The 72,089-nt window shown below is 36.8% G+C and overlaps 2 protein-coding genes and 1 long non-coding RNA gene across 8 annotated transcripts; all 3 read right to left on the reverse strand.

Annotated features, from left to right (window-relative positions):
* Window positions 1-44,303: 44,303 nt before the first annotated feature.
* On the reverse strand, window positions 44,304-46,519 carry LOC107948229 (uncharacterized). 2 transcript variants are annotated; one of them, XR_001697271.2, is made up of 4 exons: window positions 45,847-46,514; window positions 45,447-45,743; window positions 45,154-45,243; window positions 44,304-44,574 (listed from the first exon to the last, which is right to left on the reverse strand). It is a non-coding gene; the product is annotated as an uncharacterized lncRNA (long non-coding RNA). The 2 variants fall into 2 exon arrangements; XR_005925508.1 differs by having other exon boundaries at window positions 45,154-45,743; window positions 45,847-46,519.
* Window positions 46,520-47,401: 882 nt separating this feature from the next.
* Window positions 47,402-52,994, reverse strand: LOC107948228 (54S ribosomal protein L17, mitochondrial). 5 transcript variants are annotated; one of them, XM_041111034.1, is made up of 10 exons: window positions 52,815-52,961; window positions 52,382-52,482; window positions 51,805-51,930; window positions 50,705-50,798; window positions 49,581-49,753; window positions 49,272-49,337; window positions 48,772-48,846; window positions 48,129-48,258; window positions 47,934-48,053; window positions 47,402-47,788 (listed from the first exon to the last, which is right to left on the reverse strand). In XM_041111034.1, exons 5-10 carry the CDS (start codon window positions 49,724-49,726, stop codon window positions 47,645-47,647), a joined length of 681 nt encoding a protein of 226 aa, XP_040966968.1. In that variant the 5' UTR covers window positions 49,727-49,753; window positions 50,705-50,798; window positions 51,805-51,930; window positions 52,382-52,482; window positions 52,815-52,961; the 3' UTR covers window positions 47,402-47,644. The 5 variants fall into 5 exon arrangements, with proteins under 5 accessions (XP_040966968.1, XP_040966969.1, XP_040966967.1 ...); XM_041111035.1 differs by lacking the exon at window positions 51,805-51,930 and having other exon boundaries at window positions 49,581-49,743; window positions 52,815-52,994; XM_041111033.1 differs by lacking the exon at window positions 51,805-51,930 and having other exon boundaries at window positions 52,815-52,994.
* A 16,003-nt stretch (window positions 52,995-68,997) lies between these two features.
* LOC107947771 (uncharacterized) lies at window positions 68,998-70,455 on the reverse strand. The gene has a single exon (XM_016882298.2). It carries the CDS (start codon window positions 70,453-70,455, stop codon window positions 68,998-69,000), a length of 1,458 nt encoding a protein of 485 aa, XP_016737787.2.
* Window positions 70,456-72,089: the final 1,634 nt, after the last annotated feature.

The following is a 72,089-nucleotide window of genomic DNA, read 5'->3' on the forward strand; positions in this document are numbered from 1 at the left end:
ACTGATGCCGTTTGTTTCTATGGAAACTAGACTCAGAGAGGAATCTGTACATATATGGTATGACCCCTAATTATCTCTGGTTAATTTATATTGAATTTCCAAAGTCGGAGCAGGGAATCCAGAAACCGTTCTGGCCCTGTCCCACAAAAATCTGATTATCTCTTAATATACTGCCCATATGATCTTTTCGTTACTTCCTCATGAAAATAGCTCATCGAGCTTCGATTACATAATTTATTCATCAATTAATTCCACTCCTACTATTTTTAGTGATTTTTCAATCTCATGACACTGCTGCTGCCAGCATCTGTTACGAAAGTAACTAGGTCCATTTCATGCCTACCCTTGATCCAACTCAATCGAACATTCGTGCCATCTTCGCATGGCTTAAAGTTTACATGCCAAAGTTCAAACACAATGTAATAGCTTATACATGCCAAAATGTTCTTCTAAGCCAACTAAGAAGAAAGTACCAAAACTTGCTATCCGGTGTGATGACTTCAATGACGGCCTGACCCCGCAAAAATAGATGAGTCCAAGCAACCTATAATGGGTGACAAGGAAACACCGAGTGAGTTTATAACTCAGTAAGTCATAAGCTATGCACTACCATCCATCAATAACATTATCACAAGAGAAAACAAAATGGAACGAGGCTAATTACTCCATCCATTCCGAACCATACCATAGTTCCTCCAACCTATCGATTCAATTTCATATCAATTCATGCATTCACGTTCCATATACTCATCAATAGGACATTGAAGCATTTTCATAAATCAATTTATTTTCGTTACAATCAAACGACTAAACGGCCTTTCACCCATCCTACGATAAATTTTATGTACGTGACTTCAAGTATATTTGTCACATAGGTTCAAACTTACCGAGCTCAACACCAAGTATAAGCATAGCACCTATTAGCCATGTACTCAAGACACTTACCCGATCCGCTGTCCGCGATCGACTCAATAGTGTCGCACACGTTGTGTCCATAATGATTCACGAATGTATATTGAGTCCGCACACTCAGTGCTATATAATCAACTCGCACACTTAGTGCTACGTAATCAAATCGCACACTTAGTGCTACATAGTCAAAATTGCACACTTAGTGCCGCATGGTCAATTCGCACACTTAGTGCATCATATTCATTTCGCACACTTAGTGCAATATAGTCAAATCGCACACTTAGTGCTGTACAATTTAATCCCGCACACTTAGCGCCAATCTCATGGTCATAAATGGTTATATCCGCACGTTTAGTGCCGAGATCAACAACTCAGTACATCTTACCTCTTTTCTTTTCATTCAACAATTTCATCATCACATACGTACATGCATATATATATATGTATATTTATTCATTCCATTCAGCATCAATACATAAACATTATGACCATTTGAAATAATACCAACTACATGCTTAATGACTTACCTTGTGTTGGGTAAGACGGTTCCAACTCGGCTACTCGATGACCTTTTCTTTGCCTTTGCTCGATTCACCTCCTTTAACTCCTTGAGGTAAATCAAACAAATTTGACTCATTAAAGTCTCATTTTGCTAGCTTATGGCCGAATATGACAAGGAGTTTGATGGGTCATATGGCCACCTTTTAGCTCAAATACACAATGGTCATATGCATTTTTAATCACATCAAATGATTCAATACAATTCACTCGAACATCAAAAGAGAACCTCAAGGTACTTAGTCCATATACACATTAGACATTAGAGTCACATATGTACGAATTCGCGAATCGAATTCGACATATTGGCTAATTTTCCCTTTAGCCGAACCTTCTAAGTCAAGATAAAGCCATCAACATGCTTACCTTTGGCCGAACATACACATCAACTTAGGTGCTCATTTATGTGGCCGAACACACACATGTCTATGTTAAGGCCGATTGCAACACTCAATACATTCTACAAGTATGGACACTTGCATTGACTAAACACCATTTCTATTATTTTTACTCCAAAGCCGAATGCCTCTCAAGCCCTAAGCTCATGATCCTTTCATCATTAAGCAAGTGTTATAGCACAACTAACATCCATTTTCAATTTGAACACCAACATAAAAATATTAAACATGAAAATCCATAGCCGAAACCTATACATGACATTACTCATTCCACCCATCGAAACAATATTTGTTCAAGACATCAAGCATTTAGAATTTATATTTTTAGCAAGATCAATTTCTTTCCTCAACACATTCTTCATCAAAACTTTAAGGAAGTAATCAAATTTCCTTCTTTAATAGCCATAGCCGAATGCTCCATCCGTCCATCAAAGTTAAAAATTTTGCATGGTCTAAGTAAGAACCATGATAATTAACCTAAAACAAGCTAAAATTTCACAACTTTAACACGATATACTAACCTTATTAAGCATTCAAATGGCCGAAAGTTCTTTGCCCCTATTCCTTCCTTCAATTCGGCCAAGAAGACAAGGATGAAGCCTTTTTTTTTCATTTGCTTTCTTTCTTACTTTCACGGCAATGGGGAGGGGAAGAAACAATTACACACATCCTTTCCTTTTTCCATTTCTTTATTCCCCATACTTCTTATTATATTTTATCCTACATACCTCACTAGGCCAACATGTTCCCAACATGTTTCCACCCATAGCATGGCCGGCCACTACATATTAGGGAGGGGGAATTTGACATGCAAGTCCCCTTTTTCTTCCACATGCACTAATAGGTCCTCATGCATTGACCTATCACATTTTAAAATTTTCTCATATAAGTCCTATTGATTAAATTCACATGCAATCGACTAAATCGAAGCTTGAAATTTTCACACATTCCTGATTACATATTCTAGACAATAAACATCACATTCGAACCTTTCGGTGACTCGGTTTAGCGGTCCCGAAACCACTTCCCGACTAGGGTCAATTTTGGGCTGTTACATACCATACTTGTCATGGCCGGCCACTACTAATAGAGGGGGGGAATTGACATGCAAGTCCCCCCTTTTCAACATGCACTAATAGGTCCTTATGCTTTGACCTATCACATTTCAAAATTTTCTCACATAAGTCCTATTTACTAAAACTCACATGCAATCGACTAAATCGAAGCTTGAAATTTTCACACATTCATAATTACATATTCTAGACAATAAATATCACATTCGAACATTTCGGTGACTCGATTTAGCGGTCCCGAAACCACTTCCCGACTAGGGTCAATTTTGGGCTGTCACAGATAGTACCCAGCTAACCCTAAAAAGCATCGTAATTTATATACATTTTGTGGGTTTTTCCAATTTAAAATAGCCAAAAGTTTGCCCAGATAAACTCTTATACCATCTCTTGAGATCACATGTCTAAGGAATCCGAATTCAATTAGCCAAAATTCACATTTACTAAATTTAGCATACAGTTTCTTTTCTTGTAAAGTCTGCAATACAATCTTCAGATGTTGAACATGTTCGTCTTCACTTTTAAAATAAATCAAAATGTCATCAATAAACACAACAACAAAATGATCAAATGGGGCTGGAAAACTCGGTTCATTAAATCCATAAATGTTGCCAGAGCATTTGTCATTCCAAATGGCATGACCAAATACTCATAATTTCCATAGCAAGTTGTAATGATATCTTTGGTACATCTACATCTTTCACTTACAACTGATAATATTCCGATCGAAGGTTAATTTTTGAAAATACCAAAGCTCTTTTCAATTGATCAAAAAGATCATCAATACGAGGTAACGAATATTTATTCTTTATATTCGTCTTGTTCAATTGAGGATAATCAATGCGCAATTTCAATGACCCATCTTTCTTTTTAAAAAACAACACAAGTGCAACCCAGGGTGATACACTTGGTCTAATAAAACCTCTGTCTATTAGTTCTTGTAACTATGCTTTAAGTTTTTTAAGTTCAGTTGGAGCCATTCAATACGGCAAAATCGAAATTGGAGCAGTACCGGGTACTAACTCAATGACAAATGCAACTCTCGCTTCGGTGGTAAACCTAGTAATTCTTCAGGGAAAGCATTTGGGAAATCACAAACCATTGGCACTTGATCCACTTTCTTCTCTGACACTTTGGAATCCAAAATATAAGCCCAAAACGTTTCACAACCTTTTTGCATTAACTTATGTGCTTTCATTGCCAAAATATTATTTGAAATACCATCTAATCTCTTGGACCTAATAAAGATTACTTCACCGTTAGAACCTTTCAACTCAAATCTTTTTTGATGACAACAAACCACAGCATCATGCATGTTTAACAAATCCATACACAAGATGACATTAAACTCATTGAAGGGTAACAACAATAAGTTAGCAGGAAATTTACTGTAACATCCCTTACCGTATCCGATGCCGAAATAGGGTTCGAGGCATTACCAGACTTAAACGTAATCAAACATACAAAATCGAGCCATAAAATTTCATCCAACTTTAAAACTTTTCAATCACATGCAAAATGTCCCTTATAAGGGCATACGAGGCCCAAAACATACATCGGAAGTGGTTTGGGACTAAACCAATCACTTTTGGAACCTTTTTGACACTTAGGAAAATTTTCTTGTTTTGAGGAGTCACACGCCCGTGTGGGTAAGTCGTGTGGTCACACACGCCCGTTTGGCATGGGACACGCCTGTGTCCTCAGCCAGTGTAACTCTTTGACGATGATGTCATCATACAATTAAGGATACACAGCCAAGTCACACGCCCGTGTGATTAGGCCATGTGGCGACTTAAATTTCAAAAATTAAGTGCAGACTTCACACGGCCTAGGCACAAGCCCATGTCTTGAGACCGTGTCCTCTACATGGTTGAGACACATGGCCGTGTCTCTGCCTATGTGTTTACCATTGGGCATTCTGTTTTGCATTAATTAGGGTACAGGGGACACACAGCCAGACCACGCGCCCATGGGGCAGACCGTGTGTCACACACGGCCTAGACATACACCCGTGTGGACAATTTCTAGGCTATTTTCCAAGCCATTTGTCACCCTTAAGCACTCACACACTTAAACCCACTTTATGGCATGCAACATGGCACCCTTAGTTACTCAAGCATTCACACACATAGTTGATTTATAACTTAGTAGTATCAACATATCACATACTTAGACGATTTGGCTTTCATATGGAATTCTACACCAATTTCATATTTATTCATCATTATACCACATTTATTGTCATACTTATTAATCATATTTCATACATTAAATATACATGCCATCCATCACACTCATTAACATAATCAACCACAAGCCTCATCAAACTAATACCTTAAGCATGCAACCCATATCTCATCACATATCCATCAAACAACCACAACAAGCATAAACACATTGCTTGTATGCATAACTAATTAGGGTTACAACCCAAATAAACAATATGAGCCACCTTTCATGGCCATATACAAAATGAATCATAATATCATCATGAGCCTCACACTTGGCTAATCAATATGACAAATAATAAAAAAAACTAAGTCCCTATACATGCCATATTCAAAATGTTGAATCTAACTATACCAAATTTCCCAATTGATAGTGTGATCGAAAACTCCAACGTCCTCCAATCCCCGAGCTAGCTTAGCGACACTATAAGGAAAGGAAAGGAAAGGGGGTAAGCTATAAAGCTTAGTAAGTTCACATGAAAATAATAATAAGCAACATAAATCATACAATTAACATAAGGCAAAGTTTCATAAATGTCATCAAGTCTCACAAGCGTAACTTTCTCATATGCATTCTTACCACATGTTCATAGCATACCGAGATCTTTAATCATGAGTTTATGTGCATACATGTACCAACTTGCACATAATACTTACTTTCTCGTCTTTGACGTGTTCATTAAGATTACCCATGGAACTTCTTTTTGAACTACCAGTTGAACACTTGAAATACCAGTGGACGCATTGGAAACTCGCACCAAAGTGCCCTATATGTAGCCATCGCTACCTCATATCATATATCACATGTTGCTCGCTTTCAAGCTACTCACGGGTTAGCTCACACAAGCTATAGGTCAAGATGCAGCTACACAGGCTGCTCACACAAGCTGTCAGGTATCCACAACACATTTCAAACTACCCAGCCACTGGTAGACATACAAGACTAGTACTCGGAACACCAAAACATGTCTCACATATATCCTAAACTTAGACCACAACTCATGAGCTCAGATCACATAATTCCTGGTGACATGTCACTTGTATCCTAAACAATTCCTATGCTTCAAACAGGATTCTTTGATACCACATTTTCGTTGAGCTTGCTCGTAATATCGATTTCAATATCCATAGCACCAATCACGTACTCATGGAATAATCAAGCATAATTCATAATAATATTTAAGCATTAACACATGGTACAATATCACATTAATCATATATATATACTTACCATACATGCAATATTAAAGCACTTAAAGTATGGTACATGTTGTATTATTTGCAAATGAACTTACCTCGGAACAAAATGATGCGAACGAGCCTAATCCTCGTAAACTTTGTTTTTCTCCCGATCATGACCCGAATCAAGTTTTTCTTGATCTATAATGCCAAATTTAACTTGCTCAATACACACATTGCTCATATCGACCCATAGCACATACTTTGGTAAAATTACCTTTTTACCCCTAACTTTTCACTTATTTACACTTTAGTCCTTAGGCTCGTAAAATGAAATGCATACATTTTCTTTGTTACCCAAGCCTAGCCGATTCATATTCTATCTCATATCAGCCCATATTTCTCATTAAATCACATTTCTACTGCTCATTTCTTCATCTTTTACAAATAAGTCCTTTTAGGTGTTTTCACTAAAAATCACTTAATAAAAGATGTTTATGACACATCAAACATTCATATTCTTCCATTAAACATCAAAATACAAACATGTCTCACATGGGTCAAGTTCCATACATGAACCCTACTTCAAAATATGGCTAGAAATGGGTAGATCATGCTTCAAGGATCTCAAAAATGTAAAGAACATCAAAAACGGGACTTGGGAGCACTTACAATCAAGCTTGAAACGTTCAAAACCCTAGTTATGGAACCCTTGTAAATTTCGGCACACAAGGAGGAAGATGGATACATTTTTTACTAGAGTTTTCCCTTTTTATTCTTTTATTTACCAAAAGATAAAATGCCTTTAAGGCATTTCTTTCCATTTTCTCCTATTCATGCCCATTTTTGTCCAAAATTATGGTAATTGGTCAAATTTCTATTTAAGACCTTCTAATTTATAATTCAATGCAATTTCATGCTTGAAGCTTCTAGAACACAAGTTTTACAACTTATTCAATGTAGTCCCTAAAGTCAAATTGGACACCTTAGGCATAGAATTTCTTCATGAAAATTTCACACAAACATGCAATCATATCATGGACCATCAAATAATCATAAAATAATTATTTCTATTTTAGATTTGTGGTCTCAAAATCACTGTTTCGACTGGACCCTAATTTGGGATGTTACAACTCTTTCTCCTTTAGGATTTTCGTCCTTGAAAATCTTACTAGTAAAAAGGTTTGGATTTTGTTTTCTCATGGCCTCTTCGGGCTCTCATGTAGCCTCTTCAACCCCATTTCTCTTCCATAAAACCTTCACAAGGTCAATACTTTTATTCCTCAATTGTTTGACTTCTCGAACCAAAATCTTAACCGGTTCCTCACCATAAGTCATATCTGGTCGAATTTCAACCTTTGTCAGTGAAATCACATATGAAGGATCAGATCGATAACAATGCAACATAGACACATGAAGCACATCATGAGTCTTTTCCAACTCAGATGGTAAAGTCAACAGATAGGCAAGTAGCCCTATTCTCTCGGTGATCTCATATGGCCCTATAAAATGAGGACTCAACTTGCCCTTCTTGTTGAATCTCAAAACCTTTTTCCATGGAGATACTTTCAAAAATACCTTATCACTTACTTGATACTCAATTTATTTCTGTTTCAAATCCGCATATGATTTCTATCTATCCAAAGCGGCTTTCAAAAAATCACGAATTACCTTCACTTTCTCTTCAGTTTCTTTTACTAGATCAACTCCGTGAATCTGATTTTCTTTGAGCTCGGTCCAATATAAGGGTGTTCAACATTTACGCCCATACAATGCCTCATAAGGTGCCATTTTCAAATTCGACTAATAACTATTGTTGTAGGCAAACTCCACCAATGGTAAGTACTTTTCCCAATTACCTTGAAATTCTAATACACAACATCGGAGCATGTCTTCCAACATCATCATGAGCCACACACTTGGCTAATCAATATGGCACATAACAAAAAGACCAAGTCCCTATACATGTCAAATTCAAAATGTTGAATCTAACTATACCAAATTTTCCAATTAATAGTATGATCGAAAACTCTGGCGTCCTCCGATCTCTGAGCTAGCTTGGTGACACTATAAGGAAATGAAAGGAAAGGAAATGGGGTAAACTTTAAAGCTTAGTAAGTTCACATGCAAATAATAATAAGCAACATAAATTATACAATTAACATAAGGCAAAGTTTCATAAATGTCATCAAGTCTCATGAGGATAACTTTCTCATATGCATTCTTACCACATGTTCATAGCATACCGAGATCTTTAATCGTGAGTTTATGTACATACCTGTACCAACTTGCACATAATACTTACTTTCTCGTCTTTGACGTGTTCATTAAGATTACCCATGGAACTTCTCTTTGAACTACCCATTGAACACTTGAAATACCATCGAATATATCGAAAACTCGCACCAAAGTGCCCTATACGTGGCCAACCCTACCTCATATCATATCTCACATGTTGCTCGCTTTCGAGCTAATCACGGTTCAGCTCACACAAGCTATAGGTTAGGATATAGCAACACTGGTTGTTCACACAAGCTGTTGGGTATCTGCAACACATGCCAGACTACCCAGCCACTGGTAGACATACAAGACCAGTACCCGGAATGGCAAAACATGTGTCACATATATCCTGAACTCAGACCACTACTCATGAGCTCAGATCACATAATTCCTAGTGACATGTCACTTGCATCCTAAACTATTCCTAAGGTTCAAATGGGATTCTTCGATACCACATTTCCATTGAGCTTACTCGTAATGTCGATTTCAATATCCATAGCACCAATCACTTACTCATGGAATAATCAAGCATAATTCATAATAATATTTAAGCATTAACACATGGTACAAAACCACATTAATCATATATATATACTTACCATACATGCAATATTAAAGCACTTAATGTATGGTACATGTTGCATTATTTGCAAATGAACTTACCTCTGTGCAAAATGACCGGAACGAGCCTAATCCTCGTAAACTTTGTTTTCCCCCCGATCAAGACCCGAATCACATTTTTCTTGATCTATAATGCCAAATTTAACTTGTTCAATACACACATTGCTCATATCGACCCATAACACATACTTTGGTGAAATTACCTTTTTACCTCTAACTTTTCACTTATTTATGCTTTAGTCCTTAGGCTCGTAAAATGAAATGCATACATTTTCTTTGTTACCGAAGCCTATTCAATTCATATTCTATCTCATATCAGCCGATATTTTTCTTTAAATCACATTTCCACTACTCATTTCTTCATCTTTTACAAATAAGTCCTTTTAAGTGTTTTTACTAAAAATCACTTAGTAAAATATGTTTATGACACATCAAACATTCATATTCTTCCATTAAACATCAAAATACAAACATTTCACGCATGGGTCAAGTTTCATACATAAACCCTACTTCAAAATATGGCTAGATGTAACAGTTCGGTTTAGGCCCTAGTTAGAATAGTGGTTTCGGGACTACAAATTAGAGTAAAAAATATTTAAATATTATTTTCTGTGCTTATGTTATGTCAATTATCATGTTTAAAATTTTCGTATGAAATTTTGATCAATTGTGTGCTTAATTTGATAAAAGGACCTAATCGCATAAAATGTATAAGTTGCCTGTTGTTTGTTAAAAGTGCCTATTTGATTTGGCTCATTAATTGTAAGGTCCTTATGATGTAATTTGACCATTTAAAATTTTTATGGACATTAATGACCATTGAATATATGTTTATTATATGTTTTAATAAAGATTAAATTTGTAAATAGGTAAATAAACCTATTATAATAAAATAAAACATGATATTTGTTTCATATTTCCATCATTTTCGCTGAATATATCAGAGAAAAAGAAAAGATAAAAGCAAGCTCTCACTATTAATCTTTGATTTAAGTATGTTTTTGTTTCGATTTTTGATAATTTCTATGTTTTTGTAATCGTTGCTTTGAATGCTATCAAGCCCATGTCTCAATTTCTGATTTTGTTGATGATTTTGAAATGTGCCATTGATGAAACTATGATTTCTGTGAAGTTAGTTGTTGATAAATGGAAGATATGTTTTGGGTTAACATGTTTTGTCCTTGGATTTTTGATGAATTTGAGTAACATAGGGTAAATTGTGAAATTTGTAAATTGAAGGACTAAAATGTGAAATAAATGAAATGTGTGGACTAGTATGAGTACTCGAAGAATTCGGCCAAGCATGAGTATATGCAAATTATATGTATTTTGTGATTTTCTGAATTAGGGACTAAAGTGTCAAAATGTGAAAATGTGAGGGCTAGTTTGCAAAATGCCCTAAATGTATGCTTGTGGATTGAATTGAATGACTTGGTGAATAAAAGGGTTAATTTTGAATACATATAGATCAAGAAAAGAGGAATTCAGATTTAGACCGAGGAAAGTCGAAGATAATCGAGTAGACGATTCAAATCGACAATTTCGAGTACGAGGCAAGTTTGTATGGAATAAATGATATTATAGTCATCTTTTAATGCTTTAAAGATGCATGAATTGTATAGATGTTTTACTATGGTTTGTGTAAGTGGATAAATCGAAGGTATTCGGCACTAAGTGTGCGATTTGAAATAGTTATGGTTATAAATAGCACTAAGTGTGCTAAATGGAATAGCTTTGGCTATATGAGGCACTAAGTGTGTGATACTGATGTAGCCTTAGCTATTTGAGATGGCACTAAGTGTGCGGGTTCATTTTAGCTTCTGCTAATCATTAAAGCACTAAGTGTGTGAATTCTTAAAGCGTGGAAAGACTTTGGAAAGAATTAATGAATTCGAATGGGAGGTAAGAATGAAAATGAATAAATACGGGAAAGTTCAGGTATGTACTGTGACAGCCCTAATGTGACCCTAGTCGGGAAGTGGTTTCGGGGCCACAAAACTGAGTCATAAAAATAATTAGCTATCATATTTTATGCTTATTATATGTATATATGCATGTGTGAAAATTTCATATTTGAATTTTGTTTAATTGTAGGTGAATTTTAGTAAATAGGACTTATGTGAGAAAATTTTGAAATGTGATAGGTCAAAGCATAAGGATCTATTAGTGCATGAAATAAAAAGGGGGGACTTGCATGTCAATTTCCCCCCTAATTAGTAGTGGCCGGCCATGACAAGTATGGTGGACCAAGTGTGATGGGCAAAAACATGTCATAAACATGTTAAGTTAGTGTTTCATGGGAGGTATGATAAAATAAGGAGCATGGGAATAAAATAATGAAATGGAATATGATGAAAACAAAAAAAAAAGTGTGTGGTTGTTCCCCCATTTTGCCGAAACTAGAAAAAAAAAGAAAGGCTTCATCCTTTGGTTCTTCTTCGCCGGTTTGAAAGGAGGAAGAAGAGAGGTTTCGGTCACCTTGAGCTTAAGGGGAGGTTAGTATGTTGTGTTAAATTCTTAAGTTTTAAACTTGTTTCTAGTTAATTAGCAAATTTCTTACACAAACCATGGCAAAATTTTGAAATCTCGGTGATGGCTTGAGCATTTGGTTTTGGTTGTTGAAAGGAATGAGTTGGAGGTTGGATCATGTTAAGATTCGGCCTTGTACATAAACATTAAGAGTTTGATGTTTTTGCGATTTTTGGAAGGTAAATAAGGTTATACACAAGATAAATACTAAGATTTTGGTTGACTTGTTTTAGTGAGGTTCGGCCAAGGACCTTATGTGCAAGTTTATTCGGTTTAAGTAGAGAAAACGTGACGGGTAGATATGAAGTAATGTGTATATTGGTTCAGCTGCTAAGCAAGGAAATAATTGTTAGTAACATAGTATCTATGCACTTATGTATATATATGTATGTACAAATAACCTATTTAGCTATGGATATCTAAGGTGTTAAATAATGAAATTCTTGATAACTTGGGTTAAATAGCATTCGGCCAAGGACTATATGGGCTTGTTAATTCGGTTTAAGTGAAGAAACTATGATAGAGAAATATGACTAAATTGTGGACTTTGACAATTTAAATGATGCATTTGACTTGTGTACCGACCTAGGACGATATGTGTTTCTATATGAAGTTAGATGGTGTTGATGAAGTTCGGTAATGCATGATGTTTAAATAGTATTGAGCAAGGTCATTGTACTTAAATTGTATGACATACATGTATTGAATGGAATTGCCCAAGTGAAAATATTAAATGAATTTATTTGTTTAAATTAAGCTCAAGAGCAAAGGGGATCTAAATCCGATAAAGGAAAGGAAAAAGTGGTCGAATAGCCATCGAAACCGTTCGACAACACCCGAGGTAAGTTTTCGAGTAACGAGACTTAATTTACGATTTGATTAAGTCATGACGCATGAGCATAACAAATATACGGTGATATGATGATTCTACTTGAATTATATGTTAAGTTAATTAGTCTATACATATGACGGGTAGCCGTATGTGCATAGAGATCGCGTCATAAAGTAAACTAAACCATGCTGTTTGTATGTGGCTAGTGAGCCGAAAATGGGATTGCTTAATACGTGACTTGTGTTTGAATTCTAGTTATGAAATTGAAATAGAGATGTGTCATGATTTATTGATATGTGCATAGATATTCGGATGATAACCGGGCTAAGTCCCGAAGGCATTTGTGCTAGTGACTAATTCCGGGCTAAGCCTGAAGGCAATTGTGCGAGTTATTATACCGGGGCTAATTCCCGAAGGCATTCGTGCGAGTTATTATGTCCGGGCTAAGTCCCGAAGGCATTGGTGCGAGTTACTATATCCGGGCTATGTCCCGAAGGCATTCGAGCGAGTAGCTATATCCGGTTAAATCCCGAAGGTACTTGGCTTGGGAATAAGCGACCTTGCTGTTATAGTTTCAATTAATACGCTCGTAAAATCCCAGCAATGAGGTATGTTTGTATATGCATCGAAGTAGTTGATCCCTTACAAATAGTATTCGCTCAGTCGATAAATGAGCTACCGGCCTTTGGCTATGTTGATCTTTTGTGTATGAATATAAGGGTTGGTAATGTGAAGTAAGTATGATATTGAGAATTTGTGCATGTCAAATTATCCATTTAGCCATATGAATGCTACATTTTAGTTGTGTCAAATTTTATGGCTCAAAACTTACTAAGCATTAAATGCTTACTCCGCTTCTGTAAATCTCTGTTTTATAGATTTTGGTTCTTCAGCTATCGGACTCCGGATTTTTGAAGTCGAAGTCGCCCACACTATCAAAGCTCCTTTTGGTACACTTTTGGTTGAACTTTGAAATGGCATGTATAGGACACCCCTTTTTTGTTATTAGTCAAGTACTTTGGTGTTGTATATATTTAGATAGCCATGCGAAAATGGCTTATATATATATTTTGAGCATAATGTTATAATCATCTTGTATGTATATGTTCATTAGGAGGCATGGAAATGTTTGGCAACGATTAGCCATTAGAATGGTTCATCATGATTATATTTGTAACACCCCGAACCCGAGACCGTCGCCGGAGTCGAACACGAGGTGTTAACAGACTTCAAACCACTTATTAAAAATTTCCCAGACAAGCTGCCAATCTGCGTACTAGTCACTTTAAAAATCATATCTTGAGTTCTGAAACTCGAAATCCAGTTCCGTAAATTTTACCCAGAACTAGACTCATATATCTATATGGTATAATTTTTGTAGAATTTTTGGTCAGGCCAATTGGTACAGTTTATTAGTTAAATTCGTCCCTGTTCCTGGGTTCGACTACTCTGAGCTTTGTGCATTACGACTTAGATATCTCCCTTTACAGAGCTTCAATACTTATTCCGTTTGTTTCTAATGAGACTAGACTCAAACAGAAATCTATAAATATAAGGCATGACTTTTAATTGTCTCTGATTAATTTATGGTGAATTTCTAAAGTCGGAACAGGGGATCCAGAAATTGCTCTGGCCCTATTTCACAAGAGTTTAATTATCTCCTAACATACAGCTCATATGGTTGTTTCGTTTCTTCCATATAAAAATAGACTCATCGAGCTTCGATTACATAATTTATTCATTATTTAATTCCATTCCTACTATTTTTAGTGATTTTTCAATCTCACATCACTGCTGCTACCAGCATCTGTTACTAAAGCAACTATGCCTATTTCGTGATTTCTCCTTGATCTAACTAATAATTCATCATACATATCACAAATTATGATCATGACTAGCCATGCCAAAGGCTAATCATTGTCAAACATCTCCCTACTACACTATTGCCATATCATGAATTTTAACACCAAAAATAATCAACCATGACATATGGCATAAAAATCGAATAGGCCTCAACTATTATTCAACCAAAACCGAATTGGCCCAATATCAGTCATGACCACATTATAAAACCCATTTACTAAGATTTATAACTAAATATCATAGGACCCAAAGTCCAAATTAACATTTATGCCATTTTCACATGGCTGAAAGTTTACATACCAAAGTTGAAACACAACATAATAGCCTATACATGCCGAAATGTTCTCCTAGACCGACTAAGAAGAAAGTACCAAAACTTGCTAGCTGGTGTGATGACTTCGATGACGGTCCCAAGCACGCAAAAAGACGAGTCCAAGAAACCTAAAGTAGGTGACAAGCGAACACCGAGTGAGTATATAACTTAGTAAGTCATAAGCATTACATAATCATCCATTAATAAATTATCACATGAGAAAACAAGTGAAAAGGGGTTAATTCTCTCCACCCATACCAACTATGCCATGGTTCCTTAGACCTTTCGGCTCAATATCATACAAAGTACTACATCAATTTTTCATATGCTACTCAACATGGTATTTGAGGCATTTTCCATGGATGCTTTCATTCTCGTTACATTCATGCAACTAAATAACATTCCCTCTATTCCAAGATGAATCTCATGTACGTCACTTCAAGTATAATTATCACATAGGTTCAAAACTTATCAAGCAAGAATTCCAAATATAAACATAACGTCTATTAGCCATGAACTCAAGAAACTTACTCATCCGCTGTCCGTGACCAACTCAATAAGGTCGCACACTTAGTGTCAATAGTGCTTCAAAAACATATAGTAAGTCCGCACACTTAGTGTTATATAATCAAACTCGCACACTTAGTGCTTACATAATCAAACTCGCACACTTAGTGCTATATAATCAAACTTGCACACTTAGTGCTATGCAATTTAAACCCGCACACTTAGTGCCAATCTCATGATCATAATTGTTTATACCCGCACACTTAGTGCCGAAATCAACATCTCAATACAGCTCACCTCTTTTCTTTTTCATTCAATACTTTCATCACCCCATGCATACGTGTATATATATATTTATCATTCCATTCGACATAATTACATAGACATTATGACTATTTAAATCAATACCAAATATATGCTTAATGACTTACCTTGTGTTGGGTAAAATAACTCCAAGTCGACTACTCGATGATCTTCGATTTCCCCTTGTTGGACGCCTCTCCTTTAGGATCTTGAGCTTAAACAAATAAATTAACTCATTCAACCGCTTTTCTACATATATTGGTATTCACATTTTAATGATTTTATGACATACGGAATGGCATGGTAAAATTTTTATCTTGCTACCTTGTGTTCTTAGCTATTCGGCTAATAACCTTATGCAATTACCATACTTTCAATAATCTAATCACACATGCATATGCATACTTGGACATTCGGCAATCACCTTGCTAATTTTATACTCAACATCACATAAGCTCCCAAGTGAAGGCCGAATATGTATATCTATACTATCACCTATAATTCCTCAATCACAACATTTCATCTCATGAACACTTGACCCATTTCTCACAAAAAATGAAACAACAACTAAAATGAACATCCCATTTTTATCCCATATAGCCGATTGCTTCATTTGTTACCCAACTAACAATTCAACAATTTCAACCTCATTACAACCTCTACCTATTCAATATAACATGAACACAATCCTCCACCCCTAAAGTAGATTCGGCAATCACTTAACCCATTTTAACCTCAACTTTCAAGTTAAAAGAAATTAACCACTCACCATCTCCTACATTACTATCCATTTTAATGACATTAACACATCTACTAAGAGTTTCAAACTTCTTGGCCGAATTTCAACCCCAAAATCCTAAGTCTAATCTATAGGGTGAGTAGAATTGGAACTAACCATCTCAAACATGCATAGATTTTCAAGAATCATTCAATACATACCTCATTCTAGCCATCTTCCAAGCCAAAATCAAATAACAAAGTCTCCCTTCCTTCTCCTCACTCACGGCAATTGCCAAGAAAAAAAAAGATGAACACTCCCTCTTCCCTCCTTATTTTATTCACCTTTTTCCTTTTTTAATTCCTTTTTATTTTAATTGTTAACTAAACAAAACATATTAAATTAGAATAAGTGGAGCTCCATCACCCCTTGGCCGGCCACTCTACTTCTTTTGGGTAAATTGACATGCAAAACCACCCTTTTTGGTACATCCACTAATAGACCATTTTAAATTAGCCTATCATATTTCACCATGTCTCATATTGATCCCTATTCAATAATTTCTCATGCAATTGGCAAAATTAGGGAATGAAACCTCCACATATGCATGTACACATATAATAAGCATAGAATATAGCAATTAATTATATTTTTTATGACTCGGTTTTGTGGTCCCGAAACCACTTTCCGACTGGGGTCACACTGGGGCTGTCACAATATTTTGGGCTATATATGCTAAAGGGCTAGTTGAATCATGGAAACTATGAAATAGGTAAAGTCTACCTTAAAGGCAGATGCTGACAGCAGCTGTGATGTAGATTTGAAAAATCACTAAAAATAGTAGGAATGGAATTAAATGGTGAATAAATTATGTAATCAAACCTTGATGAATCTAATTTCACATGGAAGAAACGAAACGATCATATGAGTTGTATGTTAAGAGATATATAGGTTTTTGCGAAATAGGGCCAGAACGGTTTCTGGATTCCCTGTTCCGACTTTGTAAATTCATTATAAATTAACCAGAGATAATTATAAGTCATGCCATATATTTACAGATTCCTTTTTGAGTCTAGTTTCTATAGAAACAAACTTCATCAGTATTGAAGCCCTGTACAGGGAGATATCCAATTCGTAATGCGCAAAGGTCAGTGTAGTCAAACCCTGAAACAGGGGAGACTTTAACTAATAAACTGTACCAATTGGCTCGACTAAAAATTCTAGAAAACAAATTGTAGATGAACATATGAGTCTAGTTTCAGGAAAAATTTACGGAACTTGTTTTCGAGTTTTTGAACTCGAGATATGATTTTTAAGGTGACAGTGACGCAGTTAGCCAGCTCGTCTGGAAATTTAAAATGGACTGTGCAAATAAGTGAATTTAGTCCGTCCACACCTCGTGTCCGACTCCGGCAACGGCCTCAGGTACGGGGTGTTACAATTTTATTGGTATCAGAGCTACGGTTTAGCCGATTCTAGGACTACCGTAATGCGTTTGGGTCTAGCTATACATGCCATTTTATGTGATTATTTGATAGTGTGGTGATTTCTGACATTTGCAAACGTGTTTATTTATAGTAATGGATCCTGATCCCGACTAAGCGGTAGCTGATGATCTTGAGAGTGTAGCGCCTGCTCCCGCACAAGGGACAGCGCCGGCAGACTCTCAACCTAATGCTAGTAATCCGAATGATGAAGCTAGACAAGCTTTTTATAGCATGATGAATGATTGGTTCAACCAATACATTCGAATTAATACGGCTGTTCCACAACCTCCATTCCCGACAAATACCACCCCCGCACCTACAATACCTCCGGTAACTGACCAAATAAGGTCAAATAAGCCCCCAGTTGACAGAATCCGAAAACACGGGGCTACTGAATTAAAGCTACGGATAGCGATGATGCCGAGCAAGCTGAATTTTGGTTGGACAACACTATCCGGGTACTCGATGAGCTATCTTGCACACCCGATGAGTGCCTAAAGTGTACTATCTCCTTGCTACGTGATTCTGCCTACTATTGGTGGAATACGTTGACTTCTGTTGTGCCCAGAGAGCAAGCAACTTGGGAGTTCTTCCAAACCGAGTTTCGAAAGAAGTATATCAGTCAGAGATTCATTGACCAAAAACGGAAGGAATTTCTTGAACTCAAACAAGGTTCCATGTCAGTTACCGACTATGAACGAAAATTTGTAAGGCTTAGCCGGTACGCGCGAGAATGCATTTCTTCAGAAGCCGTGATGTGTAAACGTTTCGAGGATAAGCTGAATGATGATATAAAGCTGTATGTTGGCATTTTAGAAATCCGAGAGTTTGTGGTACTTGTCGAGCGAGCTTGCAAAGCCGAGGAGCTCAGTATGGAGAAAAGAAAAGCTGAGGTGGGAGCAAGGGAGTTTCGTAAGAGGTCTTCGGGGAAGCCCTTCCCACAGTCATCGAAGAAATTTAGAGATGGCTTAGGCCGGTCTAGAGACACTTCGGGCTTTTCTAGACGAGATCGCGATCGACCCCCTGCGAGTGCACGAGTCACTTCGGTCGCCAGTGTCGAAAATGATCGTCGAGATAGAACGGAGTGTCAGTATTGTGGTAAATTGCATTCGGGGAGTTGTAGATTCCATGACCGCTCCTGTTACAAGTGCGGATCAGTTGACCACTTCATTAAAGATTGCCCGAGGTTGTCTGAACAGAATGTAAGTCAGAGTGGGAAACCGGGTGCTACCACTGCTCGAGGTAGACCATCTAGAAATACGGGCAATGCTAGTGGTGGTCAGAGAGGATCTAGAGATGCTACAACCAGATCTGAGGCTCGTGCTCCTGCTAGGGCTTATGCTATACGCGCACGCGAGGATGCTTCCTCGCCAGATGTTATTACCGGTACTTTTACTCTCTTTGGTACTAATGTGATTGCTTTGATTGACCCTGGTTCTACTCATTCTTATATATGTGAAACCTTAGCATCCAGTAAGACTTTACCTATGGAGTCTACTGAGTTCGTAATTCAGGTGTCAAATCCCTTAGGTCGTTACGTGCTTGTCGACAAAGTGTGTAAGAAATGTCCCCTAGTAATTCGAGGTTCCTGTTTTCCGGCGGACTTGATGCTTTTGCCGTTTGATGAATTTGATGTTATTCTCGGTTTGGATTGGTTGACCGTGCATGATGTGGTTGTGAATTGCAAAAGCAAGACTATTGATTTGAGGTGCGCAAATAACGAGATAATCCGGGTTGAGTCTACGGACTTAAAGGGGTTGCCAGCTGTAATATCATCAATGTTGGCTCAGAAATATGTAAGAAAGGGGTGCGAAGCATACCTTGCGTATGTACTTGATGACAAAGAGTTAGAAAAGAAACCCGAATCTGTGCCGGTGGTTTGCGAATACCCGGATGTTTTTCCCGAAGAATTACCGGGTTTACCACCTGTTTGGGAGGTAGAGTTTGGTATTGAGCTTGAACCGGGGACTACACCGATTTCGATAGCTCCGTACCGTATGGCACCAACCGAGTTAAAAGAATTGAAAGCTCAATTGCAAGAGTTGACGGTGTAACACCCCGAACCCGAGACCGACACCGGGGTCGAACACGAGGTGTTAACAGACTATAACCCCTTATAAAGATATTTTCCAGACACTGCCTAATCTGCGTACTTGTCGCTTAAAAAATCATATCTTGAGTTTCACAACTCAAAAATCAGTTTCGTGATTTTTCCCTGAAACTAGACTCATATTCCCATCTACATGTTTTTTTCTAGAATTTTTGGTTGGGCCAATTAGTACAGTTTATTAGTCAAATTATCCCAAGTTACTGGGGTCGACTACACTGACCTTTGCGCGTTACGACCTAGATATCTCCCTGTACAGAACTTCAATGCTGATGCCGTTTGTTTCTATAGAAACTAGACTCATAGAGGAATCTATACATATATATCATGACTCCTAATTATCTCTGGTGAATTTATAATGAATTTCCAAAGTCGGAGCAGGGAATCCAGAAACCGTTCTGGCCCTGTCCCACGAGAACCTGATTATATCTTAACATACTGTCCATATGATCCTTTCGTTACTTCTATATGAAAATAGACTCATTGAGCTTCGATTACATAATTTATTCATCAATCAATTCCATTCCTACTATTTTTAGTGATTTTTCAATCTCATGTCACTGCTGCTGCCAGCATCTGTTACGAAAGCAACTATGCCCACTTCGTGTTTACTCCTTGATCTAACTAATAATTCATCATGCATATCACAAATTATGATCATGACTAACCATGCCAAAGGCTAATCATTGTCAAACTTTCCCCTACTACACTATTGCCATATCATGAATTTTAACACCAAAATAATCAACCATGACGTATGGCATAAAAAGGTCGAATTATCAAGATTTGCGACCTAACGTATGAATCCAAACCCAACCGAACATTTATGCCATTTTCGCATGGCTAAAAGTTTACATACCAAAGTTCAAACACAACATAATAGCCTATACATGCCGAAATGTTCTCCTAAGCCGACTAAGAAGAAAGTACCAAAACTTGCTATCCGGTGTGATGACTTCGATGACGGCCCGACCACGCAAAAAGAGATGTGTCCAAGAAACCTAGAATAGGTGACAAGGAAACACCGAGTGAGTTTATAACTCAGTAAGTCATAAGCTATGCACTACCATCCATCAATAACATTATCACAAGAGAAAACAAAATGGAACGAGGCTAATTACTCCATCCATTCCGAACCATACCATAGTTCCTCCAACCTATCGGTTCAATTTCATACCAATTTATGCATTCACAATCCACATACTCATCAATAGGATATTCGAGGCATTTTCATAAATCATTTTATTTTCGTTACAAACATACAACTAAACGTCCTTTCACCCATTCTACGATAAATTTTATGTACGTGACTTCAAGTATATTTGTCACATAGGTTCAAACTTACCAAGCTCAACACCAAGTATAGACATAGCACCTATTAGCCATGAACTCAAGACACTTACCCGATCCGCTGTCCATGATCGACTCAATAGTGTCGCACACATAGTGTCCATAATGATTCAAGGATGTATATTAAGTCCGCACACTCAGTGCTATATAGTCAACTCGCATACTTAGTGCTACATAATCAAACTCGCACACTTAGTGCTACATAGTCAATTCGCACACTTAGTGCAACATAGTCAATTCGCACACTTAGTGCTACATAGTCCAACTCGCACACTTAGTGCTGTACAATTTAAACCCGCACACTTAGCGCCAATCTCATGGTCATAAATGGTTATACCCGCACATTTAGTGCCGAGATCAACAACTCAACACATCTCACCTCTTTTCTTTTCATTCAACAATTTCATCATCACATACATACATGTATATATATATATTTATTCATTCCATTCGGCATCATTACATAGATGTTATGACCATTTGAATTAATACCAAGTATATGCTTAATGACTTACTTTATGTTGGGTAAAATAATTCCGAGTCAGCTACTCGATGACCTTCGATTTCCCCTTGTTGGACGCCTCTCCTTTAGGTTCTTGAGCTTAAATAAATAAATCAACTAGTTTAATTACCTTGCTAGTTATTTATATCCTGTAACATTAATAGTTTCATATCAAAAGAAGCATACGGCAACATTCTATTTCAAGGTACATATTCATAATTCAAATTCGACCATATAAACCAACATCATCCACTTGATCAATTATAAAGAATTAAGGTTAATATCACCATGTGTACTCTATATGGCCCATTATACATAATCAAATTTAACATCATCTATGTATTCACTCATATGGCCGAATATACATACCCCCATATAACATCATTTTCATTCCATTTAACACTTAATTTCCACCACATGAACACTTGGCCGAATACTCTTAAACTAGCAAAACTCCACATTTGTTCATACCATCTTTTAAATTCACATGTCTATTTTTACTTTTTTTTTTACAAGAGTCATAGCCGAATCGTTTTAACCATGAGTAACATAACAAGCATAGATCGTGTTTATGGATATACCATGGCCGATTCAAGCTAATCACCTCCAAAATCATCAACCATTTTCAATGCATATAACATATATAAACATGAATAAGTTTCATATAATCTCTTAACACATTAATTTCTTTCATCAACAACCTTTTGTTTCTTTATCCATCAAAACTTAAAGGTAAGAAAAAACCAAGTTCTTCTCACACATACCATAACCGAAAGCTCCATCCAACACTCTAAATTCGAAATTTTAGTATGGCTAGGTAAGAAAAACGTGATGATTAACCCAAACAACTATTATTTCAAAAGAAAAATTAACAAAATTTACTAACCTCCTCTTCATTCAAAAGGCCGAATGCCTTTGCTCCCCCCCTCCTTTTCTTCTTCTTGTACGGCTAAGAAGAACAAGGTAATGACCCCTTTTTTTTTTGTTACTTCTTTTATTATCCTTAGTATTTCTTTTTATTATTTCCTTTCCTTTACATAAAATAATGACCACTTCATGGAAACTTACCACCTATTCTAATATATGCTCCATCATGGCCGGCCACTATGTATAAAAGAAGGGGTATTTGACATGCAAAGCCATTATTCTCACCACATGCTTTAATAGGTCCTTGTAATTTAACCAATCACATTTCCAGATTTTCTCACATAGGTCCTATTTACTAAAATTCACCTTCAATTAAAAAAAATTCAAACATGGAATTTTCACACATGCATATATACATATAATAAGCATCAAATATGACAGCTAATTATTTTTATGACGCGGTTTAGCGGTCCCGAAACCACTTCCCGACTAGGGTAAATTTTGGGGTGTCACAACTCTCCCCCACTTAAGAAATTTTCGTCCCCGAAAAGCTTACCGGTAAATAGGTTTGGGTATCGTTCTTTCATCGAACTCTCGGTTTCCCAAGTAGCTTCCTCGATCCCGTGTTTGAGCCATAACACCTTTACTAACGGAACCCTTTTGTTCCGCAACTCCTTCACTTCACGAGCTAGGATACACATCGGCTCTTCTTCATAACTCATATCGGCTCGAATTTCAACCTCCGACGGACTAATTATGTGCGAAGGATCAGATCTATAGCGTCGAATCATCGAAACATGAAAGACATCGTGTATCCTTTCAAGTTCAGGGGGCAAAATCAATCTATATGCAACCGGCCCCACTCGTTCAGAGATTTCGTACGGCCCAATGAATCTCGGGCTCAACTTGCCTTTACGGCCAAACCTAAGTACCTTTTTCCAAGGCGAAACTTTAAGGAACACTTTATCTCCCACCTGATATTCAATGTCCTTCCGTTTCAGATCCGCATACGATTTCTGACGATCTGTGGCTACCTTCAGACTTTCACGGATTACCTTTACTTTCTGTTCGGCATCTTTAATCAAATCAACTCCGAAAATTTTACTTTCACCGAGCTCGGTCCAAAACAATGGTGTACGGCATTTACGACCGTACAAAGCCTCGTAAGGTGCCATCTTAATACTTGATTGGAAACTATTGTTGTAAGCGAATTCGATCAAGGGTAAATACCGTTCCCATGAACCACTAAACTCGAGGATGCAACATCTCAACATATCCTCAAGTATCTGAATTATCCGCTCGGATTGACCATCGGTTTGGGGATGAAAAGTGGTGCTAAAATGCAGCTTGGTACCCAAAGCTTCTTGCAATTTCTTCCAAAATCGTGAGGTGAATCTCGGATCTCTATCCGACACGATAGAAATAGGTACCCCGTGTAATCTCACAATCTGAGAAACGTACAATTCAGCTAGTCTATCCAATGAAAAATCCGTACGCACGGGAATAAAGTGAGCCGACTTAGTCAGTCTATCAACAACAACCCAAATCGTATCCTTCTTACTTGCTGACAATGGCAGTCCGGACACAAAGTCCATTGTGACTCGATCCCTTTTCCACTCGGGTATCATGGTCGGCTGAAGTAATCCTGAAGGCACTTGATGTTCCGCTTTCACTTGTTGACATATCAAACACCTTGAAACAAATTCAGAAATGTCTCGTTTCATGCCCGGCCACCAAAATTGACGTTTCAGATCGTTGTACATTTTAGTACTACCCGGGTGGATAGACATTCGGCCACTATGAGCCTCATTCAAAATCATCGAAATAAGTTCCGAATTCCTTGGAACACACAAACGACTTCTGAACCTCAAACAATCATCATCATCCATTTGAAACTCCGATTCCTTGTTCGGAACACACTCAGCCCGTTTTGCAACCAATTCATCATCAATTTTCTGGGCTTCACGAATTTGATGGATCAATAATGGTTTGGCTTTTAATTCAGCTACTAACACATTGTCGGGTAGAACAGACAAGTGCACATTCATTGCTCGTAAAGCAAACAGCGATTTCTGGCTTAAGGCGTCCGCAACCACATTAGCCTTTCCCGGATGGTAATCAATGACAAGCTCGTAATCTTTCAACAACTCAAGCCAACGTCTTTGTCGCAGATTTAAGTCTCTTTGAGTCATCAAATACTTGAGACTTTTGTGATCCGAAAATACATGGCACTTCTCACCAAACAAATAATGTCGCCATATTTTCAAAGCAAACACGATGGCAGCTAGTTCGAGGTCATGGGTCGGATAATTTCTCTCGTGTGGCTTCAATTGTCTCGACGCATAGGCCACAACTCTACCTTCTTGCATCAATACGCAACCCAACCCAAGTAGGGATGCGCCACTATAGATGACAAACTCTTTACTTGATTCGGGTTGCACTAAAATTGGAGCTTCAGTCAAATGAGTTTTCAGTTGATCGAAACTTTTCTGCCATTTCTCCGTCCATTCAAACTTAACATCCTTTTAAAGTAGCTTCGTCATTGGTGTGGCTATCATCGAGAAACCTTTGACAAATCGTCGGTAATAACCGGTGAGCCCTAGGAAGCTCCGGACTTCGGTAACATTTCTCGGAGGCTTCCAGTTAAGTATGGCTGAAATTTTGCTCGGGTCAACTCGAATACCCGATGCGGATACCACATGACCCAAGAAGCTAACCTCTCTTAACCAGAACTCACACTTACTGAACTTAGCACATAACTGCTTATCCCGCAAAGTTTGCAACACTAGCCTCAGATGCTCAGCATGTTCGGTCTCATCTCTTGAATAGACCAAGATGTCATCAATGAACACAACTACGAACCAATCCAGATATGGTCTGAAGATTCGATTCATCAAATCCATAAACACCGCAGGGGCATTAGTGAGCCCAAACGGCATCACTAAGAACTCGTAGTGACCGTACCTCGTTCTGAAAGCAGTTTTGGGTACATCCGAATCTCGAATCCGCAACTGATAATAACCCGATCTCAAATCTATCTTTGAAAACACTGATGCTCCCTTTAATTGATCAAACAAATCATCAATACGCGGTAACGGATACTTATTCTTTATTGTCACTTTATTTAGTTGACGATAGTCAATGCACAACCTCATGGTTCCGTCCTTCTTTTTCACGAACAATACTGGTGCACCCCAAGGTGAGAAACTTGGTCGAGCGAAACCTCTATCCGTCAACTCTTGCAATTGAGCTTTCAATTCTTTTAACTCGGTTAGTGCCATACGATACGGAGCTATCGAAATTGGCGTAGTTCCAGGTACAAGCTCAATACCAAACTCTATCTCCCGAACAGGTGGCAAACCCGGTAATTCTTCAGGAAAAACATCCGGGTATTCACAAACCACCGGCACAGATTCGGGTTTCTTTCCTAACTCTTTGTCATCAAGTACATACGCAAGGTATGCTTCGTACCCTTTTCTTACATATTTTTGGGCCAACATTGCTGATATTACAGCTGGCAACCCCCTTAAGTCCGTAGACTCAACTCGGATTATCTCGTTATTTGCGCACCTCAAATCAATAGTCTTGCTTTTGCAATTCACAACCGCATCGTGCGCGGTCAACCAATCCAAACCAAGAATAACATCAAATTCGTCAAACGGCAAAAGCATCAAATCGGCCGGAAAACAGGATTCTCGGATTATTAGAGGGCATCTCTTACACACTTTATCAACAAGTACGCATTGACCCAAAGGGTTTGACACTCGAATTACGAGCTCAGTAGACTCAACAGGTAGAGTCTTACTGGATGCTAAGGTTTCGCATACATATGAATGAGTAGAGCCAGGGTCAATCAATGCAATCACATTAGTATCAAAGAGAGTGAAGGTACCAGTGATGACGTCGGGGGAGGATGCCTCCTCTCGTGCGCGAATGGCATATGCTCTCGCAGGAGTACGGTTCTCGGCTCGAACAGCCATATCAGAGGCCCCTCTCTGACTACCACCCCTACCTCCTAAAATTCTCGGTGGTCTACCTCTAGTTGTCACTCCACTAGGTCTTGCACCTTGAATCTTATTCTTCTCATCAAGCTCTGTGCAATCTCTAATGAAGTGGTCCTTCGAACCGCATCCGTAACAGGCCCTGTTAATAGACTTACCCCAACATTCACCTATGTGTCGTCTTCCACATTGGGGACATTCAGGTTTCTCTAGACGATTATTGCCCACACTAGCTACCGAAGTAGCTCGGGAGTCCGTCGATGGTCTTGCTCTGATGGAAATTCCCGCAGTCGTCCTCGACTTATTAGTGTCCTCCCTGAACTTCTTTACGGCTGAGAACGGAGCTTTACCCGTCGATCTTTTACGGTAGTCTCTAGCTTTAAATTCAGCCTTCTTCTTCTCCTTTCCAAGTTCTTCCGCCTTGCAGGCTCGTTCGACTAGTGTTACGAATTCTTTTATTTCCAAAATACCCATTAGTAGCTTTAAATCCTCATTCAATCCTTCCTCGAATCTTTTGCACATAGCAACCTCATCAGCTACACACTCCCGGGCATACCTACTGAGTCTTACGAATTCATGTTCGTATTCAGATACTGTCATACGGCCTTGCTTGAGTTCCAAGAATTCCTTACGCTTTTGATCAATGAACCGTTGACTAATATATTTCTTTCGAAATTCCGTCTGAAAGAAGTCCCAAGTTACTCGTTCGTTTGGAACTATGGAAATCAGGGTCCTCCACCAATAGTAGGCTGAGTCTCGCAACAAAGATACAGCACATTTTAGACATTCGTCAGGTGTGCATGACAGTTCATCGAACACCCGAATGGTGTTACCAAGCCAGAACTCGGCCCTTTCGGCATCATCAGTAACTATGGCCTTGAACTCCTCAGCCCCGCGCTTCCTAATCAAGTCTACAGGTGGCTTACTCAGCCTCACAGGATCAGTGACTGATGGCATTACGGGCTCTTGGGGTGGATTATTCAAATTCGGGAATTGTTGGACAGCCGGGTTGGTTCGGGCATATTGCGCGACCCACTCATTCATCATGGTAAAGAAGGCTTGTTTAGCCCCCTCACCTTGATTATTCGCAGATGACTGAGGTTCAACAGGCGGCGTCCCTTGTGCAGGGGCAGCCGCTACGCTCTCAACGTCATCCGCTAGGGTTCTTTCTACACCGAGATCCATTTACTAATCAAAACAAAAACATTTCAACCGTCAGAAGTCATCACACATTTAAACATTAACATTAAAGCATGTATAGCTAGACTCATACGAGCTATGGTAGTCCTAGAACCGACTAAACCATAGCTCTGATACCAATCAAATGTAACACCCCGATCCCGAGACCGACACCGGGGTCGAACACGAGGTGTTAACAGACTATAACCCCTTATAAAGATATTTTCCAGACACTGCCTAATCTGCGTACTTGTCGCTTTAAAAATCATATCTTGAGTTTCACAACTCAAAAATCAGTTTCGTGATTTTTCCCTGAAACTAGACTCATATTCCCATCTACATGTTTTTTTCTAGAATTTTTGGTTGGGCCAATTAGTACAGTTTATTAGTCAAATTCTCCCAAGTTACTGGGGTCGACTACACTGACCTTTGCGCGTTACGACCTAGATATCTCCCTGTACAGAACTTCAATGCTGATGCCGTTTGTTTCTATAGAAACTAGACTCATAGAGGAATCTATACATATATAGCATGACTCCTAATTATCTCTGGTTAATTTATAATGAATTTCCAAAGTCGGAGCAGGGAATCCAGAAACCGTTCTGGCCCTGTCCCACGAGAACCTGATTATATCTTAACATACTGTCCATATGATCCTTTCGTTACTTCTATATGAAAATAGACTCATTGAGCTTCGATTACATAATTTATTCATCAATCAATTCCATTCCTACTATTTTTAGTGATTTTTCAATCTCATGTCACTGCTGCTGCCAGCATCTGTTACGAAAGCAACTATGCCCACTTCGTGTTTACTCCTTGATCTAACTAATAATTCATCATGCATATCACAAATTATGATCATGACTAACCATGACAAAGGCTAATCATTGTCAAACTTTCCCCTACTACACTATTGCCATATCATGAATTTTAACACCAAAATAATCAACCATGACGTATGGCATAAAAAGGTCGAATTATCAAGATTTGAGACCTAACGTATGAATCCAAACCCAACCGAACATTTATGCCATTTTCGCATGGCTAAAAGTTTACATACCAAAGTTCAAACACAACATAATAGCCTATACATGCCGAAATGTTCTCCTAAGCCGACTAAGAAGAAAGTACCAAAACTTGCTATCCGGTGTGATGACTTCGATGACGGCCCGACCACGCAAAAGAGATGTGTCCAAGAAACCTAGAATAGGTGACAAGGAAACACCGAGTGAGTTTATAACTCAGTAAGTCATAAGCTATGCACTACCATCCATCAATAACATTATCACAAGAGAAAACAAAATGGAACGAGGCTAATTACTCCATCCATTCCGAACCATACCATAGTTCCTCCAACCTATCGGTTCAATTTCATACCAATTTATGCATTCACAATCCACATACTCATCAATAGGATATTCGAGGCATTTTCATAAATAATTTTATTTTCGTTACAAACATACAACTAAACGGCCTTTCACCCATTCTACGATAAATTTTATGTACGTGACTTCAAGTATATTTGTCACATAGGTTCAAACTTACCAAGCTCAACACCAAGTATAGACATAGCACCTATTAGCCATGAACTCAAGACACTTACCCGATCCGCTGTCCATGATCGACTCAATAGTGTCGCACACATAGTGTCCATAATGATTCAAGGATGTATATTAAGTCTGCACACTCAGTGCTATATAGTCAACTCGCACACTTAGTGCTACATAATCAAACTCGCACACTTAGTGCTACATAGTCAATTCGCACACTTAGTGCAACATAGTCAATTCGCACACTTAGTGCTACATAGTCCAACTCGCACACTTAGTGCTGTACAATTTAAACCCGCACACTTAGCGCCAATCTCATGGTCATAAATGGTTATACCCGCACATTTAGTGCCGAGATCAACAACTCAACACATCTCACCTCTTTTCTTTTCATTCAACAATTTCATCATCACATACATACATGTATATATATATATTTATTCATTCCATTCGGCATCATTACATAGATGTTATGACCATTTGAATTAATACCAAGTATATGCTTAATGACTTACTTTATGTTGGGTAAAATAATTCCGAGTCGGCTACTCGATGACCTTCGATCTCCCCTTGTTGGACGCCTCTCCTTTAGGTTCTTGAGCTTAAATAAATAAATCAGCTAGTTTAATTACCTTGCTAGTTATTTATATCCCGTAACATTAATAGTTTCATATCAAAAGAAGCATACGGCAACATTCTATTTCAAGGTACATATTCATAATTCAAATTCGACCATATAAACCAACATCATCCACTTGATCAATTATAAAGAATTAAGGTTAATATCACCATGTGTACTCTATATGGCCCATTATACATAATCAAATTTAACATCATCTATGTATTCACTCATATGGCCGAATATACATACCCCCATATAACATCATTTTCATTCCATTTAACACTTAATTTCCACCACATGAACACTTGGCCGAATACTCTTAAACTAGCAAAACTCCACATTTGTTCATACCATCTTTTAAATTCACATGTCTATTTTTACTTTTTTTTACAAGAGTCATAGCCGAATCGTTTTAACCATGAGTAACATAACAAGCATAGATCGTGTTTATGGATATACCATGGCCGATTCAAGCTAATCACCTCTAAAATCATCAACCATTTTCAATGCATATAACATATATAAACATGAATAAGTTTCATATAATCTCTTAACACATTAATTTCTTTCATCAACAACCTTTTGTTTCTTTATCCATCAAAACTTAAAGGTAAGAAAAAATCAAGTTCTTCTCACACATACCATAACAGAAAGCTCCATCCAACACTCTAAATTCGAAATTTTAGTATGGCTAGGTAAGAAAAACGTGATGATTAACCCAAACAACTATTATTTCAAAAGAAAAATTAACAAAATTTACTAACCTCCTCTTCATTCAAAAGGCCGAATGCCTTTGCTCCCCCCCTCCTTTTTCTTCTTCTTGTACGGCTAAGAAGAACAAGGTAATGACCCCTTTTTTTTTGTTACTTCTTTTATTATCCTTAGTATTTCTTTTTATTATTTCCTTTCCTTTACATAAAATAATGACCACTTCATGGAAACTTACCACCTATTCTAATATATGCTCCATCATGGCCGGCCACTATGTATAAAAGAAGGGGTATTTGACATGCAAAGCCATTATTCTCACCACATGCTTTAATAGGTCCTTGTAATTTAACCAATCACATTTCCAGATTTTCTCACATAGGTCCTATTTACTAAAATTCACCTTCAATTAAAAAAAATTCAAACATGGAATTTTCACACATGCATATATACATATAATAAGCATCAAATATGACAGCTAATTATTTTTATGATGCGGTTTAGCGGTCCCGAAACCACTTCCCGACTAGGGTAAATTTTGGGGTGTCACAGACGGATAGGGGCTTCGCTCGACCAAGTTTCTCACCTTGGGGTGCATCAGTATTGTTTGTGAAAAAGAAGGACGGAACCATGAGGTTGTGCATCAACTATCGTCAGCTGAATAAAGTGATGATAAAGAATAAATATCCGTTACCGCGTATTGATGATTTGTTTGATCAACTAAAGGGAGCCTCAGTGTTTTCAAAGATAGATTTGAGATCGGGTTATTATCAGTTGCGAATTCGAGATTCGGATATACCCAAAACTGCTTTCAGAATGAGATACGGCCACTACGAGTTCTTAGTGATGCCGTTTGGGCTCACTAATGCCCCTGCGGTATTTATGGATTTGATGAATCGGATCTTCAGACAGTATTTGGACCGGTTCGTAGTTGTGTTTATTGATGACATCTTTGTCTATTCAAGAGATGAGACCGAACATGCAGAGCACCTGAGGCTAGTGTTGCAAATTTTACGGGATAAGCAGTTATATGCTAAGTTCAGTAAGTGTGAGTTCTGGTTAAGAGAGGTTAGCTTCTTGGGTCATGTGGTATCCGCATCGGGTATTCGAGTTGACCCGAGCAAAATTTCAACCATACTTAACTGGAAGCCTCCGAGGAATATTACTGAGGTTCGGAGCTTTTTGGGACTTATCGGTTACTACCGACGGTTTGTAAAAGGCTTCTCGATGATAGCCACACCAATGACGAAGCTACTTCGAAAAGATGTTAAGTTCGAATGGACGGAAAAATGTCAGAAAAGTTTTGATCAACTGAAAACTTATTTGACTGAAGCTCCAATTCTAGTACCGCCCGAATCAGGCAAAGAATTTGTCATTTATAATGATGCCTCCCTACTTGGGTTGGGTTGCGTATTGATGCAAGAAGGTCGAGTTGTGGCCTATGCGTCGAGACAATTAAAGCCACATGAGAAAAATTATCCAACCCATGATCTCGAATTAGCTGCCAACGTATTTGCTTTGAAAATATGGCGACATTACTTATTTGGTAAGAAGTGCCATGTATTTTCGGACCACAAAATTCTCAAATACTTGATGACTCAAAGAGACTTAAATCTGTGACAAAGACGCTGGCTCGAGTTGTTAAAAGATTATGAGCTTGTCATTGACTATCACCCGGGAAAGGCTAATGTGGTTGCGGATGCCTTAAGTCGTAAATCACTGTTTGCTTTACGAGCGATGAATGTACACTTGTCTGTTCTATCCGACAATGTGTTAGTGGCGGAATTAAAGGCCAAACCATTGTTGATTCATCAAATTCGTGAAGCTTAGAAAGTCGATGATGAATTGGTTGCAAAACGGGCTGAATGTGTTCCGAATATGGAATCAGAGTTTCAAATTGATGATGACGATTGTTTCAGGTTCAGAAGTCGGTTGTGTGTTCCAAGAAATTCAGAACTTATTTCGATGATTCTGAATGAAGCTCATTGTAGCCGAATATCAATTCACCCGAGGAGTACGAAAATGTACAACGATCTGAGATGTCAGTTTTGGTGGCATGGTATGAAACGAGACATTTTCGATTTTGTTTCGAAGTGTTTAATATGTCAGCAAGTGAAGGCGGAACATCAAGTGCCTACGGGTTTACTTCAGCCGATCATGATACCTCAATGGAAATGGGATCGAGTCACGATGGATTTTGTATCTGGGTTGCCATTGTCGACAAGTAAGAAAGACGTGATTTGGGTTGTTGTTGATAGACTGACTAAGTCGGCTCACTTTATCCCTGTACGCACAGATTTTTCATTGGATAAACTAGCCGAATTGTATGTTTCTCAGATTGTGAGATTACACGGGGTACCTATTTCTATCGTGTCGGATAGAGATCTGAGATTCACCTCGCGATTTTGGAAGAAATTACAAGAAGCTTTGGGTTCCAAGTTGCATTTTAGCACCGCTTTTCATCCCCAAATCGATGGTCAATCCGAGCGGATAATTCAGATACTCGAGGATATGCTGAGATGTTGCATCCTTGAGTTTAGTGGTTCATGGGAACGGTACTTACCTTTGATTGAATTCGCTTACAACAATAGTTTTCAATCAAGTATTAAGATGGCACCTTACGAGGCTTTGTACGGGCGTAAATGCCGCACACCATTGTTTTGGACCGAGCTCGGTGAAAGCAAAATTTTCGGAGTGGATTTGAGTAAAGATGCTGAATAGAAAGTAAAAATAGTTCGTGAAAGTCTGAAGGCAGCATCAGATCGTCAGAAGTCGTACGCGGATTTAAAACGAAGAGATATTGAGTATCAGGTGGGAGTCAAAGTGTTTCTTAAGGTATCGCCTTGGAAAAAGATACTCAGATTTGGCCGTAAGGGCAAATTGAGTCCGAGATTCATTGGACCGTATGAGATCTCCGAACGAGTTGGCCCAGTTGCATATAGGTTGCTTTTACCCCCTAAACTCGAAAGGATCCACAACATTTTTCATGTTTCGATGCTTCGACGTTACAGATCCGATCCTACGCACGTAATAAACCCCTCCGAGGTCGAGATTCAAGCTGATATGAGTTATGAAGAAGAATCGATTCGTATCCTAGCTCAAGAAGTGAAAGAGTTGGGAAACAAAAGGGTTCCGTTAGTGAAAGTGTTATGGCTCAAGCACGGGATCGAAGAAGCTACTTGGGAAACCGAGAATACCATGAAAGAATGATACCCAAACCTCTTTACCGGTAAGATTTTCGGGGACGAAAATTTCTTAAGTGGGGGAGAGTTGTGACAGCCCTAATGTGACCCTAGTCGGGAAGTGGTTTCGGGGCCACAAAACCGAGTCATAAAAATAATTAGCTGTCATATTTGATGCTTATTATATGTATATATGCATGTGTGAAAATTTCATATTTGAATTTTGTTTAATTGTAGGTGAATTTTAGCAAATAGGACTTATGTGAGAAAATTTTGAAATGTGATAGGTCAAAGCATAAGGATCTATTAGTGCATGAAATAAAAAGGGGGGACTTGCATGTCAATTTCCCCCCCTAATTAGTAGTGGTCGGCCATGACAAGTATGGTGGACCAAGTGTGATGGGCAAAAACATGTCATAAACATGTTAAGTTAGTGTTTCATGGGAGGTATGATAAAATAAGGAGCATGGGAATAAAATAATGAAAGGGAATATGATGAAAACAAAAAAAAAGTGTGTGGTTGTTCCCCCATTTTGCCGAAACTAGAAAAAAAAAAGAAAGGCTTCATCCTTTGGTTCTTCTTGGCCTGTTTGAAAGGAGGAAGAAGAGAGGTTTAGGTCACCTTGAGCTTAAGGGGAGGTTAGTATGTTGTGTTAAATTCTTAAGTTTTAAACTTGTTTCTAGTTAATTAGCAAATTTCTTACACAAACCATGGCAAAATTTCGAAATCTCGGTGATGGCTTGAGCATTCGGTTTTGGTTGTTGAAAGGAATGAGTTGGAGGTTGGATCATGTTAAGATTCGGCCTTGTACATAAACATTAAGAGTTTGATGTTTTTGCGATTTTTGGAAGGTAAATAAGGTTATACACAAGATAAATACTAAGATTTTGGTTGACTTGTTTTAGTGAGGTTCGGCCAAGGACCTTATGTGCAAGTTTATTCAGTTTAAGTAGAGAAAACGTGACGGGTAGATATGAAGTAATGTGTATATTGGTTCAGCTGCTAAGCAAGGAAATAATTGTTAGTAACATAGTATCTATGCACTTATGTATATATATGTATGTACAAATAACCTATTTAGCTATAGATATCTAAGGTGTTAAATAATGAAATTCTTGATAACTTTGGTTAAATAGCATTCGGCCAAGGACTATATGGGCTTGTTAATTCGGTTTAAGTGAAGAAACTATGATAGAGAAATATGACTAAATTGTGGACTTTGACAATTTAAATGATGCATTTGACTTGTGTACCGACCTAGGACGATATGTGTTTCTATATGAAGTTAGATGGTGTTGATGAAGTTCGGTAATGCATGATGTTTAAATACTATTGAGCAAGGTAATTGTACTGAAATTGTATGACATACATGTATTGAATGGAATTGCCCAAGTGAAAATATTAAATGAATTTATTTGTTTAAATTAAGCTCAAGAGCAAAGGGGATCTAAATCCGATAAAGGGAAGGAAAAAGTGGTCGAATAGCCATCGAAACCGTTCGACAACACCCGAGGTAAGTTTTCGAGTAACGAGACTTAATTTACGATTTGATTAAGTCATGACGCATGAGCATAACAAATATACGGTGATATGATGATTCTACTTGAATTATATGTTGAGTTAATTAGTCTATACGTATGACGGGTAGCCGTATGTGCATAGAGATCGCGTCATAAAGTAAACTAAACCATGCTGTTTGTATGTGGCTAGTGAGCCGAAAATGGGATTGCTTAATACGTGACTTGTGTTTGAATTCTAGTTATGAAATTGAAATAGAGATGTGTCATGATTTATTGATATGTGCATAGATATTCGGATGATAACCGGGCTAAGTCCCGAAGGCATTTGTGCTAGTGACTAATTCCGGGCTAAGCCTGAAGGCAATTGTGCGAGTTATTATACCGGGGCTAATTCCCGAAGGCATTCGTGCGAGTTATTATGTCCGGGCTAAGTCCCAAAGGCATTGGTGCGAGTTACTATATCCGGGCTATGTCCCGAAGGCATTCGAGCGAGTAGCTATATCCGGTTAAATCCCGAAGGTACTTGGCTTGGGAATAAGCGACCTTGCTGTTATAGTTTCAATTAATACGCTCGTAAAATCCCAGCAATGAGGTATGTTCGTATATGCATCGAATTAGTTGATCCCTTACAAATAGTATTCGCTCAGTCGATAAATGAGCTACCGGCCTTTGGCTATGTTGATCTTTTGTGTATGAATATAAGGGTTGGTAATGTGAAGTAAGTATGATATTGAGAATTTGTGCATGTCAAATTATTCATTTAGCCATATGAATGCTACATTTTAGTTGTGTCAAATTTTATGGCTCAAAACTTACTAAGCATTAAATGCTTACTCCGCTTCTGTAAATCTCTGTTTTATAGATTTTGGTTCTTCAGCTATCGGACTCCGGATTTTTGAAGTCGAAGTCACCCACACTATCAAAGCTCCTTTTGGTACACTTTTGGTTGAACTTTGAAATGGCATGTATAGGACACCCCTTTTTTGTTATTAGTCAAGTACTTTGGTGTTGTATATATTTGGATAGCCATGCGAAAATGGCTTATATATATATTTTGAGCATAATGTTATAATCATCTTGAATGTATATGTTCATTAGGAGGCATGGAAATGTTTGGCAACGATTAGCCATTAGAATGGTTCATCATGATTATATTTTGGGCTATATATGCTAAAGGGCTAGTTGAATCATGGAAACTATGAAATAGGTAAAGTCTACCTTGAAGGCAGATGCTGACAGCAGCAGTGATGTAGATTTGAAAAATCACTAAAAATAGTAGGAATGGAATTAAATGGTGAATAAATTATGTAATCAAACCTTGAGGAATCTACTTTCACATGGAAGAAACGAAATGATCATATGAGTTGTATGTTAAGAGATATATAGGTTTTCGCGAAATAGGGCCAGAACGGTTTCTGGATTCCCTGTTCCGACTTTGGAAATTCATTATAAATTAACCAGAGATAATTATAAGTCATGCCATATATGTACAGATTCCTTTCCGAGTCTAGTTTCTATAGAAACAAACATCATCAGTATTGAAGCCCTGTACAGGGAGATATCTAATTCGTAATGCGTAAAGGTCAGTGTAGTCAAACCCTGAAACAGGGGAGACTTTAACTAATAAACTGTACCAATTGGCTTGACTAAAAATTATAGAAAAAAATTTATATATGAACATATGATTATAGTTTCAGGAAAAATTTACGGAACTGGTTTTCGAGTTATGGAACTCGAGATATGATTTTTAAGGTGACAGTAACGCAGTTAGCCAGCTCGTCTGGAAATTTAAAATGGACTGTGCAAATAAGTGAATTTAGTCCGTTCACACCTCGTGTCCGACTCCGGCAACGGCCTCGGGTACGGGGTGTTACATGTACGAAACCTATGTGGTAGATGATACTGTGTGTATAAAGCTTGATAAGTTGGTATGAACATATTTATTTGTGATGGAATAGAATTGATAAATGATTTGAGAACTACTAAGTGTCTATTAGATAATGATGTTTTGTATTATTTTAAATGTTGGTTATATTTAGTATGAGCTTACTAAGCTTTTGAAAGCTTACTTTGTGTGTGTTTTCATTTTTTATAGATATCGAATGTGAGCTTGGGGATCATCGAGGATCGTCACCACACTATCGAACCTTATTTTGGTACCTTTGAAATTGTATATATTAAAGTATGGCATGTATAGGCTAGAAGTATTTTGGATATGTTTTGTAATGTTTATACCATGCCATGTGATATGGCTAGCTTGTGTTTAGACTTATGGTTGGAAATGTTATATGATATGTGAGGCATTATGAATTTATATGATATGTTTTGAATGACCAAAAGAAATAGTCAATGTAGATAAGTTTTGGTAAGTTTTGAGCATGAGATTGAATAATGTATTGAAACATATTTTTTGATATGATTTGGTCTTATGTTTTGGCACAATTGAGTTGAGTTTATGAGCATGTAAATGGTTGATAATGTTATGACATGAATGTTGTATGGTTTGGTTTAGAAATTGGCTGAAATTGTTGTGTATATATATGTTTAGTTTGGTGTTTTTAGGTTTGACCCAATTGGGGTGGCAATTTGGCTAATCAATTGGCCTATTTTTGTCTACACGGGTAGAGACATGGGTGTGTGTCTCGGCTGTGTGCAACATACGGTCACATTACACAGCCGTGTGTCCCCTAAGGTACCCTACGAATTAAAGTCAGTATACCCTCCAGTTTTGACACGACCTAGACACATGAGCCTGTCTATTGGTCGTGTGTGTCACACGGGCTGGCACACGAGCGTGTGGTCAGCCGTGTGGCCAAGTTAGTAGCTTCCCTAATTTTCACACGGCTTGGCACACAGGCGTGTCTTGAGACTGTGTGGACAAGTCAGTATGTATACTCTGTTTCGCCACGGCTTAGACACACGGGCGTGTCTAGTGCTGTGTGAGGCACACTGCCTGTTCACATGGGTGTGTAACCTTTGAAAAGTTGAAAATTTTTCTAAGTTTTGAAACTTTCATATGTTATCAGTTTGGTCCCAAATACATGATTTAGACTTTGTATACTCGTATTAAATTCATATTGAATATGAATGACTTATATTATTGGAATGAGATGGTATTTGATATATGATTGTTTTGAATTGAGTTATAAATTCGGTAATACCTCTTAATCTATTCCGACAACGATTACGGATTAGGGGTGTTACACTAGAAATGGGTGGATCATGCTTTAAGGATCTCAAAATGTAAAGAACATCAAAAACGAGACTTGGGAGCATTTATAATCAAGCTTGAAAAGTTGAAAACCCTAGCTATGGAACCCTTGTAAATTTCGACACACAAGGAGGAAGATGGACACAATTTTGACTTGATTTTTCCCTTTTTATTCTTTTATTTACCAAAAGACAAAAATGCCCTTAAGGCATTTCTTTCTAATTTCTCCTATTCATGCCCATTTTTGTCTAAAATTATGGAAACTAGTCAAATTGCTATTTAAGACCTTCTAATTTATAATTCAATGTAATTTCATGCTTGAAGCTTCTAGAATACAAGATTTACAACTTATTCAATTTAGTTCCTAAAGTCAAATTGGACACCTTAGGCATAGAATTTCTTCATGAAAATTTCACACAAACATGCAATCATATCATGGACCATCAAATAATCGTAAAATAATTATTACTATTTTTGATTTATGGTCTCAAAACCACTGTTTCGACTAGACCCTAATTCGGGATGTTACATTTACAGCCCTGAATTTTCAATGGGCATTGCTTGCAAACCATATCGATTATAACACTATGACCTAAGGGATTCGTGACTTTAACAACACAATCAGTTGACTCTATAGGTAAGGTCTTTTTTGTCACTAATGTAATGCATATATATGATGCATCGACACCGGGTCAATTAATGTCTACACACTAACATTGAAGATAGAAAAAGTACCCGCAATAACGTCAAGAGCTGAGGGTTCCTCTTGCGCACGAATGGTGTATGTTCTAGCAGGAGCCCTAACTTCAGACTTGGTCGTTAACTCTTTAACCCCGCCTCTGTTGACTCCTATCATTACGCTATTTCTAGGTTTTCTACCTCTGTTAGAAGTGGTCACCAACTTCTCATTATGCTCTTTAATAGGCTCTTTTAGACTTGGACACTCTCTTTTAAAATGGTTTAGAGATCCACAATTAAAGCACATCCCATCGTTAATTCTGAAGACACCAAAGTGACCGTCCACTTTGCTTGCACTCTATTCTATTTGTATTTTTCACACTGCCCACACTAGCTACTAAAGGAGCCAGAGTTTTCTTACTAGTCTATCTCGTCTGATCTCTTCCAAAAAACCTTGATGGAGCAGGGAACTTATTACTAGATTCTTTTGTCATGAACTTAGATATGCAAAACCCATGACATTTTCATCTTCTTCTGTAGAGAGCTCGAGAAAGCTTTAGACCCAACACTTTTGCTGAATACACGTCTTTTTTCTTCGTTCCATCTTTTACTTTCATAGATTTCCTTCATTTTCTGGGCTCAATTAGACAAAACCAAAAATTCATGGATTTCCAAAGCTCTCACTAACATTCTAATCTCATCTTTCAATCTATCCTTAAAACGTATAGTAGGCACTATCTCACGAGTGTATTTGTTAAGTTGAACGAACTGTCTCTCATATTCTGCTACTGTCATATTCGCTTGCTTCAACTCAAGAAATTCCTTATTCTTCTGTTCCAAATAGCGCTTACTAATATACTTCTTTCGAAATTTAGACTTAAAGAAGTCCCAGTTGATTATTTCTTTTTGTACAACTGTTGTTAATGTAGACCACCATTGAAATGCTTCCTCTTTAAACAATGATATCGTACATCGTAAACAATCTTCAGGGAAACACAACATTTCGTCAAGCACCCTTTGAGTATGTTCTAACCAATATTCAGCCTTGGTTGGGTCATCACTCACGTTACCACAAAATTCAACGGCTCCACACTTTCTAACATTATCAATGGTCACTCTATGAACACGTTGCTTACTTGCACCTTGAGGGTGAGGAGACTGAGATTGTGGAACTGTGGAGTTTACCTTTAATTACGCATCACGCATGTCATGCATAATACAAAGAAACGCATCATATGCTACTCTTCTAGATCCTTGCGTTCCAAGTTCATTCTGCGTACTTTCCTCACCAGTAGGTGGAATAAAACTTTCTACTTCATCAGAATCTGCTTGATTGGATCCCAACGACATTTTTTTATCTATATAAGATCATTTCAAAAATAACCAAAAGTTATCACACTATTATCAGTTAGTCAAGTGGCATGTATTTCTAGACTCTAAACATGCTACGTTCAGTCTGAAAATTGACTAAATCATAGCTCTAATACCACTAAATGTAACACCCCTAACCCGTATCAGTTGCTGAAATAGGGTTATGGAGCATTATCATAAAAATTGTAACTTAAAACATTCAATTCTAAACATTTCATAAATCATAGCATAATTGATTCAAACACATGCAAATCATCCCTTATGCGAGCCCTCGAGGCCAAAGAAATACTTTATAAATAATTTGAGACTAAATCAGAAACATTTAGAACTTCATGGAAAAAGATAGAAAACTTCATACTACAGGGATCACGCACTTGTGTGGTCAGGCCTTGTGACTCATAGGTCTGAGACACGCGCCTGTGTCTTAAGCCGTATGGACATTCGAAGAAGGGACACACAGTCGTGTCCCAGTCCGTGTCCGTGCTCGTGTAACTTTTTGACATGAGTCACATGGCCAAGCCACACGCCCATGTGCCAGGACATGTAACTCTCGAAATAGTCTCACACACCCATTATAACAACCCGATTTAGGGCCTAGTTGGAACAGTGGTCTCGGGACCACAGATCCGAGGATAGAAAAATTATTCTTATTATTTTTATGATGTTATAGTATGATATTATTAGTTCATGAAAAATTTGGTGAGTTAATTTCAATGTTTTCAAGCTCGATTTCGAAAAAGGACTAAATCGCATAAAAGGCAAAAGTTACATTTTAGTACCCAAATGTGTTAAATAGCTAGAGGATCAAAATTGAGGTCTTTTAAAGGGCAATTACACCCTTTTAATAGTGCTAGGTAGCCATGTGATGAATTTTAAACAAATAGTCAAAGTATTAGGTGGATGATGTCATGATTTGGTGAAAAGAACAATGCCTAAAAGCCTAGCTATCATTTCCTTCTTCTTCATCTTCTTTCTCCACCGAAAATATCAGAAAAAAATTTATTTTTGAAAGCTAAAAACTTACAGCAACATATTCCTCTCATAATGTAAGTGATCTTGATGATTTTCTTGATGATTTTCACATTTTTAGTATGCTTGTTTCATGGGCTTTCAAATGAGGGGTCTATTTTGCATAATGATTAAAAGTTTAGGATATTGTCATGAAAGGAATTGTGATGTTTTCTGAGTTTTTATGGAAGAATATGAGTCCTAGTTGTGTTATAAACAACTTTTGTGTAAGGTGGTAGCATGAAAACACCTAAAAGGACTATTTTGTATAAGTTGCAAAATGGGTGGTTAGTGTGTAAAACAGTGAGAATTTGGGATTGCTATAGTAGTAAAAAGAGTTTAGCTAGGCTTGAAATATGAAGAAATTCGATAAAAATTGATTTTCGAAACATAAGGGTAAAATGGTCATTTTGCCAAGGCCTAGGGGCAAAATGGTCATTTTACCAAAGTTGTGAATTTATGAATGCCTAATTGTGTTTAGTGACTAAATGGATGCATATTTTTATATAGATCAAGATTTTCCAAAACCGAGCCTAAACTGGGGCAAAGCCAAGCAATCCGATTAAGCCGTGTAGTCAAGCACTTTTTGTAATTCGAGGTAAGTTGTATGTAAATAGTACAACTACATTATTAATACTAGTATTCATATTGCCATTGTACGAGTTGTTAAGTTATAAATGAGAATGCTGTGCAATAATTGAGATAGTAGAAATATCCCGTTGAAACCTTAGGATATGAACTAGATATTCGTGCCAAGACATTGGGTGATTTGTGTGCCAGTGTAAGACCATGTCTGGGACATGGCATTGGCATCCAGACGAGGGCTAGTGTAAGACATGTCTGGGACATGCTTCAGCCATATTATGAGTGCCAGAGTAAGACATGTCTGGGACATGCATCGGCCTCGACAGAGATAGCCAGTGTAAGACGTGTCTGGGACACGCATCGGCCAAGAGTTGTGCTAGTGTAAGACATGTTTGGGACATGCATCAGCACGCATATATGAGAGCCAGTATAAGACCATGTCTGGGACATGGCATCGGCAATTCATTCCATGTTGAAGGTTCATAGAATATCCAGTAATATCCCTAACGGTTCAATGGTGAAAGTTGTAGTTCAATTTTGATAAAGAAAGGATAATCATGTTACGAGTGTTACAGGTACCTATACGATAAGCATGAGTAACGAGCTTAATTTAGAAAATGAGACTCGAGTAGATGATAATGAGTAAGTTAAGTTGCGTTTACCTTTGAGCTATAAACATGATGGCAAATGGTGAGATTGTTGTTGTATATTTATTTATATGCAACTTACTAAGCTTTATGCTTACTCTCTTTCCTTTCCCTTTTCTTTCAGTACTGCCAAATTGTTCGAGGATCCCTTGAAGTTAGAGATATCGATCACACTATCAGCCGCAACATTCGGTATAGTTTGATTTATATTTTTGAAAGTGGCATGTATAGGACTAGACTAGTAAGTTGTATTATTGAAAAAATTGTTCATGTATTTTGGCTTAAGATAAAGCCCTCCATTTTGTATTAAGCCTAGATGATGGCTAGTATTCATTTTGGTAATACATGTGATGTTTCTTCTTGAATGAATTGATGTCTTTTGGGATGGAATTAGCATATTGAAATGATATTGTGTAAGTTGTGCAAAATGGGTGATAAAATGGCTTGGAAGATAGCCTAGTTTGTCCACACGGGTGAGACACACGGGCGTGTATCTAGACCGTGTGTGACACACGGCTCACCCCCATGGGTATGTGTCATGGCCGTGCATCCCCTGCACTTAAAACTTTAAAGTCATTTTAGTACACGGGCATGTGCCCATGCCGTATCATAAAGTCAGTATGCATGCTAGTGGTACACGAGCTGAAGGACACGGTTATAAGGCACATGTGTGTGCTTGGGCCGTGTGGTTTTGGCAGAATGTCCAGGTTTTCAGACACGGGTTCAGGACATGGGCGTGTCCCTACCACACGGTCATGTGTTCTATATCCACACGGGCGTGTGAGGTCTTGATGTATGAAATTTTCTAAGTTTTTCATGAGTTCTCGGTTGGGTTCCGAACTACCCCGGACATATGTTTTGGGCCTCATAAGCCTGTATATGAGACAAATTGCTTGTGAAAAGAGAAGTTTTTAAATTTTTTGAAATTTCACGGCCCAGTTTTATATAGTTGGTTGAGTTTAGGTCAAGTAGCATCACGAACCCTATCCTAGCGTTGGATACGAGCGAGGGGTGTTACACCCGTGTTCTAGGCCGTGTGCTAGGTCGTGTAACTACCTGACTTGAATGCCTTTAAAACCTACAGTGGACACACGACCGAGACACACGCACGTGTCTCAGGGCGTGTAGACATGAAATTGGCCAAATTCAAGTCATTTCCATCTCCAATTCAAATATGTACCTACAAGCATTTTGCTCCCACATTCAAGACCTCAAAACATACCAATTCATGCATGAAATAATCAATTTAATAGATCAAAAATTCATCCAACTAATATGCCCACAAGGCACCTCAATTTCATACAACCAAAAATCATCTAAACATGTCCAAAAACTTATCATAATTAAGAATCATAACTCATTTTAAACTAAGCTAATTCATACCACATGTTTGAAGTATTTAAGAACCAACACTTTGCACCAAAAAGATTTGTACAGTATCTACTTATATGTGGTTCAAAAGGTTTTCCTAGTTATGCACACAAGTTCAAATGTAATTCACAAGCAACAAGCATAAACATATCAACTTTCAATATTTACATCTTCACAAAAATATCAAAATGCTAAAGACCTTTCCTAATACATGCCACTTAAACAAACTAGCAAGAACCAAAATGACTACCGAGATGATGATTATAGTGTGTGAGCTTCCGGGTCGATTTCAATCAAAGCAACGACACAAGTCCTACAAAAATTAATTCAAACTAATAAGCACAAGAATGCTTAATAAGTTCGATAACAGCTTCATTTACTATTAACCAAAAATGTTCAATTTGATGTTAACTTTCAATACACCGGCACAAAGCCTGCTAGGCACAAAGCCCGAATAATATTACGCTTTTATTTCTTTAAACATAGCTAAATGCAATTTAAAGATTATCCAATAATGAAATAATATGAAATATTCAATATAGTTAATAATAATCATATAACGAACTTATAGGACTAGATTGTAAAAATTACGAAAAAAAAGGAACTACTCCAAAATCTTCCCTTTTTCAACCTTTACAGTGGAAGAAGCTGATTAAATTGTGAGTCTTCCTATTCCTATTACTAATCAATTTGATAAAGTAGTTTGGTCTAGTGAAAACTCAAAGCATTTATTCTGTGAAAAGTGGTTATAAGATGCTATTGGATCCCCCAAACTTAAATTTAAATGAGCAAAAGTTATTTAAGCAAATATGGAGCTTAGCGTGTCCTTCAAAAATTCGCATTTTAATCTAGAAATTTTCGAAAAATTATGTGCCTACTTATCAGAACTTACATTTTAGGAGATTAATCACTGATAACAAATGTTCGCGTTGCCGACAGCTTTGTGAATCCTCTACCTACGTTGTTCGTGATTGTTTATTTACTGCGCAAGTTTGGTCCAAATTAGATTTTTAGTGGCCGAGTTCAATTGCAAATTCAAACTTTTCGAGTGATTGAACTAGCTTTTGGAGAATTCAACCAGTAATAGAAAAGATGAGATTGCTATTACAATTTAGGCACTTTGGTTTTCTAGAAACAAAAATATCTCCATGAGAAAAAGATGTAAAGTACAGAAGAAGTTGTTACCTTCATTAGAGGGTTGTTACCTTCATTAGAGGTTTTGTTATGAAATATTGGGGTAGCACATTGGCTTTAAAGCATCCTAAACCACGATCCATGGTAAAATGGATGTCCCATTCGTAAGGGTGGGTGAAAATTAACATCGATGCAAGACTTTTTGTTGTAAACAAACATGCAGTTTCATGTTTTATCATAAGAAATGAGGAAGGCCTTATAATGGATTCGGGGTTTAAAGGTCATAACCTGGTTCGATCGGTGGTGATTACTGAAGCGACTGTAGTACTGCATGGGCTCCAATTTGCACTGGATTTGGGATTCACAAACATCATTCTTAAGAGTATTTAAAGTTGGTTATTCGGAACATACAACAAACAAGCGAAGATTACTCGGAATCCAAACCATTCACCTGGGATGCGAAGAATTTGGCGAGGAACTTTTCTTCTTGTCGATTTCAATTCGTTGCACGAGAAGGGAATGTGGCAGCTCATGCAATGGCTATTGAAGGTTTGTGAAAGGATGAGGATTCATTCTGGGTTGAAGACGCGCCAATAAGAGTCTTGGAAGTGGCTGATTCTAATCGACTATTCAGTCGACTACATAATTCCTATTCTATGATGTTGTTGGGTTGAGAAACTTGGTAATCTGGTTGTCTGTCTCAACTTGCTCCCGCTTCTGGTTGAATCTCTGCAGGAATTTAGAGGATTTAGCCGTTTATTTTTTGGGGTTTTTAGATTTGCAAAGAGCATGGAAGACTGCAGAAATGAGAAGAAAGTTCTTGTTTTGGGCCTTGTTTCTATTTTTTTTGTTTTTCTATTATTTTGTTTTTTGTTTTTTTCTTTAATTTTTTTTGGGTTGTTTTAGACTTCTCTAATTTGGTCTTTCAAGCCTAATTATTAAACGGACTTTATTTCAAAAAAAAAAATTAACGATTTCTTTCTTTTACTTCCTTTTTAAAAGTCTTTTATTTTTTATTTTCATAAACGTTCAAATTTAGTAAAAGATTAATACTAATATGGTCTACTTCCATAAAACCCCAATTAATAACTATTAACCGATTAAACCCCCCAAAGTAAGCTAACCAATAGAAATCTAAAGTATCCTAGATAGAACATTCCCAAATATTCTCACGAGAATTATAACTTACGGGAACTCTTGAAATGCATAAACCACAGGATCCAGTTTGGGAATAACAACGGGTAATCTCTCGAACAATACCGACGCCACAATTTCCTCGGAAGTTGAGGAAAACCCACGTGCCCCCATGAATGGCCGAACCAACGATCTGTGCATTCTCGACTTGAAAAAACCGTGCTTAAACCGAAATCCATTGTGAAGGTATCGTAGTAATTTTTAGTTTTTTTCTTCATTTAGGCATTTTACATGAAGATCCAGTCTAATGCCCCACGCGACCAGTTCAGCTAACAAAAACATCCGTCTGTTATAAACAAGGCTTGTGTGTTGATTTGATTTCATTGAAATCATAAGGTGGTTCGTTTTATCAAGGTAATGATTTGTGATATTAAATAGATCCAACATATATATATTTTTTAATTTTTTCTTATTTAGTTTTGTTAAAATTTTTAAAAACTGTGTTTAAATTTGCTCATTTTAAAATTAACCTAACCCAAAATTTTTTGCGAATGATAAAAATGTATTCCAATAATTAGTAGATTAATTGATTAGGGCAGAGATGTTCATTTACTTCAAGTCAGCATTGTGGAAGGAGAGTCCTAATGCTAGATGGTAAATACCATTTTCAGTACCCCCTACTTAAAAAGGAATAAAATAGGGTTATCAAGTCATCTACATTTACCCACTATCCAAGAAGGTAGACGTTGGAATTGATCAGCCAATTATAACTGCATAAAACCCAAAGTTAAATTGCTTAATTTACCCTACCAAGACCAAAGATCAAGGGCACACATACATATTAGACCATGCAAGCATTATTGCAGTAGATATGAGAGGAATATGTAATAAAATAAAACAAGACCATGCATCAATAGTCGCCAACATAAGAAAAAGTATTGGACAATTCAATCCATCATTAGCCAATGGACTTTTCGTTATTTTTGCCTAATTGAGTCACGTTCGGATGTTTGGTTTTCTAGTCTTGGACACTACTGCAAAGTTACAAGTAAACCACAAATTTGGGTTATATGAAAGACCTGTATGGCTTGGAAACTGAATGAAGCAGTTTGCCATCAGCTGATAATCAACTTCTTAAAAAATTCAGCTTGTTCAGGAAAATACTCCAAGAGTTCATCTTTGGTCACCCAAACGAAATCCTCGCACTTCTGGATATTGAACTTGTTGGTATCAATCACTTGAGACTTGAAAAAAAATCGCTGACAGAAAGAAAAAACATAATGTAGGAAAAAGTGAAGTGAATGTATGTTATCCAAACAAGATTGACATTTGATTAAAAAGACTAAAAGACAATTATTGCATCAATATAAGAGGTAAATAATACAACCATTTTGCTTGAAATACCTTAAATGGTTCAGGCACATTCTCCATCTGCTGTATAACCATGTGCCCCATGGGAGCATTTCCGACAAAATAAGTGTGAGAGAGGTCTCCGAGTACGAATGCTAAGGCAGACTCTGCACACTGCAAATATTTCATATTTATATCATACTGATAAAACAAAAAAGAAAAAGAAACAAGACGCATAAAAACCATTACCTTGCGCAACGTCTCCTCTGAATCATAAACTTTTTCTGGAAAATGCCACACAGGTTTCCCGCTAGGAGCTGCATTACTGATACCATATAGAAGAAGATACAATCTTGTATCAAGTGCTCTCTGCAATGACCTTGACAAATACAAAGTTCAGAGCTTTCGCAATCAAAATATTGTACTAAACTACTAACAGTCGCTCAAATGTACTAACTTCACTTTTTATCCACACAAGGCCACAACCACCGAGAGGAAGAAAATTTTTTCTTAAGGATGATGTTTATTGTTCGTTCACAAACTCTTATGTAAAAATAAGGAGACAGATACTTTAACTAGAAGAGAAAAGCACTTTGAGATCCAATTCTGATCATTTCTTCCTATACACTATTAGTTCCTTATGACATATATCTGATCTCTATCAAACAAAGAATAGCCCATAGATAAAAGTGTTACACTGAACAATTAAAAATGCACCACTTTCTTTCCGTCATTCCTTTTTGTCAGCTTCTTAGAGATTATTAATGCAGATTTCATGCCAGTTATTCCCAAAAATTGTTAGTTCTTGACAACACATATTCGATCTCTTTCAAACAAAGAACGGTCTCCTGATAATTAAGTTCCAATGAGCAATATGAAATCTACAACTTACTTTCTGTCATTCATTTTGTCAGCTTCAGTGATCCTTGGAGCTGGAACATAGTCAATTTGGTAATCACCTTTTCCCCTGGTTATACAACAATTTCAGTACATTAGCTGAAAATTAAAATCATCTTTGTTGCACTTCACCTTTTTCTTAATGTGCAAATCTGAAGTCATGCATGCACTCATTGAAAGTGCAAAGCAAGGAGGAGCATAACATACATAATGTATCCAAACGAACAACCTTCATTGCTTTTGAGGCTGTTGTTTTTCAATTTAAAACAATTAAGCCTAAATTACTCTACATTGTTTTCCCCAAATCAGCTCTCCAGAGGAATCACGACTCTAAATCATTCATTTGGATAAATCAATTGCTTTCCTTTTTTTTTTTTTTCTTAATTGCTATGCATAAAATAAACAACTTTTATGCTTAGTCAGTAACCACTTAAGTTGGAAAGAAAGACCCAACATACAAATAAATGCCCCTAATATAACAAATTTACAACTTGCCTAGATTTAGACATGTCCAAGAAATCATCAGGATATTTGCGTCGATACTGCTGCCTCCATCGAAAGCTGCATAAAACAAAAGCAATTACATAAATAAATCCCAAGAGTTTCAGCTATTTCCATAAAACCCCAATTAGTAGCTGAAAACTTGAACTAAAAAAGCCAATAACTTTGTGCCATAAACCACTAATCATGCTGTTTTCAGCAAAATATTTTAGCTTTTTTTCTTCCTTTTTGCATCAATGAGCTAACCAATAGAAATCTAAGGTATCCTAGATCCCAGATTTTCTCACGAGAATGAAAACTTACGAAAACTCTTGAAAAGCATAAACCACAGGATCCAATTTGGGAATAATGGCAGGTAACCTCTCGAACAGTACCGACGCCACAATTTTCTTGGAGGTTGAGGAAAACCCACGCACCCCCATGAATGGCCGAACCAACGATCTGTGCATTCTCGACTTGAAAAAGCCTGCTTAAACCTAAATCCAGTGTGAAGGTATCGTAGTAATTTTTTTTTTTTTACTTTTCATTTAGGTATTTTTAATTTTTGTTTTACTTGAAAAACCCCAAACCCCAGCCCCCCAACCCATGCCTAAAGCCCACAAAACCCACACCCATGATTCAGTCTCCAAACCCATATACCCAGGCAGAAAAGCCCAAAAACTACCACGCCGCAAGACCCAACAAAATCCCAACCCCCAACAGTATTCTGCTAAGCAGAAATTACAAAACAAATAGACCATAACACAACCATCTTAAACAGAGGCAAACAAGCAATCCGAAAATATATAACATATACTAGACAATAAACAAACAAAAACAAGAACCAGACTGAGACCTGAAACTAAAATCCACTGAAATACAAGTAAAGAAGCATAGATCTGAAACTAAAAACAGAGATGAAAAGGCAAATGACAAAGTTGAAGTAAAGATTCATACCTGAAATCAGTCTCCTATGAAGCAGGGGATTTCAAAAATCACAAAGAACAGTTTAAGAATTTTAAATTATAATAAAAATAAAATCAGTTTCCCTTTATTGTTTACTGGTCATTTGGAGAGCTATATTAATGTACAGTTGGGTTTCATTTATAGTCATTTTAATGAAAAAAAACAATAAACAAAAATAACCTTATCTCTTTTATTTTTTAAAACAACTTTCAAAACTTCTTTTTATGTTTTACTTTCTCCCTTTTTTTATTTACTTTATCCTTACCCCATTCAACTAAAAGGGACTTCAACGACTACTTTCAAACTAGTTTTTCCTTCACTTGATGGATTTGACTTTCCCAACTTATTACTAACACACTCAATGAGGGGAATACACACGACCAAATAAACATTAACAGTCATGCACACAAGAAACAATAATCAAATAAAACAACACACATCAATGTTATTCCAAACAAAATCATGAGATTGTAGAGAGATACCTTGCGTCGATATGAATGGCCAAGTCAATCAAAGGACAGATTGAAGCCCCCCTTCAAACACTGTCGACATCCTCAAAAGAGAAACCTTCTTTTGCTACATTATTAACAATATCAAAGCAAAAGATGAGTACATTGGATTTTTTAAAAAATAAGCCACTATTACTAGTCAAATATGATAAAAGAAAACTCTCACTAGGGGTGAGCATTCGACCGAATTGAATCGAATGGAAAATTTTCGAGTTAATCAAGTTTTCAAATCCTATTTTATCATCCTAACTTGATTTGAAATTTTTACGAATCGAGTCAAGTGAGATGTTATTCAAATTGAATTGAATACAATTGTTCGAGTTAAATTAAAACAATGACTGATGTTATTTATTTTTATGTAATTTTTTAAAAAATATTTTTATTTAAAGTTTTTAAACATGATTATATGACGACTAGGAATTGGATCACTTGTCTACATGTTAAAAAGAACAAATTAACTAAAGACAGAGTCAAAAAGGACAAATTAAACCCTTATTTTACCAAAAAAAAAAGTCTGCATAGAAAAAAAATTCATTGTTAAAAACTCCATTATTCAGACCCCTAGAAAAAAAGAAAAGGATACAAGTCCATTTGATAAATGAAAAAATTACATATAAAGGAATGTAACAAAATAAAAAAATCATCACAGCACACAATTCTTCATGTCTAATAATTACTACATTATAGCAATAGATCTTACTTAGATTGAAGAAGCTTTATCAAACTACATAGTACAGACCATATATCTTAAATATTCAACATCAAGCAAGGAAATTACAAATTAGGCAAGGAGAACCCAATAATCTATGGAGATAGAAATATTCTAAAGCAGCAGATCAGGGTTCATTAACAATCTGACTTATCAAAGTTATCGTGCATAGAGACTTTTAATGATACTTGATCATGCACAAGCACATGCATGTAAATAAAAAAGGAATAAAACAATCTATGGTTTATTGAGATTACTGAAATCAAAGTTCATAAATGGTCAATCTTTATTTCAAATGATACTTGGTCAAGCACAAGCACAAGCACATGCATGCAAATAAAAACGGAATAAAAAAGGAACTCACTCTTGATGTTTACTTGTATAGAGACATATCAAAATTTGCAAAAGTATTGACAGATTAAACCATCTCGAGAAAAATCTTGAATATTCAAGCTTTTAATTGTGTATTTTTAGCATTTTCGCATCCCACCTGAGTATAGGGAAAACCAGTTTACTGAGTTTCTATTGACAAAATCTATGTTTCAGAAACTAAAATAATGTACCATGCAAAAGATGTATGCCTTGGTATTATTAGCCTTTTTGCTCAGAAAATTAATAATTTTTTTAATTCATGGAAATATCTACAAGTTAGAAAGAACAAATTAACTAAAGACAGAGTAAAAAAGAACAAATCAAGCCCTTCGGCCCCTGCCTGCATATTTCAATTTAATATTGAATTCGATTCCACTCGAAAAATTCGAAAAAAAATCGAATTTCAAATTATTTGAATTGAGTTAATAGAATCAACTCGATTTTTAATCCGAAACAGTCATATAAAAGCTAAATCATGCAATTTATCTTTAAGTACACATTTTAAATCGTTCAAGTTTTTTACTGGTTTAATAATATATTAGATCATATCCAATTAAGCAGGCTCTTACCGAAGAAAGTTGGTGATCCGATCAAGAGAGTAAAATGATCAGCTTCTAGTTTTGTTCGTTGAGTAATATCGTCGAGCACTTGGTGACCTGAAAAAAACGAACTGGAGAAAAAGAACTTAACAGAAAGGGCCTTGAATCCAAAATCAAATCGAATCGAAGGTTTTGAAAAAGGAGAAATAGAGGGGCGACTTAAAAGGGTTGACAGTTGGAGACAACCCTTGACGACATTTTGATGGCGATGAAAGCTCACGGCGGCTAGGGTTTCAAAACAAAAGAGAAGGCTCCTTCTCTTGGTTAGCTTTGCAGAAGGTTCAGTTTGACAGAGAAGTGAAAGATTTTGTTCATTTTTATTTACTTCACATTATGTTTTACCATAATATAAATAACTAAAATATAATCTAAATTAAACAAAAATAATTATTTTTAAATTTACCCTTTAATTTATCTTCATTTAAGTGAATAAAACGATAGAAAGGGAAAAGACCAAGATTTTAGAAGGTTCAGGAGCGGCCGAAATCTTGTAGTTTCTAATCAACGCGGTTCCAGTATGTGGGTATTATTTTCTTACTTTAACTTCATTGCCTTCATTTTTCTTTTTGGTAGATAAAAATTGAAAACAATTACAATATTATTCCAGTGTAAATATAAATAAACCGATCATCTAGCTGTAAATATTCCATGATCGCTTTTGGAGTTCCTAAACATTATCGGATCATAAAGGAAAATTTTTATCATTCCAGCCAACATATGTATAGTTATATTAACTTCCCTTGGAAATTGTTTTATTAATTTGTTTTTGTTAATGTTCTTGCCATTAATATTATCACCATTAATGTCTATCATTATTATTATTATTTTTGTGATTGGTAACTGTCCAACTTAATTTAAAAAATAAGCTTAAAATTTTATCTAAATCTAGCCTAAATTAAAAATGCTAAATTCGAATCTGACTTGGCATGTTCATATTAAATTTTTTAAATTATTTTTATATAAAAAATTTAAAATATATAATATATCAATAAATTATAGTTTAAAAAACATGTCAAATTCCGGGATAACATAATATGGTAATCAACACATCAGTATAATTTCTTCTAGATGTTATCGACATGTACCCAATGATCACATCAGTCTACTACATTAATTCATCTAAAAAGTGTTAAAACTTAGGTCATCGGGCTGGATCAAATTTGGGCTAGATCCATACAATGTATTTAGATCAATTTTTTAATTCAAGTCTAATCGGTCTAGAAAATGGGCTTACATTTTTATCCAAATCCGATTTGATTTAAAAAAGGTAAACTCGAACCGATCCGGCTTGCTCATATTTGATTATTTTAGATTAGTTTTTATTTAAAAATATTTTTTAAAATATATATAATATACTAAATGCACTAAAAATGCTAAAATAAATGTTTTGTAACTCATTAAAAAATATTTATATTTTAAAAATATTAACATAAATATAATAAATGTTTTATTGTATTAAAATTAGGATTAACAATACTCATCATGTATCTAAATCTCAGTTCTTGAACTATTCTAAATGAATGCTTGCCACACACAAGAAAAGTAGAAATAACTTGATGACACTCATCAGCATCAGCATCAAACTTATAGGTTTTTATAGATGAACCACCTCCTAAAGATGGTTGAGTGGCTATGGTGTATTGAATGAATGATGTCCTTATTAATTTTTTTCAAACAACTATTTAGATGACGTCTTAAATGAGAGGTTTCGCTAAAAAATTTAGAAAAAAAAATGATGTTGGAAAAATTGCATTTTATGGGAACTTTGAGGCATATTCTCAATAGGTAAAGGTGGAGAGTTGAATCATAAAATTATGGTTTCATATTTTACTCCATGAGACCTTTACAACGATACATCATATGCTCAAAATGGTTGAGTGGTGAATGAGAAATTAATGTTCAAAGTAAGCTATTTGGAAATATTTGTTGAAGAAAAGTAAAGGCTTGATCTCACATTAGTTAAATATCAAGTATGAGATGTGTTTATATATGGGAACCCTCTTAAAGGATGATTGAATGATTAAGCTTATAACCTTGCCTCGCACGTAAGGGGGTTGCAAGTCCAAACTAGTGGGGGTTGGAGTGCACCCACATGACGTGGGCGACTCGAAATGTTCGAACTAGCCTAAAGTGGGCCTACGGATATTTAGCCCAACACAAAATTATTTTTCTTAAGGACATTTATCTTATTTTTTTAATTCCAATCAATTTTATTTAATTTTTTAATCAAATTGATTTATTGGCTCCTTAATGGCAGATTTTGTGGAAATTTCCAAAATTCCAACATTCTCAATGCCTATAAAAGGCTAAGAATTCTGTAGAATTTTACACACTCTCAAATTCTCTCACACCGAAATTTTTTTCTCTAAAAAACTCTTCTTTTCTTCTTCGTATTTTTCAAACGTTTCGATGATAGAAAAAGACATCGTTTGTTCGTTGATCGCTGCAAAGGTGCTGCTGCTTTGATCATTGTATTGTTGTATCCTGGGAGACATTCGACCAACGTTTCTCCAAGTACCGTGGGGGCGATCGAATCTGTCTTAAGAAAATTGTGTTTCATAGGTTTCAACGTTTAGTAATATATCTATTCTTCATTTTTATTTTAATTTTTGTTACAGTTTTGATTGATTTTCGTATTTGATAAATTAAATATAAATTATTCCATTTATATTTATTTTATATATAAATATTTATTTATTTATTTTGTTCGCTAACATATTTTGTCCAACAAAAGATACTCTTACAATGATTACATTGTGCCTTCAACTTGTTTTTGTTCTCACATTCAAGCTTTGTCATTTCATCCCACACCTTTGAAGTAGTAGACTTTTGACATTTGAAAACACTTTCATATTCATTAAATACATCTTCCATATGTATTGGAGTGTTCGAACTAACCATTCTCATGAAAATTGAAATCCTGAAATCGTAAAAACTCAATTAATATAAAACAAATAGAATCAATTTTTAAATACATATATGATTAACTATGGTAGCATGATTTGAAACCTTGCTAAAGTACAAGAACTGATAGTGAATTTTGATCATTCATTTTCGTAGCCATACATATTTAACATCCCAAATTTAAATACAAAATAATATAAACACCATCAAGTGATTAGCAAAATAATAATAACTCATCAATTTGTAAGCAATGACCATTAATAAAGCATCAACTCAATTTATCTCTATTTGTTCATACTTTTTATGTAAAGGAAAATAAAAAGAAGATGTTAATGAGTTAGATAACCTGATTTAGATTCAAGCAATAGAATTAGATAACTTGATTTAGATAAACACATATTTCATCCCTTTGGATAGCCTCTAAAATTTTGAATAAAGACAAAAAAAAATCTCTATTATGTATTGCATTATGTACAATATTCTTGTTCTTACGGTAAAGAATAATTGTTGGTAGTGCAATACATACAATAATTCTCTATGAAAAAAATTCTATAAAACCAAGAAAAATGAGATCATTTTATATTCCATAGTAAAGATTATTGGCAGTGAAAGTGTGTCAGGTAGTAAATTATCGTATGCATTATCATAATAAGTAGTTTTTTTAGTAACTACTAACTAGTTTCTATTACAATGTGCGATGAGACTGAAAGTTGAATGTTGGAGACAAATGAGTAGCGATGCTTGAGGACTCTGAGCGTGGTGGGGTGTTGTCTTTGTGAATGAGTGACTGGGTGAATGGGGGAACTAAGGTTGGTGAAAGTGTGTCAGGTGGTAAAATTATTGTATGCATTATCATAATAAGTAGTTTTTTTAGTAACTACTAACTAGTTGTTATTTCAATGTGCGATGAGATTGAAGGCTAAATGTCAGAGACAAATGAGCAGCGACGCTGGAGGTCTCTGAGCGTGGTGGGGGTGTTGTCTTTGCGAATGAGTAAATGGGTGAGTAGGGGAACTAAGGTTGCAGAATTTGCAGAAGGTAGAGAAATGAAAATTAGCAGCGGTGATTAACGACTAGTGAAGAAGAAAAAACTAAGCAGAAGGTAAAAAAGCAACAATGGCAGCAATGACAATGAAACAAATGAAAAGCAGCAAAAGGCAAAGAAGCAACAATGGTGGAAACACCAAAGAAGCAATAAATAAGGAAAAATTTAAGGATTAGGGATTAACAGAAGAAAAATAAGGATTGGAAAGGGAAAGGGGAATATCAAGGCTGGGTCTGCTGAGAAGTGGGAACAAGGGTAAAACTTTTAGGTTAATAAAATCAGAATGGGCTTGGGTTGAAAAATCCTTGCTCGAAGCCCGACCCATTTTTAAAACGGACTGGTAGTGCAATATATACAATGATTCTCTATGAAAAAAATTCTATATAACCAAGAAAAATGAAATCATTTTATATTCCACAGTAAAGATTATTGGTAGTGAAAGTGTGTCAGGTGGTAAAATTATTGTATGCATTATCATAATAAGTAGTTATTTTAGTAACTACTAACTAGTTGTTATTACAATGTATGATGAGACTGAAGGCTAAATGTTGGAGACAAATGAGTAGCGACGCTGGAGGTCTGTGAACGCGGTGGGGGTGTTGTCTTTGTGAATGAGTGACAGGGTGAGTAGGGGAACTGAGGTTGGTGCAAGTGTGTTAGGTGGTAAAATTATTTTATACATTATCATAATAAGTAGTTTTTTTTAGTAACTATTAACTAGTTGTTATTACAATGTGCGATGACTGAAGGCTGAATGTTAGAGACAAATGAGTAACGACGCTGGAGATCTCTGAGCGTGGTGGGGGTGATGTCTTTGTGAATGAGTGAATGGATGAGTAGGGGAACTGAGGCTGGTGAAAGTGTGTCAGGTGGTAAAATGGTAAAATTATTGCATGCATTATCATAGTAAGTAGTTTCTTTTTAGTAACTACTAACTAGTCGTTATTACAATGTGCAATAAAACTGAAAGCTGAATGTTGGAGACAAATGAGTAGCGGTGCTGGATGTCTTTGAGTGTGGTAGGGGTGTTATCTTTGTGAATTGGTGAGTGGGGGAATTGAGGTTGTAGTATTTGCAGAAGGTAAAGAAGCGAAAAGTAGCAGTGGCTACTAAAGATTGGCGAAGAAGAAGAAACTAAGCAGAAGGTAAAAAGGCAACAATGACGGTAATGACAACAAAAAAAACGAAAAGCAAAAAAAGATAGAGAAGCAACGATAGTGGCAACACCAAAGAAGTAATAAATAAGGAAAAATTTAAGGATCAGGGATTAAGGAAGGAAAAATAAGGATTGGGAAGAGAAAGGGGAATATAAAGACTGGGTCAACTGGGAAGTGGGAATAAGGGAAAAACTTTTAGGTTAATAAAATCGGGCTAGGCTTGGGTTGAAAAATCCTCATTCGAAGCCTGACCAATTTTTAAAATAGACTGGTAGTGCAATACATACAATAATTCTCTATGAAAAAAATTCTCTAAAACCTAGAAAAATGAGATCATATTATATTCCACAGTAAAGATTATTGGCAGTGGAAGTGTGTCAGGTGGTAAAATTATTGTATGCATTATCAAAATAAGTAGTTTTTTTAGTAACTACTAACTAGTTGTTATTACAATGTGCGATGAGTCTGAAGGCTGAATGTTGGAGACAAATGAATAGCGATGTTGAAAGTCTCTAAGCGTGGTAGGGTGTTGTCTTTGTGAATGAGTGAATGGGTGAGTAGGGGAGCTGAGGTTGGTGAAAGTGTGTCAGGTGGTAAATTTATTGTATGCATTATCATAATAAGTAGTTTTTTTTAGTAACTACGAACTAGTTGTTATTACAATGTGCGATGAGACTCAAGTCTGAATGTTGGAAATAAATGAGTAGTGACATTGGAGGTCTCTTAGCGTGGTGGGGGTGTTGTCTTTGTGAATGAGTGAATGGGTGAGTGGAGGAATTGAGGTTGTAGAATTTGCAGAAGATGGAGAAGCGAAAAGTAGTAGCGGCAACTAACGACTAGCGAAGAAGTAGAAACTAAGCAGAAGGTAAAAAAATAACAATGGCAGCAATAACAACGAAATAACTGAAAACCAATAAAAAGAAGAGAATAACAATGGTGGCAACATCGAAGAAGCAATAAATAAGGAAAAATTTAAGGATTAGGGATTAAGGAAGAGAAAATAGGGATTGGAAAGGGAAAGGGGAATATCAAGACTGGGTCTGTTGGGAAGTGCGAACAATGGTAAACCTTTTAGGTTAATAAAATCGGGCTGGGCATGGGTTGAAAAATCCTTACTCGAAGCCCGACCCATTTTTAAAACGGACTGGTAGTGCAATATATACAATAAATCTCTATGAAAATAAATTTTATTAAACCAAGAAAAATGAGATCATTTTACATTCTGCGGTAAAGATTATTGGCAGTGAAAGTGTGACAAGTGGTAAAATTATTTTATGCATTATCATAATAAGTAGATTTTTTTAGTAACTATTAACTAGTTGTTATTACAATGTGCGATGACTGAAGGCTGAATGTCAGAGACAAATGAGCAGCGACGCTGGAGGTCTCTGAATGTTGTAGGGGTGTTACCTTTGTGAATAAGTGAATGGGTGAGTAGGGGAACTGAGGTTGGTGAAAGTATGTCAGGTGCTAAAACTATTGTATGAATTATCATAATAAGTACTTTCTTTTACTAACTACTTACTAGTTGTTATTACAATGTGCGATGAGACTGAAGGGTGAATGTTGGAGACAAATGAGCAGCAATGCTGGAGGTCTTTGAGCGTGGTGAGGGTGTTGTCTTTGTGAATGAGTGAATGGTTGAGTGGGGGAATTGTGGTTGTAGAATTTACAGAAGGTAGAGAACCAAAAAGCAGCAACGACAATTAACAGCTAGTGAAGAAGCAAAAACTTAGCAGAAGGTAAAAGAGCAACAATGGTAGCAATGACAACGAAACAAATGAAAAGCAGTAAAAGGAAGAGAAGCAACAATGGTGGCAACACCAAAGAAGCAGTAAATGAGGAAAAATTTAAGGATTAGGGATTAAGGAATGGAAAATAGAGATTGGAAGGGAAAAGGGAATATCAACACTAGGTCTGCTGGGAAGTGGGAACAAGGGTAAAATTTCTAGGTTAATAAAATTGAGCTAGGCCTAGGTTGAAAAATCCCTGCTCGAAGCCCGACCCATTTTTAAAACGGATTGGTAGTGCAATATATACAATGAATCTCTATGAAAAAAATTCTATAAAACCAAGAAAAATGAGATTATTTTATATTCCACAGTAAAGATTATTGGCATTGAAAGTGTGTTAGGTGGTAAAATTATTGTATGCATTATCATAATAAGTAGTTATTTTAGTAACTACTAACTAGTTGTTATTACAATGTGCGATGAGACTGAAGGCTGAATGTCGGAGACAAATGAGTAGCGATGCTGGAGGTCTCTGAGCGTGGTGGGGGTGTTGTCTTTGTGAATGGGTGAATGGGTAAATAGGGGAACTGAGGTTGGTGCAAGTGTGTCAGGTGGTAAAATTATTGCATGCATTATGATAATGAGTAGTTTTTCTTAGTAACTACTAACTAGCTATTATTACAATATGCGATGAGACTGAAGGTTGAATGTTGGAGACAAATGAGTAGCGATGCTAGAGGTCTCTGATCGTGGTGGGGGTGTTGTCTTTGTGAATGAGTGAATGGTTAAGTGGGGAAACTAAGGTTGGTGAAAGTGTGTCACGTGGTAAGTAACGACTAGCGAAGAAGCAGAAACTAAGCAGAAGGTAAAAAAGAAACAATAGCAGCAATGACAGCGAAACAAACGAAAAGCAGTAAAAGACAGAGAAGCAACAATGGTGGCAACACCAAAGAAGTAATAAATAAGGAAAAATTTAAGGATTAGGGATTAAGGAAGGAAAAATAGGGATTGGGAAGGGAAAGGGGAATATAAAGACTGGGTCAACTGGGAAGTGGGAACAAGGGAAAAACTTTTAGGTTAATAAATTCGGGCTGGGCTTGGGTTGAAAAATCCTCGTTCGAAGCTTGACCAATTTTTAAAATGGACTGGTAGTACAATACATACAATAATTCTCTATGAAAAAAATTCACCAAAACCCAGAAAAATGAGATCATATTATATTCCATAGTAAAGATTATTGGCAGTGAAAGTGTGTTAGGTGGTAAAATTATTGTATGAATTATCATAATAAGTAGTTATTTTAGTAACTACTAACTAGTTGTTATTACAATGTGCGATGAGACTGAAGGCTGAATGTTGGAGACAAATGAGCAACGATGCTGGAGGACTCTGAGTGTGGTGGGGGTGCTGTCTTTGTGCATGAGTGAAAGGTTGAGTGGGGGATTTGAGGTTGCAGAATTTATAAGAGGTAGAGAAGCGAAACGTAGCAGCGACAATTAACAACTGGCAAAGAAGCAGAAACTAAGCAAAAGGTAAAAGAGGAACAATGGCGGGAATGACAATGAAACAAACGAAAAGTAGCAAAAGGAAGCAAAGCAACAATGGTGGTAACACTAAAGAAGCAGTAAATAAGGAAAATCTAAGGATTAGGGATTAAGGAAGGGAGAATAGGGATTGGAAAGGGAAAAGGGAATATCAACACTGGGTCTGCTGGGAAGTGGAAACAAGGGTCAATTTTCTAAGCTAATAAAATTGAGCTGGGACTAGGTTGAAAAATCTTTGCTTGAAGCTCGGCCCATTTTTAAAACGGGCTAGTAATACAATATATACAATGAATCTCTATGAGAAAAATTCTATAAAACCGAGAAAAATGAGATTATTTTATATTCCACAGTAAAGATAATTGGCATTGAAAGTGTGTTAGGTGGTAAAATTATTGTATGCATTATCATAATAAGTAGTTATTTTAGTAACTGCTAACTAGTTGTTATTACAATGTGCGATGAGACTGAAGGCTGAATGTTGGGGACAAATGAGTAGTGACGCTGGAGGTCTGTGAGCGTGGTGGGGATGTTGTCTTTGTTATTGGGTGAATGGTTGTGTAGGGGAACTGTGGTTGGTGTAAGTGTGTCAAGTTCTAAAATTATTGTATGCATTATCATAATAAGTAGTTTTTATAGTAACTACTAACTTGTTGTTATTACAATGTGCACTGAGACTGAAGGCTGATTGTTGGAGACAAATGAACAGCGATGCTGGAGGTTTCTGAGCATGGTGGGGTTGTTCTCTTTGTGAATGAGTGAATGGGTGAGTGGGGGAACTGAGGTTGCAGAATTTAAAGAAGGTAGAGAAGTGATAAATAGCAACTGGGACGAACGACTGGCGAAGAAGTAGAAACTAAATAGAAGGTAAAAAAGCAACAATGACGGTAATAACAACGAAAAAACGAAAAGCAGCAAAAGGCAGAGAAGCAACAACAGTGGCAACACCAAAGAAGCAATAAATAAGGAAAAATTTAAGGATTAGGGATTAAGGAAGGGAAAATACGGGTTGGAAAGGGAAAAGGGTATATCAAGACTGGGTCTACTGGGAAGTGGGAACAAGGGTAAAACTTTTAGGTTAATAAAATTGGTTTGGGCTTGGGTTGAAAAATCCTAGCTCGAAGCTTGACCCATTTTTAAATTGGACTGGTAGTGCAATACATACAATAATTCTCTATGAAACAAATTCTATAAAACCAAGAAAAATGAGATCATTTTATATTCCACAGTAAAGAATATTGGCAGTGAAAGTGCGTCAGGTGGTGAAATTATTGTATACATTATCAAAATAAGTAGTGTTTTTAGTAACTACAAACTAGTTGTTATTACAATGTGCGATGAGACTGAAGGCTGAATGTTGGAGACAAATAAGCAGCGATGCTAGAGGTCTCTGAGCATGGTGGGGGTGTTGTGTTTGTGAATGAGTGATTGGTTGAGTGGGGGAACTAATCTTGGTGAAAGTGTGTCAGGTGGTAAAATTATTGTATACATTATTATAATAAGTAGTTTTTTTAATAACTACTAACTAGTTGTTATTACAATGTACGATGAGACTGAAGGCTGAATATTGGAGACAAATGAGTAGCGATGTTGGAGGTCTCTGATCGTGGTGGGGTTGTTGTCTTTGTGAATGAGTGAATGGGTGAGTGGGGGAACTGAGTTCGTAGAATTTGCAGAAGGTAGAGTGGTGAAAAGTAACAGCGGCGACTAACAACTGGCGAAGAAGTAGAAAGTAACTAAAAGGTAAAAAAGCAACAATGGCGGGAATGACAACGGAACAAATGAAAAGCAGCAAAAGGAAAAAAAGCAACAATGGTGGCAACACCAAAGAAGCAATAAATAAGGAAAATTTTAAGGATTAGGGATTGTCGTAACCATTTTTTTGAAAAAAAACGGGAATCGACTTGGAGAAAAACGAAAACAGGAGTCGCCACCAATCATTTTAGGTGTGATTGGATCACCTTGTAAAAGTGGTTGTTTTTAATAAATGGTTTGATTTATTTAAACAACGATTTTGGTCCACGTAAATCAAGAAAACAGGTTCAGGAGTCGGTTACGCACGAGGAAGGATTAGCACCCTCGTAACGCCCAAAATTTGGTACCTAGTTGATTAATTAATATCTTAGTGTCAAAAATTGAAAGCTTGAAAGACATTGAAATACGATCCCTCTTCGTAAAAACACTAATTTGAAAATGACCGAATAGATTAAAACAAACGTTAAAGACTCTCTCATCTCGAAGTAATAAAACGTCAAGCCCAGTAAGTTAGGACACGACATCTCAAACTTTGAGAATGAGCTTGCCTTTATTTAAAATTCATATATTCTAATTTTTTTTAAAAAAAGGTTGTTCGGTTATTTAGGATAAACAAGAAAAGTCGAAACCCTGTAAGTTAGGGCACGTTTTCTCGAATTTCCTAATACCGAATACTGCCTTTATTTTAAAACAAATTCTTACTTCGAGGTGACAAAGTGTTATACCCAGTAAGTTAGGGCACAACACCTTGTACTTCTGAAAATAAGTATTATTCAAAACTCGTATTGTGATTTAAAAGAGTATTCCATATTTAGATTAAATGAGAAGAGTCAAAACCCAGCAAGTTAGGGCATGATTGTCTCGAATTATCAAATACGGAATATTTACTTTTATGAAAGAATTATTATTGGGTTAGATAAAACCTAAATTCATGATGGAACGAGATAATAAAGAATGCATAACAAATAAAAATCAATAACTATAACAAGATAAACATAAACACAAATATGAATAGTAACAATAAATACGAAGGTAAGATAAATGAGTCGAACAAATACTAAGAAAGGGAAATAATGGATAAGCTAAACGTTTGAAATTATTTTAAAAAAACTATAAGTAGAATAGATGATGAAATAATAATAATAAAAATAATGATATGTAAATAAAATAAATATGCTAAAAAATATATATTTATTAAATTAGTTAATATAAAAAATAATAACGTATAAGTAAATACAAAAAAGGGAAATATAATAATAATAATAGTAAAAACACAATAGTAATAATAATGAAAAGGTATTATAATATAATAGTAATAATGATGATAATAGTAGTATTAGTAATAATAATAATAATAGAAAATAATAACAATATTAAAAATAACACTCTCTCCCTCCTTTCTAAATCCGGCTATTGGTCCGACTTTGCTTCGGTCACGGACCCCCACGGGCCGCCGTCGGCTCCACCGTACACGGCAGCCGACGGCAGCCGGACCTCAAAAAAACCTTTTTCGGTAATGAAAATATGGTTAAGCTTCTTACTTTTATTTTTACTTTCGTATAAAAAAAACAAAATAAAATTGAAAGAAAAACAATAAACAAACAAAGAACTTAAGATGAGAATAGGCAAAAGAAACCTCTTTTGCTTTGATCTTTGATTAATCTCCAAAAACTAGCCTTTCCAAAAAACAAAAACCCCTTTTCTAACATAGTCTTAAATGGCTTTTATAGCCAAATTTTACAAATAAATTTTTTGTAGGCAAGTGGAGTGGTTGGGGTGGTTTAGTGGAGTGGTTTAGTAGGGTGGTTGGGGTGGTTTAGTGGAATGGTTTAGTGTAGTGGTTTAGTAGAGTGGTTGGAGAGGTTTAGTGGAGTGGTTGGAGTGGTTGGAGTGGTTTAGTGGAGTAAAGATATTTGGATTTTATTTCTTTTATTTTTTTTATTTTGGGTATTGGGCTTAGGTTTAGGTAGGTGCATTTAGGTTTGGGCTTTGGAGGTTGTTGGGTTTTGGGCTAGGTTTAATTTGGGTTTGGTTTTATTGGGCCCCAGGAAAAATTTGGGCTATACAACTGTCCTTCTTTGCTTGTTGTTGTGTAACAAGAACAAAGTAAAGACTATAAAAGGACCAATTTTGCCCGGGCTCGCCGAGTCTTGAGTTCTTGATCTGCTTCTTCGATCTGTTCCCCATAAACACAGGGATGCCAAATCTGCTGTCTTCAACTTGTTTCCTATAAACATAGGGATGCCGAATCTGCTATCTTCAACTTGTTCCCTATAAGAACAGGGATTCCATGCTGAAATCTTCGATCTGCTTCACCGGAAGCACAGGAATGTCAGATATGCTATCTTCGATCTGTTCCCTATAAGCACAGGGATGCCAAATCTGCTGTTTTCAACTTGTTCCCTATAAACACAGGGATGCCATGCTAAAATCTTCGATCTGCTTCACTGTAAGCACAGGAATGTCAGATCTACTATCTTCAATCTGTTCCCTATAAGCACAGGGATGCCAAATCTGCTATCTTCAACGTGTTCCCTATAAGCACAGGGATGCCATGCTGAAATCTTCGATCTGCTTCACTGTAAGCACAGGAATGTCAGATCTACTATCTTCGATCTGTTCCCTATAAGCACAGGGATGCCAAATCTGCTGTTTTCAACTTGTTCCCTATAAGCACAGGGATGCCATGTTGAAATCTTCGATCTGCTTCACTGTAAGCACAGGAATGTCAGATCTGCTATTTTCGATCTGTTCCCTATAAGCACAGGGATGCCAAATCTGCTGTTTTCAACTTGTTCCCTATAAGCACAGGGATGCCATGCTGAAATCTTCGATCTATTTCACTATAAGCACAGGAATGTCAGATCTACTATCTTCGATCTGTTCCCTATAAACACAGGGATGCCAAATCTACAATCTTCAATCTGCTCTCCGCCGCTACAGAGACGCCAAATTATCTTGGATTTGCTTCAACGTAAACACGTGAAAGCCAAATCAGCTATGTCTTCGATTTGCTCCTTGTAAGCACAAGGATGGCAAACCATCTTAGATCTGCTTCAGTATAAACATTTGAAGGTTGGATCTGCTATGTGTCTACCCTCCATCGAAGTGGAGATGCCAGACTTCAATTTGTTCTCTGACAATACAGAGATGCCAAATCATCTTAGATTTGCTTTAACGTAAGCACATGAAAGCCAAATCAGCTATGTCTTCGATTTGCTCCTTGTAAGCACAAGGATGCCAAACCATCTTGGATCTACTTCAGCATAAACATCTGAAGGTTGGATCTGCTATGTGTCTGCCTTCCGTCGAAGTGGAGATGCTAGACTTCGATTTGTTCTCTGACAATACAGAGAAGCCAAATCATCTTAGATTTGCTTTAATGTAAACACGTGAAAGCCAAATCAGCTATGTCTTCGATCAGCTCTCCGCCTGATACAAAGATGCCAAATCATCTTGGATATCTTCAGCTTGTTGCCCCACTGCTTAGGGGGTTAAGACTTGTGAATTCACCGATTCTACTGCACTGTCCTCTGAGGAACATGATCTGTAAAATCAATTTCATGTATTCATGCTTATGCCAAATAATTAGGATGCTATGATTGAAATGAATCAAATGCTCCTAACTAAATGTGATGCTTTATGTCAAATAATTAGGATGTTATGAAATGAATCAAATGCTCCTAACTAGATGTGTTATTGTAGAAATGCCATGAGCCTTTTTTAAAAAGGCTTAAGGTATCATTGTTCGTTGTTCATTAGGACATTATCGCTGACGTATTACACTGGCATCTTGTTCGGCTGGTATTCTTGATAGAAAAGTCAAAGAAACAATCACATTTTGCTCAACAAGCTTGCCCCGCTGTAATTTCAGAGTCTCTTTCACTGTACCGTTTGGGACATAAAGTTTGTGCCTCTTACTGCAATTTCAGAGGAATAACATTTGGTTTCTTCCATCCATTTCGCTGCAACTCAAAGGAATAGGATTTGCATCATCTTCAATCAGTTCGATCTGTTACACTATTCCCTGGGTGTAATGACCAGATGTATATGAATGCAGAGTATCATTTTCTTTTCTCGGGAATGACCCCCTTTTACACTTAGGTTGACATTGCTCGTCATTTGTCGAGGTTGTATAACTGACGAAATGTCTTGTCTTTTGGTTCAACCAATAAAGAGTCCAAAGAGATAATATTTCCAACCCTTAGGCTTGGTGAGTTCTAAACAATAGTCCTGTTTCAGGTTCTTGTATTATTCAGAAACTTCCAGAGTAATATGTAAAACTTCTTTTGTGAAAGTGTTATTAGTCCATTAATCATTATTTCAATGCAAAATGCTTGAAAAAGATCAAAACAATGAACGAGAAGGAAATTGATTAGGAGCATAACTTGAAATGGATAAATTAATCAAAGATTGCAAATGCAATAAGAAGGAAATCAACTCAAAACGAATGATTTAATCAAAGATAGCAATGCAATAAGAAGAAAATTTATTTAGACATATCTAGATAACAAATTCAAAATGGGCAAAATGGAAGCTAGATGCCCCAGATATTGTAGCCTGAGCTTCTCTGTACCAACTTCTTGAGGACCTTTCTGAGCTCAATATGTGTTTAGGGGATCCGGAGTACTTTGTAGATGCCCCAAGACGTAGCATACTTCTTCATTGTTAATTCAGGCATAGCAACACTAATGTATGCCCCATTTTGATCCAAATTTGAGCTGCCCTTTTTGGTTTTTCAACTTGAAACCCTTTTAGTCTCAAGGCTCCATTTGCGGGGTTTCACCCTGGCTTCTCTTTTTTTTCCGCTTTTTTTTTAGAATTTTTTGTTTTTTGTTTTGTTTTTTTGTGTGTTTTTTTAGGGCTCTCTTTGCGAGTTTTCACCTTTGCTTCTCCCTTTTTAGGTAGAATACACTCCTAAACTGGATTTGAATTCACTGACTTGGGCAAATCTTTTCTATCCATTTCGGTTAATATCAATGCCCCTCCAGAACAGGCCTTCTTTACTACATAAGGTCTTTTTCAGTTCGGCATCCACTTTTCTCTGAAGTCCTTTTGTATAGGAAGGATATTCTTCACTATCAAGTTCCCTTCGTGGAATTCTCTAGGATAAACCTCTTTATAGTAAGTTCGCATCAATCATTTCCGGCATATTGACCTCGATAGATAGCTTTGGACCCTCTTTCTTCAAATTCAATTGATCTTATCAGGATTGGATTCATTTTACCTTATCTAACTTCAGCTCTGACGAGACTCAGAGGAAAGGAATCTCATCTTCAAAACCGATTCTATCCCATAAACCAACGAGCAATGTGTTGCCCCAGCTAAGGTCCTGGCTGACGTTCGATGAGCATAGAGGGTACATGATGACTTCTTATGCCGATATTTACAAGTCTCAGTCATCTTTCCATGATTCCTTTTTTTCTATGATTGACATATGAAGTGACTTTCACCCTCTTGGCGAAGTAATTGATGCCTGTTAGAAGCCTTCGACGAGATTGGCCCAATAATCTCCATGCCCCACATAGAGAAAGTCGAAAGAATGAAGGGGCATATGAATTTTCTCTCCATAAATTTGGCATTTATGGCATACTGATGTAATCCCTTTCTATGGTAGACCAGCAGAACCCAAATCTCATGATTAGCCTGGCCATCGTAAAACCATTAGCATATGCCATTCAAAACCCTGCAACATCCTCCTATCTTAGTAGCCAGACGTATCTTGATATGATCGTGCAAAAAATCTTTAAATTCTCGGAAGTGACTCAATGACGTCTCGTTTTGCCTTTGTGGTAATGCAGACTCCGATGTTTGCCTCTTTCTCTTGTCCTAGGCCTACTGTCTACTGTCTTTTTGTAAGAGAGGATCTGTTTTCATCTTACTCTACCATCCTTAACAAATCAGAGAGTAGTCTACATTTCTATCATATTCAGAGTGTTGAGATCCCTTTAGGCTCATATTTCGCTCAAAAGGAGACTCAGAGTCAATGACAGCGTTACTCACATCATTGATATCTGGGGACCCGTTGAAGGCAGATTCCAAAGAATAAATGATTCTAAGGATGATTATTTGTATGGTATGATCATGAATGAAGAATAAATGAATATTTGAAATAAATTCCAAAGAAAAAAAGAATCTAAGAACAATTATTTGTACCGTATGAGATGAAATCAAAGAATATTTGCTCAAAAAGATGCATTTTATTGAAATAAAGACTTAGGATACAAGCCTATTACACAAAAAGGGTTTAATTGCTTCTAGGCTTAAAGCAACAAGCGTGTTTTGAATATTACTCTAGATTAGCTCTAAAAACTACAAGAGGTTCCTCTACAGACTAATCGTTCAAAACATTTCCAGGTTTGTAAGGACAAATGCCTCACAAGTTTCTCCACTCAGGATCCAATGCTACTAATCCTCTTCTTATTTTTCCATCTTTGACAGAGTCCTTTAATCATTTGCTCTTATCATCGTGATTTGATAACGGACTCTTTGTACCAAGGGTATCATCAAACTTCACAATCCCCATCTCGAGGAGTCTTTCAACCGTCTTCTTGAAGGCAGTACAGTTTTCTATTGAATGCCTCGATACTCCCGCATGATAATCACATTGAGCGTTTGAATCATACCATTTGGGGTACGAGGGTTGCAACGGCTTTATATAAAATGTGGACACCACATGTGAATCAAATAAACTTTGATATAACTCCTTATATGACATTGAGATTGGCGTAAACTGGAGCTTTTCAAAAATTTGCCTTACACTTGATTCCTGCTTTGTCGAACCTTGTTGCCCCCTCGTAGTTACCTTTGGTTGATTGACAGTTATTAACCTTGAGTGATCTCTATTATATGAGCTCGTACTGTTCACTTCATTCTCCCTTTTCTTTGGAACTGACCTCTTGGTAGTTTCTCCAACTTCAATCTTGCCACCTCTTATGGCATTCTCAATCATCTCGCCTGCCATTACCATATCGGAAAAACTTTTGGTAGTATTCCCAATCATATGGGTGATGAATGGGGCCTTCAAAGTATTAATGAAGAGTATGGTCGTTTCCTTCTCCAAGAGAGGTGGCTGGACTTGCATCGCTATTTCCCTCCACCGTTGTGCATACTGCCTGAAGCTCTCACCCGGCTTCTTTTCCATATTTTGTAGAGTAATTTTGTCGGGTGCTATGTCTGTCACGTGACCGTATTGTTTCATGAAAGCTTGAGCCAAGTCCTTCCATGAACCAATTTGGGCACGGCTGAGCGGGTTATACCACTTGGCCGCAGATCCGATCAGACTATCTTGGAAACAGTGGATCAAAAGCTGGTCATTGTTAACATACCCTGTCATCCTTCGACAGAACATCGTAATATGAGCTTCAGGGCAGCTCGTCCCATTATACTTTTTGAACTCCGGAGTTTTAAATTTTGGTGGGAGCACCAGATCTGGGACCAAGCTTAAGTCCTTAGCGTCGATCCCGCCACGGTAATCAGCAGTCTCCATTGTTTTAAACTTTTCTTCGAGCCATTTACACCTATCATCGAGTTGTTTTGCCATGTCTACTTTTCCTTTCTCCATTTCTGCCATGTCATCAAGGTCCGGGACCAATAGATTAGCTGGATTATCCCCAAGATTAGAGCTCGATCCTATAAGAATATTCATTGGTGTTGAGGCTTTGGCCTGGTATTGCTGGGGCCTGATAGTGACGGGTACCATTCGTGGATGCACCTCCAGTTGTGGTTGAGTGTTTACCGGAGCAAAGCCTGGAGGATAGATAGGGTCTTCATTATTGTTCCCCATAGTACTCTTCCCTTTCTCGCGCTCTCTAGCCAGCAACTGCGCCAACTGGCCTAACAGATTATTTTGGGATTCTTCAATTTTTTCCTTCATATCTTGTTGTATCTTAGCTAGTTGCTCTTGCATCTGCGCTTTTAATTATTCTTGCATCTCCCTTTGCATTTGTTCTATCCTTTCTAATCTCTAGTCTATTGCTTTGGTTTTACGGCGGGTATAGTAGCTGTGTTTGGTTGCTTGATTCTCGTTGGTTTCCAGATTAACTGAAATAATTTTGTTTAATCAGGGTTCTTTAGTGAAAGTTTAATGCAAATGTTGTAATGTAATGCAAATGTATGGAATGAATGCAAAAGAAAGGAGTATGTTGATCTTGAATTCAATTCCATTAGAATAACTTTTCTAGAAAACATATTTCTTTACATGAAAATAGATTACATATGCGGTATTGCATTTCATAGTCCAAGTAAACGCTGATCTTTTCTTCATGGTCGAATCCTGTAAATTCTCCAAAAGATGCCTTTGCTAGTTCCTTGCTGCTTAATCTGAGCCTCGATCTCTTTCTCGCTTATCTCCATGATACTCATCAAAAAATGCCGGCTCTTGGATAATCTTCGTTGGCAATTAAATCAAGTCATGTATTCCTTCATGGACTTCCGGCTTTCTCTCATCATGCCTTTGTTGGCTTGAATCTCTAGCAATTACATCATGTATTCCTCCGTGAACTACCAGCTTTCTCTCATCGTGTTTACTTGGACTATATTCAGGCGACCGAACTATAATCTACTTTATCAAGAAATTCGTTTCCTTATGACAAACTATTCTATTTAGGAATCGAATTTCGAATCAACACATTCTTTTCTTTGATGTAATGTAATGCAAATGCATAAATGCAAAAAAAAAGGAAGGCATTGATTATAAATTTAATTTTATTAGAACAACTTTTCTAGAAAGCAAATTCCTTTACATAAAACGGACTACATATACGACTTTTCTCTCATATTCCAAGTGAAGACACCTATCTTCCTCTTCATAATCGGATCTTATGGTCGAGTCTGACGAATTCTCCAAGAGATGTTTATATTAACTCCTTTTTTGCTCGATCTAGGCTGTGACTCGTTGCTCACTTATTACTGTGATACTTGTCAGCTCCTTTAAGAAGGTCAAGACGTGACGGCTCTCGAATAGTCTTTGTTTGTTTCTGTCTTCAGGCAATGAAGGAAAGTCTTGTATTTCTTCACGGGTTATCAGTCTTCTTTCATGTGTTCACTTGGACCATATTTAGACAACCGTATTATAATCCACTTTATCAAGAAATCCGTTTTCTTATGACAAACTGTTCTATTTAGCAATCAAATATGAATCAACAATTCCTTCCTAGGATGATGTAATGTAATGCAATTATAAACAAAAAAATAAAACACATTAGTGTAGGATAAATAAATAACAAATAAAGCAATTCGGGTGACCACTAGGGGTTCGGAGTGGCTGTACCTAGTGTGGGCTCCTAGGTCTCTCTATATGTGGTTTGGTTCTAGAGTAAGGGTACCTAAACCAGTAGATTCCTCGATCCTCACCCATTATAGGCTCATTTGAATTGAGTTCAATTCAGGGGAATACATTTCCCTATGGTTACACGGAGATGAAAATCTCACGAAACCATAGGTACGGATGTATTCCGAAAGTGATCCACTATCCTGCACAGAGGTGAAAACCTCACGAAGGCGTAGTTTCTCACTCCCACTTAAGGGTGTGACCACAACGGT

The sequence above is a fragment of the Gossypium hirsutum genome, chromosome A04 (assembly GCF_007990345.1).
Source record: "Gossypium hirsutum isolate 1008001.06 chromosome A04, Gossypium_hirsutum_v2.1, whole genome shotgun sequence".
NCBI lineage: Eukaryota > Viridiplantae > Streptophyta > Magnoliopsida > Malvales > Malvaceae > Gossypium > Gossypium hirsutum.

Excerpts from the sequence above, each read along its gene's own strand:
- LOC107948228 (XM_041111035.1), bottom strand. The coding sequence starts at position 49,726 with ATGCACAGATCGTTGGTTCGGCCATTCATGGGGGTGCGTGGGTTTTCC. Across the intron at positions 48,847-49,271 it reads TTGGACATGTCTAAATCTAG|GGGAAAAGGTGATTACCAAA; the intron begins GCAAGTTGTAAA and ends TTGTATAACCAG. Across the intron at positions 48,054-48,128 it reads CAGAGGAGACGTTGCGCAAG|TGTGCAGAGTCTGCCTTAGC; the intron begins GTAATGGTTTTT and ends AAATATTTGCAG.
- LOC107947771 (XM_016882298.2), bottom strand. The coding sequence starts at position 70,455 with ATGCAAGAGCAACTAGCTAAGATACAACAAGATATGAAGGAAAAAATT.